Here is a 72089-nt window from a genome sequence, read left to right on the forward strand (position 1 = left end):
TTTGGTGCGTTTAGACCGGGCCTTCTGTAACGCCGACTGGGACTTGGCTTTCGAAAATCATGTGCTTCATGCCTTGTCATCGTCCCTCTCGGATCATTGCCCACTCCTACTCTCCAATCAAAGTGGACCACGAAGGCCACCTTCCTTCCGTTTCGAATCTTTCTGGACCAAAATGCCGGGCTTCAAAGAGACCGTCCAACTCGCGTGGTCGACGCCTTCCTCTCACACACAGCCGGTTCACAACATTAATCACAAGCTCAAAGCTACTGCGTCTCGGCTGAAATCTTGGAGCAAAGGTCTCTTCTCCGATTGCAAACTCCAACTTCTCATGGCCTTGGATGTCATCTTGCAGCTGGATGTCGCCCAGGAGACCCGAACCCTCTCCCCGGAAGAGAGAGGTCTCCGCGCTGACCTCAAAAGAAGGGTTAAAGGTCTAGCAGCTCTAGAACGTTCTCGCAAACGGCAAGCTTCCAGGATACGGTACCTGCGCGAGGGAGATGCTAATACTAAGTTTTTTCACCTTCGCGTCAATGCTACGAAGCGCAAGAACCACATCCTTAGGCTCAAATTTAATGATGGATGGGCTACAACTCATGATGAAAAAGACAAGTTGATCTTCAATCATTTCTCCAGTACCTTGGGCCGACCCCCTCCACGACAGTTGGATTTTAACTGGGGTGCCTTGAACCCCACGGTCCATTCCCTTGAAGACTTGGGCCTTCCTTTCTCGGAAACAGAGATAAAAGAGGCCATCGACGACATGCCAATTGATAAGGCTCCGGGACCTGATGGTTTCTCTATGGCCTTCTTCCGCTCATGTTGGGATATTATTAAGGATGACCTTATGGGTATCATAAACGCCTTCTCTGAACTTTCGGCGCAGAACTTTCACGTTATCAACACCGCTAATATGGTGCTTCTACCGAAGAAGGAAGGCGCTGATTCCATATCTGACTTTCGGCCAATTAGCCTTATTCATGTGATCCCAAAGATTATCGCCAAAGCTATGGCTCGTCGCCTCAGCCCGAAGATGAATGAGATCATATCCCACAGCCAAAGTGCTTTCATCAAGAATCGAACTATTCATGATAACTTCATGTACGTCAGAAACACGGCCCGCAGGCTTCACCGCACCAAAACGCCATCAGTTCTCATCAAACTGGACATCGCCAAGGCTTTTGATTCTGTTCGGTGGGATTATATGCTTGACCTCCTACAACGCCTTGGTTTCCCCCAGAGATGGCGTGCTCTGATGTCGATTTTGTTCTCCACGGCCTCCTCCAGGGTGCTCCTCAATGGGATTCCGGGAAAAAACATCTCTCATGGACGCAGCCTCAGACAAGGAGACCCCCTCTCACCTCTCCTGTTTGATATCGCCATTGACCCGCTTCAGAAAATCTTGGAAGAGGCTACGAACTCCGGGATTCTTCATCCTATGCCAGGCGGTTTAGTAGGTCCCCGGGTCTCTCTTTACGCGGATGACGCGGCCATCTTCTTGACTCCTACTGAACATGACATATCAGGGCTTGCCAATATCCTTCGCCAGTTTGGAGAGGTCACAGGAATGGTGACTAATGTGATGAAGAGTTCCATTGCCCCTATCCAGTGTGCAAATATTGATCTACCGGCTATCCTGACGAACTTCCCAGCGGCGATGGCTTCTTTCCCCATAAAATATTTGGGTTTGCCTCTTTCCCTTGGACGGCTCAAGAAGGCTGATCTTCAGCCATACATTGACAAAGCAGTGGCGCGTCTGAACCCTTGGAAAGGCAGGTTTCTCAACCGTGCTGGCTGCACCGCTCTGGTTAAATCTGTGCTTTCCTCTATGCCTATCTTCCTGTTGACGGCCCTAAAGGCAGACAAGGGCATTTTAAAGGCTTTCGCGAAAATTAGCCGTGGCATGCTATGGGCCTGCAAGGAGGCGGTTAGCGGGGGGAAATGCAAGGTCAATTGGCATAAAGTTTGTCGCCCCAAGGAGCTAGGTGGTCTTGGAATCCTAGACCTGGAAAAATTCGCTCGTGCCCTCAGGCTTCGATGGCTTTGGTATGAATGGACGGCACCGGAGAAACCATGGGTCGGCACGGAAACGCCTAATGACGCCTCTGATCTGGATCTCTTCAACGCCGCAACCAGGGTCACCATAGGAAATGGAGAAAAAGCCTCTTTTTGGTCTTCTTCGTGGCTGAACGGCGCCCCACCTAAGGACCTTGCTCCTCTGATTTTTTCGGCATCCAAAAGGAAGAATCGGACTGTGCGTGATGCCCTCGATAACCAGAATTGGGTGGCTGACATTGCGGTTGAGGCCTTCACCATACATCATATGGAGCAATATATCCGCCTCTGGGAGCTTGTCTCGAACATCAACCTAACCCCAGACTCTGATGACTCCATCGTCTGGACGTTGACTCCCAATGGTCGATACTCGACAAAATCCGCCTACAAGGCTCAGTTCATGGCGGCTCTACCTTGCTCGTTTGGCAACATCGTCTGGAAGACTTGGGCTCCCCCGAAATGTCGCTTCTTCGCATGGCTTGCTGTCCAAAATCGCCTCTGGACCGCTGACCGTCTTGCCAAAAGAGGATGGCCGCACCCTCCTACTTGCCAGCTCTGTAGATGCTCCCCGGAGACGGCCCGGCACCTTCTCTTCGAATGTCGCTTCTCCAAGAGAATATGGAATGCAGCGGCTTCATGGCTTTCTTGCCCAGACCTTATCCGCTGTCTAGGAACTGGGAGACCCAAGGTTCTGGATTACTGGCAAGCCATCGCCAGGACCCCCACCTCCTCTACCAAAGGTCTGAGAACTGCAATCGTGCTGATCGCTTGGGAGATTTGGAAGGAGCGAAACGAGCGTGTTTTCAACAATAAATCCTCCTTACCCTCGGAGATCATGCTCAAAATTAGAGACGAGGGCAAGGACTGGATCTTGGCCGGCGCAAAAGGTCTAGCAGAACTCGTAGGCTGACCGTGATGTAATGTTTTTTCTCCTTTGGGAGTGAGGGGTGTCCCCCCCCCCCCACTCCCATCTCTTTTTATTTTTATGGCTCCTGCCATCCCCTTGTTTGCTTCTCCTATATTAATATAAGGCAAAAGCTTTTTTGCCCGTTTCAAAAAAAAAAGATAGGTGAACTGACGCAACATAAAAGTAAAAGATTAGTCCTTCAAAGAGGAAAGCATCGATTGCTATATTTGTGCTAGAGTTTTGATTTTGAAAACAAGAAACAATTTTGTCAACGGTAGTAATAAAGCATATGTGTTATGTAAATTATATCTTACAAGTTGCAAGCCTCATGCATAGTATACTAATAGTGCCCGCACCTTGTCCTAATTAGCTTGGATTACCTGGATTATCATCGCAATGCACATGTTTTAACCAAGTGTCACAAAGGGGTACCTCTATGCCGCCTGTACAAAGGTCTAAGGAGAAAGCTCGCATCGGATTTCTCGCTATTGATTATTCTCAACTTAGACATCCATACCGGGACAACATAGACAACAGATAATGGACTCCTCTTTTATGCATAAGCATGTAGCAACAATTAATTTTCTCATATGAGATTGAGGATATTTGTCCAAAACTGAAACTTCCATCATGGATCATGGCTTTAGTTAGTGGCCCAATGTTCTTCTCTAACAATATGCAATGCTCTAACCATTTTAGTGGTAAATCTCCCTTACTTCAGACAAGACGAACATGCATAGCAACTCACATGATATTCAACAAAGAGTAGTTGATGGCGTCCCCAGGAACATGGTTATCGCACAACAAGCAACTTAATAAGAGATAAAGTGCATAAGTACATATTCAATACCACAATAGTTTTTAGGCTATTTGTCCCATGAGCTATATATTGCAAAGGTAGAGGATAGAAATTTAAAGGTAGCACTCAAGCAATTTACTTTGGAATGGCGGAGAAATACCATGTAGTAGGTAGGTATGGTGGACACAAATGGCATAGTGGTTGGCTCAAATATTTGGATGCATGAGAAGTATTCCCTCTCGATACAAGGTTTAGGCTAGCAAGGCTATTTGAAACAAACACAAGGATGAAGCGGTGCAGCAAGACTCACATAAAAGACATATTGAAAACATTATAAGACTCTACACCGTCTTCCTTGTTGTTCAAACTTAATACTAGAAATTATCTAGACTTTAGAGAGACCAATTATGCAAACCAAATTTTAGCATGCTCTATGTATTTCTTCATTAATGGGTGCAAAGTATATGATGCAAGAGCTTAAACATGAGCATAACAATTGCCAAGTATCACATTATCCAAGACATTTTAGCAAATTACTACATGTATCATTTTCCAATTCCAACCATATAACAATTTAACGAAGAAGAAACTTCGCCATGAATATTATGAGTAAAGCCTAAGGACATACTTGTCCATATGCAACAGCGGAGCGTGTCTCTCTCCCACACAATGAATGCTAGGATCCATTTTATTCAAACAAAACAAAAACAAAAACAAACAGACACTCCAAGCAAAGCACATAAGATGTGATGGAATAAAAATATAGTTTCAGGGGAGGAACCTGATAATGTTGTCGATGAAGAAGGGGATGCCTTGGGCATCCCCAAGCTTAGACGCTTGAGTCTTCTTGATATATGCAGGGGTGAACCACCGGGGCATCCCCAAGCTTAGAGCTTTCACTCTCCTTGATCATGTTGTATCATCTCCCTCTATTGATCCTTGAAAACTTCCTCCACACCAAACTCAAAACAACTCATTAGAGAGTTAGTGCACAATCAAAATATACATGTTCAGAGGTGACATAATCATTCTTAACACTTCTGGACATTGCACAAAGCTACTGAAAGTCAATGGAATAGAAAAATCCATCGAACGTATCAAAACAGGCAATGCGAAATAAAAGGCAGAATCTGTCAAAACAGAACAGTTCGTAATGACGAATTTTATTGAGGCACCAGACTTGCTCAAATGAAAATGCTCAAATTGAATGAAAGTTGCGTACATATCTGAGGATCACTCACGTAAATTGGCATAATTTTCTGAATTACCTACAGAGAATTTTGCCCAGATTCGTGACAGCAAAGAAATCTGTTTCTGCGCAGTAATCCAAATCTAGTATGAACCTTACTATCAACGACTTTACTTGGCACAACAAAACACTAAACTAAGATAAGGAGAGGTTGCTACAGTAGTAAACAACTTCCAAGACTCAAAATAAAAACAAAGTACTGTAGTAAAAAACATGGGTTGTCTCCCATAAGCGCTTTTCTTTAACGCCTTTCAGCTAGGCGCAGAAAGTGTATATCAAGTATTATCAAGAGATGAAGTGTCAACATCATAATTTGTTCTAATAATAGAATCAAAAGGTAACTTCATTCTCTTTCTAGGGAAGTGTTCCATACCTTTCTTGAGAGGAAATTGATATTTAATATTACCTTCCTTCATATCAATGATAGCACCAACAGTTCGAAGAAAAGGTCTTCCCAATATAATGGGACAAGATGCATTGCATTCAATATCCAAGACAACAAAATCAATGGGGACAAGGTTATTGTTAACGGTAATGCGAACATTATCAACTTTCCCCAAAGGTTTCTTTGTAGAATGATCAGCAAGATTAACATCCAAATAACAATTTTTCAGCGGTGGCAAGTCAAGCATATTATAAATTTTCTTAGGCATAACAGAAATACTTGCACCAAGATCACATAAAGAATTACAATCAAAATCGTTGACCTTCATTTTAATGATAGGCTCCCAACCATCCTCGAGCTTCCTAGGAATAGAAGCTTCGCGTTCTAGTTTCTCTTCTCTAGCTTTTATGAGAGCATTTGTAATATGTTTCATGAAAGCCAAATTTATAGCACTAGCATTAGGACTCTTAGCAAGTTTTTGTAAGAACTTTATAACTTCAGAGATTTGGCAATCATCAAAATCTAGACCATTATAATCTAAAGCAATGGGATCATCATCCCCAATGTTGGAAAAAAATTCAGCAGTTTTATCACAGGCAGTTTCAGCAGTTTTAGCAGTTTCAGGCAGTTTTTCGCGCTTTGCATTAGAAGTGGAAACATTGCCAACACCAATTATTTTACCATTAATAGTAGGAGGTGAAGCAACATGTGTAGCATTAGCATTGCTAGTGGTGGTAATAGTCCAAACTTTAGCTATCTTATCTTCTTTTTCATTTTCTTCTCTTTCCCACCTAGCACACAATTCGGCCATCAATCTTATATTCTCATTAATTCTAACTTGGATGGCATTTGTTGTAGTAACAATTTTATGATTATGATTTTCATGAGGCATAACTTTCGATTTTAAAAGATCAACATCAGCAGCAAGACTATCGACTTTAGAAGCAAGTATATCAATTTTCCCAAGCTTTTCTTCAACAGATTTGTTAAAAGCAGTTTGTGTACTAATAAATTCTTTAAGCATAGCTTCAAGTCCAGGGGGTGTGTTCCTATTATTGTTGTAAGAATTCTCATAAGAATTACCATAGCCGTTTCCATTAGTATAAGGATATGGCCTATAGTTGTTACTAGAATTGTTCCGGTAAGCATTGTTGTTGAAATTATTATTTTTAATGTAGTTGACATCAACATGTTCTTCTTGGGCAACCAATGAAGCTAACGGAACATTATTAGGATCAACATTAGTCCTATCATTCACAAGCATAGACATAATAGCATCAATCTTATCACTCAAGGAAGAGGTTTCTTCGACAGAATTTACCTTCTTACCTTGTGGAGCTCTTTCCGTGTGCCATTCAGAGTAATTAATCATCATATTATCAAGAAGCTTTGTTGCTTCACCAAGAGTGATGGACATAAAGGTACCTCCAGCAGCTGAATCCAATAGGTTCCGCAAAGAAAAATTCAGTCCTGCATAAAAGGTTTGGATGATCATCCAAGTAGTCAGTCCATGGGTTGGGCAATTTTTAACCAAAGATTTCATTCTTTCCCATGCTTGTGCAACATGCTCAGTATCCAATTGTTTAAAATTCATTATGCTACTCCTCAAAGATATAATTTTAGCAGGGGGATAATATCTACCAATAAAAGCATCCTTGCATTTAGTCCATGAATCAATACTATTCTTAGGCAGAGATAGCAACCAATCTTTAGCTCTTCCTCTTAATGAGAAAGGGAACAATTTTAATTTTATAATGTCACCATCTACATCTTTATACTTTTGCATTTCACATAGTTCAAAAAAATTATTAAGATGGGCAGCAGCATCATCAGAACTAACACCAGAAAATTGCTCTCGCATAACAAGATTCAGTAAAGCAGGTTTAATTTCAAAGAATACTGCTGTAGTAGCAGGTGGAGCAATAGGTGTGCATAAGAAATCTTTATTATTTGTGGTTGTGAAGTCACACAACTTAGTATTTTCAGGAGTACCCATTTTAGCAATAGTAAATAAAGCAAACTAGATAAAGTAAATGCAAGTAACTAATTTTTTTGTGTTTTCGATATAGCAAACAAGATAGCAATTAAAGTAAAACTAGCAACTAATTTTTTTATATTTTGATTTAGTGCAGCAAACAAAGTAGTAAATAAAACTAAGCAAGACAAAAACAAAGTAAAGAGATTGCGATGTGGAGACTCCCCTTGCAGCGTGTCTTGATCTCCCCGGCAACGGCGCCAGAAAAAGAGCTTGATACGCGTACAGCACGCGTCCGTTGGGAACCCCAAGAGGAAGGTGTGATGCGTACAGCGGCAAGTTTTCCCTCAGTATGAAACCAAGGTTTATCGAACCAGTAGGAGCCAAGAAGCACGTTGAAGGTTGATGGCGGCGAGATGTAGTGCGGCGCAACACCAGGGATTTCGGCGCCAACGTGGAACCTGCACAACACAAACCAAGTACTTTGCCCCAACGAAACAGTGAGGTTGTCAATCTCACCGGCTTGCTGTAACAAAGGATTAGATGTATAGTGTGGATGATGATTGTTTGCAGAAAACAGTAGAACAGTATTGCAGTAGATTGTATTTCAATATAGAGAATTGGACCGGGGTCCACAGTTCACTAGAGGTGTCTCTCCCATAAGATAAACAACATGTTGGGTGAACAAATTACAGTTGGGCAATTGACAAATAGAGAGGGCATGACCATGCACATACATATTATGATGAGTATTGTGAGATTTAATTGGGCATTACGACAAAGTACATAGACTGCTATCCAGCATGCATCTATGCCTAAAAAGTCCACCTTCAGGTTATCATCCGAACCCCTTCCAGTATTAAGTTGCTAACAATAGACAATTGCATTAAGTATTGCGCGTAATGTAATCAATAACTACATCCTCGGACATAGCATCAATGTTTTATCCCTAGTGGCAACAGCACATCCATAACCTTAGAGGTTTCTCTCACTCCCCCAGATTCACGGAGACATGAACCCACTATCGAGCATAAATACTCCCTCTTGGAGTTACAAGCATCAACTTGGCCAGAGCATCTACTAATAACGGAGAGCATGCAAGATCATAAACAACACATAGATATAAATTTATAATCAACATAACATGGTATTCTCTATTCATCGGATCCCAACAAACACAACATATAGAATTACAGATAGATGATCTTGATCATGTTCGGCAGCTCACAAGACCCGACAATTAAGCACAATGAGGAGAAGACAACCATCTAGCTACTGCTATGGACCCTGATACGTCCCCGACGTATCCATAATTTCTGTCGTTCCATGCTTGTTTTATGACAATACTTACATGTTTTGCTTGCACTTTATGATGATTTCATGCATTTTCCGGAACTAACCTATTAACGAGATGCCACAGTGCCGGTTCTGTTTCTGCTGTTTTTGGTTCCAGAAAGGCTGTTCGGGCAATATTCTCGGAATTGGACGAAATCAACGCCAAACCTCCTATTTTTCCCGGAAGGCTCCAGAACACCGAAGAAGAGTCGGAGAGGGGCCGAGGGGCCACCACACCACAAGGCGGCGCGGGCCAGACCCTGGCCGCGCCGGCCTAGGGTGAGGCGCCCCCAGGTGCCCCCCTGCGCCGCCTCTTCGCCTATAAAATCCCTTTCGACCTAAAAACACCGTACCAATTGACGAAACTCCAGAAAGACTCCAGGGGCGCCACCGCCATCGCGAAACTCCAATTCGGGGGACAGAAGTCTCTGTCCCGGCACCCTGCCGGGACGGGGAAGTGCCCCCGGAAGCCATCTCCATCAACGCCATCGCCTCCATCATGCTCCGTGAGTAGTTCCCCCATGGACTACGGGTTCTAGCAGTAGCTATGTCGGTATACTCTCCCCCATGTACTTCAATACAATGGTCTCATGAGCTGCCTTACATGATTGAGATTCATCTGATGTAATCGGTGTTGTGTTTGTTGGGATCCGATGGATGATACATTATGATTAGTCTATCTATAACGTTTGTGAAGTTATTGTTGCTGCAATCTTGTTATGCTTAATGCTTGTCACTAGGGCCCGAGTGGCATGATCTTAGATTTGAGCTCTATACTTATTGCTTAGATTGTATCTACAAGTTGTATGCACATGTCACTGTCCGGAACCAAAGGCCCCGAAGTGACAGAAATCGGGACAACCGGAGGGGATGGCGGTGATGTGAGGGACACATGTTTTCACGGAGTGTTAATGCTTTGCTCCGGTACTCTATTAAAAGGAGTACCTTAATATCCAGTAGTTTCCCTTGAGGCCCGGCTGCCACCGGCTGGTAGGACAAAAGATGTTGTGCAAGTTTCTCATTGCGAGCACGTACGACTATAATTGGAAAACATGCCTACATGATTAATGATCTTGATATTCTTTCTTAATGCTTTGATTCCTGTCAATTGCCCAACTGTAATTTGTTCACCCAACACTTGTCACTTATTGGAGAGTTACCACTAGTGTAGATTGCTGGGAACCCCGGTCCATCTCTCATCATTATATACTCGTTCTACATGTCATTGGAAGTAGTATCAACTATTTTCCGGTGCCATTGCTCTCATATTGCTATTACTGCTGCTGTGTTACTGTTACTATTGCTCTCATATTACTGCTACTTTCACATCACCCCTGTTGCTAGTGCTTTTCCAGGTGCAGCTAAATTGACAACTCAGTTGTTAAGGCTTATAAGTATTCTTTACCTCCCCTTGTGTCGAATCAATAAATTTGGGTTTTACTTCCCTCGAAGACTGCCGCGATCCCCTATACTTGTGGGTTATCAAGACTGTTTTCTGGCGCCGTTGCCGGGGAGGCATAGCTCTACTCATAAGTTCACCTGGGGAGTACACTCTACCTCTCTCTGTGTTTTATTTTATTTTGTTTTGCTTAGTTTACTTTTGTCTAGTTTATTTGTGCTTAGTTTATTTCTGTCTAGTATTATTTTCCTTAGTTTACTTTTGCTTAGTTTATTTTTGTCTTGTTTTATTTGTCTCATATACCCAAAAATCCATAAAAATTTGAAAAACCTAAAAATTAAAAACTGCTGTTATGGGAGAACCTACAACCTACTTGGAGCTCATAGAATGTTATAATAATTATAGAGAATCAAGAACTGGTAAAATAATGAGTGCTATGATAGAAAAATTGAATACAATGGCTAGAATCTTGCTTAGACGCCATGATATAAACTGTTGCTCTCAACAGGATACTAAACATCTTAAATTTCAATGTGGCTTTAGTGAGGAATTTTTTATTAAGAACTATAATCGGAATTGCTATATTCATTATGGGTTCGAAGAGGTAGAACAATTTGTCTTATTTATGGGAGCCTCCGAGATAGAATCCTTCATGGTTGAGAATTATGAAACTTGTGCTATTTGTAAGGACCTTAAAGATTATGTCTCTACTATCCTTAATTCTTGCATAGAATGCTACAGTAGGAATCCTTATATCCTTGATTATAAAGAGAGACACATTAATGCACAAGAATGCACTCACAATTTGCAGGAACCTGTGGAAGAAGAAACTGATGAACCTGAAAGCTCATTGGATAAAAAAGAGGAGGAAATTGATGAACCTGAAAGCTCATTGGATGAAAAAGAAGAGGAGAGCGACGAACAAAAGGAGGAAGAATGGATTAGCTACCCATGCCAACCTTCTAATGAGAGTAACTCTTTATCTCTTACACTATTTGATTGTCCTCCATGCTTACCGAAAGAGGTTGAATGTTATGTTCCTGTGGATTCTCTTGAAATACTACCTATGAGTAAAACTTGTGAGAATAATTATGCTACTGTTATTTATGATAATCCATGCTACTTTGATAAATCTTATGATAATGCTTTGTTTGTGCCTGATGTCGAAATGCATGGTACTAAAGAATTTTGCTTAGCAAATGTTTATGATAAAGCTCTAGATGATGGTCCTATGTTACTTGATACTATTAATTGTACTACTAATGAAAATGGGATTGGAGAGTTCTTGACTTATTCTATGAGTCCCATATCTCTTGAGATTGATCAACTACCTTGTTATATTATTAATAAAAGAAAGTTTGAAAGTTTTAATTCCACTATTCTTGAACTTGATAAAAATTATGTGTTTGGAAATCATGAGAAGCATGCTGCATGTGATAGTTATATTGTTGAGTTTGTTCATGAAGCTACTGAAAATTATTATGAGAGAGGAAAATATGGTAGTAGAAATTTTCATGGTACTAATACACCTCTCTATATGCTGAAATTGTTGAAGTCACACTTGTTCTATCTTCTTATGCTTGTCACTTTGTTCTTCATGAATTTATTTGTGTATAAGATTCCTTTGCATAGGAAGCATGTTAGACTCAAATGTGTTTTGGATTTGCCTCTTGATGCTCTCTTTTGCTTCAAATACTATTTCTTGCGAGTGCATCATTAAAACTGCTGAGCCCATCTTAATGGCTATAAAGAAAGCAACTTCTTGGGAGATAACCCATGTGTTATTTTGCTACAGTACTTTATTTTATATTTGTGTCTTGGAAGTTGTTTACTACTGTAGCAACCTCTCCTTATCTTAGTTTTGTGTTTTGTTGTGCCAAGTGAAGCCTCTAATCGAAGGTTGATACTAGATTTGGATTTCTGCGCAGAAACAGATTTCTATCTGTCACGAATCTGGGCTGTTTTCTCTGTAGAAAAATCAGAAAAATATGCCAATTTACGTGCGTGTTCCTCAGATATGTACGCAACTTTCGTTAGTTTTGAGTTTTCTGATTTTAGCAAGTATGGTGCCTCAATAAAATTCGTCTTTACGGACTGTTCTGTTTTGACAGATTCTGCCTTTTATTTCGCATTGCCTCTTTTGCTATGTGGGATGGATTTCTTTGTTCCATTAAACTCCAGTAGCTTTGGGCAATGTCCAGAAGTGTTAAGAATGATTGTGTCACCTCTGAACATGTGAGTTTTTGATTATGCACTAACCCTCTAATGAAGTTTATGAGAAGTTTGTTGTGAAGGAAGTTTTCAAGGGTCAAGAGAGGAGGATGATATATGATCAAGAAGAGTGAAAAGTCTAAGCTTGGGGATGCCCCCGTGGTTCATCCCTGCATATTTCAAGAAGATTCAAGCGTCTAAGCTTGGGGATGCCCAAGGCATCCCCTTCTTCATCAACTTATCAGGTTCCTCCCCTGAAACTATATTTTTATTCGGTCACATCATATGTGCTTTACTTGGAGCGTCTGTGTGTTTATTTTCGTTTTGTTTGTGTTTGAATAAATTCGGATCCTAGCAATCCTTGTTTGGGAGAGAGACACGCTCCGCTTTTTCATATGAACACTTGTGTTCTTAGTTTTACTTTTAATGTTCAATGATAAAAGTTGGAAGCTACAATACTTATGGTTATTTGGTCGGGAAAAGAAAATGCCTCATATGTCTTGGATAATTTGACACTTGGCAATTGTTTTGAGCTCTCAAGTAGATCATGATTAAGTTTTTGCATGTAGTTTAAACCTATTAGTGGAGAACTACTGTAGAGCTTGTTAAAATTGGTTTGCATAATTGATCTCTCCTAAGGTCTAGATATTTTCTGGTAAAAGTGTTTGAGCAACAAGGAAGACAATGTAGAGTATTATAATGCTTGCAATATGTTCTTATGTAAGTTTTGTTGTACCGGTTCATACTTGTGTTTGCTTCAAACAACCTTGCTAGCCTAAGCCTTGTACTGAGAGGGAATACTTCTCGTGCATCCAAAATCCTTGAGCCAAAAACTATGCCATGTGTGTCCACCATACCTACCTACTATGTGGTATTTCCTGCCATTCCAAAGTAAATTGCTTGAGTGCTACCTTTAAACAATTCAAAATGCTTCTCAATTTGTGTTAATGTTTTATAGCTCATGAGGAAGTATGTGGTGTTTATCTTTCATTCTTGTTGGGCAACTTTCACCAATGGACTAGTGGCTTCATCCGCTTATCCAATAATTTTGCAAAAAGAGCTGGCAATGGGATTCCCAGTCCCAAATTAATTAACCTAAATAGACACTCCTCCATGGTATGTGATTGTTGGACGGCACCCGAAGGATTCGGTTAGCCATGGCTTGTGTAAGCAAAGGTTGGGGGGAGTGTCATCATCATAATAAAACTAAAATAAAAAGACACTCCTTCATGGTACGAGATTGTTGGCAGGCACCCGAGGATTCGGTTAGCCATGGTTTGTGAAAGAAAGGTTGGAAGGAGTGCCACACAAAATAAAAATAAAATGGGAGCCGCTCTTTGAAGGTTTGTCTGGCAAGGGGGTTAGAGTGCCCACTACCATTCGTTGACAACAACAAACACCTCTCAAAACTTTACTTTTATGCTCTCTTTATGTTTTCAAAACCAAAGCTCTAGCACAAATATAGCAATTGATGCTTCCCTCTGTGAAGGGCCATTCTTTTACCTTTATGTTGAGTCAGTCTACCTACTTCCTTCCATCTTAGAAGCAAACACTTGTGTTAACTGTGCATTGATTCTTACATACTTGCATATTTGCATTCATCATATTACTTTATGTTGACAATTATCCATGAGATATGCATGTTGAAAGTTGAAAGCAACCGCTGAAACTTAAATCTTCCTTTGTGTTGCTTCGATGCCTTTACTTTGAATTTATTGCTTTATGAGTTAACTCTTGTGCAATCTTTTGATGCTTGTCTTGAAAGTACTATTCATTAAAAGTTTTGCTATATGTTATCTACTTGTTAGAAACTATAGATCATTGCCTTGAGTCACTTCATTCATTTCATATGCTTTGTAATAGTATGATCAAGGTTATGTAAGTAGCATGTCACTACAGAAATTATTCTTTTTATCGTTTACCTGCTCGGGACGAGCAGGAACTAAGCTTGGGGATGCTGATACGTCCCCGACGTATCCATAATTTCTGTCGTTCCATGCTTGTTTTATGACAATACTTACATGTTTTGCTTGCACTTTATGATGATTTCATGCATTTTCCGGAACTAACCTATTAACGAGATGCCACAGTGCCAGTTCCTGTTTTCTGCTGTTTTTGGTTCCAGAAAGGTTGTTCGGGCAATATTCTCGGAATTGGACGAAATCAACGCCAAACCTCCTATTTTTCCCGGAAGGCTCCAGAACACCGAAGAAGAGTCGGAGAGGGGCCGAGGGGCCACCACACCACAAGGCGGCGCGGGCTGCACCGGCCGCGCCGGCCTAGGGTGAGGCGCCCCAGTGCCCCTGCGCCGCCTCTTCGCCTATAAAATCCCTTTCGACCTAAAAACACCGTACCAATTGATGAAACTCCAGAAAGACTCCAGGGGCGCCGCCGCCATCGCGAAACTCCAATTCGGGGGACAGAAGTCTCTGTCCCGGTGATGCGTGTGGTTGGCACGTCCGTTGGGAACCCCAAGAGGAAGGTGTGATGCGCACAGCGGCAAGTTTCCCTCAGTAAGAAACCAAGGTTTAATCGGACCAGTAGGAGTCAAGAAGCACGTTGAAGGTTGATGGCGGCGGGATGTAGTGCGGCGCAACACCAGGGATTCCGGCGCCAACGTGGAACCTGCACAACACAACCAAAGTACTTTGCCCCAACGAAACAGTGAGGTTGTCAATCTCACCGGCTTGCTGTAACAAAGAGTTAACCGTATTGTGTGGAAGATGATTGTTTGCAGAAAACAGTAGAACAAGTATATTGCAGTAGATTGTATTTCAGTAAAGAGAATTGGACCGGGGTCCACAGTTCACTAGAGGTGTCTCTCCCATAAGACAAACAGCATGTTGGGTGAACAAATTACAGTTGGGCAATTGACAAATAAAGAGAGCATGACAATGCACATACATATCATGATGAGTATAGTGAGATTTAATTGGGCATTACGACAAAGTACATAGACCGCCATCCAACTGCATCTATGCCTAAAAAGTCCACCTTCAGGTTATCATCCGAACCCCCTCCAGTATTAAGTTGCAAAGCAACAGACAATTGCATTAAGTATGGTGCGTAATGTAATCAACAACTACATCCTTAGACATAGCATCAATGTTTTATCCCTAGTGGCAACAGCACAACACAACCTTAGAACTTTCTGTCCTTTGTCCCGGTGTCAATGCAGGCATGAACCCACTATCGAGCATAAGTACTCCCTCTTGGAGTTACAAGCATCTACTTGGCCAGAGCATCTACTAGTAACGGAGAGCATGCAAGATCATAAACAACACGTAGATATAACTTTGATAATCAACATAACAAGTATTCTCTATTCATCGGATCCCAACAAACGCAACATATAGAATTACAGATAGATGATCTTGATCATGTTAGGCAGCTCACAAGATCCGACAATGATAGCACAATGGGGAGAAGACAACCATCTAGCTACTGCTATGGACCCATAGTCCAGGGGTAGACTACTCACACATCACACCGGAGGCGACCATGGCGGCGTAGAGTCCTCCGGGAGATGATTGCCCTCTCCGGCAGGGTGCCGGAGGCGATCTCCTGGATCCCCCGAGATGGGATCGGCGTTGGCGGCGTCTCTGGAAGGTTTTCCGTATCGTGGCTGTCGATGCGGGGGTTTCGTCACGGAGGCTTTAAGTAGGCGGAAGGGCAAGTCAAGAGGCGGCACGGGGGGCCCACACCATAGGCCGGTGCGGCCAGGGGTGGGGCCGCGCCGCCCTAGGGTTTGGCCACCCCGTGGCCCCTCTTCGTCTCGTCTTCGGACTTCTGGAAGCTTCTTGGAAAAATAGGCCCCTGGGCTTTGATTTCGTCCAATTCCGAGAATATTTCCTTACTAGGATTTCTGAAACCAAAAACAGCAGAAAACAAAGAATCGGCACTTCGGCATCTTGTTAATAGGTTAGTTCCAGAAAATGCACGAATATGACATAAAGTGTGCATAAAACATGTAGATAACATCAATAATGTGGCATGGAACATAAGAAATTATCGATACGTCGGAGACGTATCAGCATCCCCAAGCTTAGTTCTGCTCGTCCAGGCGGTAAAACGATAACGAGATAATTTACGGAGTGACATGCCATCATAATCTTGATCATACTATTTGTAAAGCATATGTAGTGAATGCAGCGATCAAAACAATGTATATGACATGAGTAAACAAGTGAATCATAAAGCAAAGACTTTTCATGAATAGCACTTCAAGACAAGCATCAATAAGTCTTGCATAAGAGTTAACTCATAAAGCAATAATTCATAGTAAAAGCATTGAAGCAACACAAAAGAAGATTAAGTTTCAGCGGTTGCTTTCAACTTGTAACATGTATATCTCATGGATATTGTCAACATAGAGTAATATAATAAGTGCAATAAGCAAGTATGTAGGAATCAATGCACAGTTCACACAAGTGTTTGCTTCATGAGGTGGGGAGAAATAGGTGAACTGACTCAACATTGAAAGTAAAAGAATGGTCCTCCAAAGAGGAAAAGCATCGATTGCTATATTTGTGCTAGAGCTTTGATTTTGAAAACATGAAACAATTTTGTCAACGATAGTAATAAAGCATATGCATTATGTAAATTATATCTTATAAGTTGCAAGCCTCATGCATAGTGTACCAATAGTGCCCGCACCTTGTCCTAATTAGCTTGGACTACCGGATCATCACAATGCACTGTTTTTACCAAGTGTCACAAAGGGGTACCTCTATGCCGCCTGTACAAAGGTCTAAGGAGAAAGCTCGCATTGGATTTCTCGCTATTGATTATTCTTCAACTTAGACATCCATACCGGGACAACATAGACAACAGATAATGGACTCCTCTTTTATGCATAAGCATGTAACAACAATTAATAATTTTCTCATTTGAGATTGAGGATATATGTCCAAAACTGAAACTTCCACCATGGATCATGGCTTTAGTTAGCGGCCCAATGTTCTTCTCTAACATATGCATGCTTAACCATAAGGTGGTAGATCTCTCTTACTTCAGACAAGACGGACATGCATAGCAACTCACATGAAATTCAACAATGAATAGTTGATGGCGTCCCCAGTAAACATAGTTATCGCACAACAAGCAACTTAATAAGAGATAAAGTGCATAATTACATATTCAATACCACAATAGTTTTTAAGCTATTTGTCCCATGAGCTATATATTGCAAAGGTGAATGATGGAATTTTAAAGGTAGCACTCAAGCAATTTACTTTGGAATGGCGGAAAATACCATGTAGTAGGTAGGTATGGTGGACACAAATGGCATAGTGGTTGGCTCAACTATTTTGGATGCATGAGAAGTATTCCCTCTCGATACAAGGTTTAGGCTAGCAAGGCTTATTTGAAACAAACACAAGGATGAACCGGTGCAGCAAAACTCACATAAAAGACATATTGAAAACATTATAAGACTCTACACCGTCTTCCTTGTTGTTCAAACTCAATACTAGAAATTATCTAGACCTTAGAGAAACCAAATATGCAAACCAAATTTTAGCATGCTCTATGTATTTCTTCATTAATGGGTGCAGAGCATATGATGCAAGAGCTTAATCATGAGCACAAAAATTGCCAAGTATCACATTACCCAAGACATTTATAGCAATTACTACATGTATCATTTTCCAATTCCAACCATATAACAATTTAACGAAGGAGAAACTTCGCCATGAATACTATGAGTAGAAACCAAGGACATACTTGTCCATATGCTACAGCGGAGCGTGTCTCTCTCCCATAAAGTGAATGCTAAGATCCATTTTATTCAAACAAAACAAAAACAAAAACAAACCGACGCTCCAAGAAAAAGCACATAAGATGTGATGGAATAAAAATGTAGTTTCAGGGGAGGAACCTGATAATGTTGTCGATGAAGAAGGGGATGCCTTGGGCATCCCCAAGCTTAGACGCTTGAGTCTTCTTAATATATGCAGGGGTGAACCACCGGGGCATCCCCAAGCTTAGAGCTTTCACTCTCCTTGATCATGTTGCATCATACTCCTCTCTTGATCCTTGAAAACTTCCTCCACACCAAACTCGAAACAACTCATTAGAGGGTTAGTGCACAATATAAATTAACATATTCAGAGGTGACACAATCATTCTTAACACTTCTGGACATTGCATAATGCTACTGGACATTAGTGGATCAAAGAAATTCATCCATCATAGCAAAAGAGGCAATGCGAAATAAAAGGCAGAATCTGTTAAAACAGAACAGTTCGTATTGACGAATTTTAAAATGGCACCAGACTTGCTCAAATGAAAATTCTCAAATTGAATGAAAGTTGCGTACATATCTGAGGATCATGCACGTAAATTGGCTTAATTTTATGAGCTACCTACAGGGAGGTGGACCCAGATTCGTGACAGCAAAGAAATCTGGAACTGTGCAGTAATCCAAATCTAGTACTTACTTTTCTATCAACGGCTTAACTTGGCACAACAAAACACAAAACTAAGATAAGGAGAGGTTGCTACAGTAGTAAACAACTTCCAAGACACAAAATAAAAACAAAGTACTGTAGGTAAAACATGGGTTGTCTCCCATAAGCGCTTTTCTTTAACGCCTTTCAGCTAGGCGCAGAAAGTGTGCATCAAGTATTATCAAGAGACGAAGTGTCAACATCATAATTTGTTCTCGTAATAGAATCAAAAGGTAACTTCATTCTCTTTCTAGGGAAGTGTTCCATACCTTTCTTGAGAGGAAATTGATATTTTATATTACCTTCCTTCATATCAATGATAGCACCAACAGTTCGAAGAAAAGGTCTTCCCAATATAATGGGACAAGATGCATTGCATTCAATATCCAAGACAACAAAATCAACGGGGACAAGGTTATTGTTAACGGTAATGCGAACATTATCAACTTTCCCCAAAGGTTTCTTTGTAGAATGATCAGCAAGATTAACATCCAAATAACAATTTTTCAGTGGTGGCAAGTCAAGCATATTATAAATTTTCTTAGGCATAACAGAAATACTTGCACCAAGATCACATAAAGCATTACAATCAAAATCTTTAACCTTCATCTTAATGATGGGCTCCCAACCATCCTCTAGCTTTTTAGGAATAGAGGCTTCGCGCTCTAGTTTCTCTTCTCTAGCTTTAATGAGAGCATTTGTAATATGATGTGTAAAGGCCAAATTTATAGCACTAGCATTAGGACTTTTAGCAAGTTTTTGCAAGAACTTTATAACTTCAGAGATGTGGCAATCATCAAAATTCAAACCATTATAATCTAAAGCAATGGGATCATCATCCCCAATGTTGGAAAAAATTTCAGCAGGTTTATCACAGGCAGTTTAATGATTTTAGCGATTTAGGCAGTTTCTCGCTTTGCATTAGAAGTGGAAACATTGCTAACACCAATTCTTTTATTAGTATTAGTAGGAGGTGCAGTAACATGTGTAACATTAGCATTACTAGTGGTGGTAATAGTCCAAACTTTAGCTACATTCTTCTCTTTAGCTAGTTTTTCATTTTCTTCTCTATCCCACCTAGCACGCAGTTCAGCCATTAATCTTATATTCTCATTAATTCTAACTTGAATGGCATTTGCTGTAGTAACAATTTTATTATGATGATTTTCATTAGGCATAACTTTCGATTTCAAAAGATCAACATCGTGACAAGACTATCGACTTTAGAAGCAAGTATATCAATTTTCCCAAGCTTTTCTTCAACAGATTTGTTAAAAGCAGTTTGTGTACTAATAAATTCTTTAAGCATGGCTTCAAGTCCAGGGGGTGAATTCCTATTATTGTTGTAAGAATTCCCATAAGAATTACCATAGCCGTTGCCATTATTATAAGGATATGGCCTATAGTTGTTACTAGAATTGTTCCGGTAAGCATTGTTGTTGAAATTATTATTTTTAATGAAGTTTACATCAACATGTTCTTCTTGTGCAACCAATGAAGCTAATGGAACATTATTAGGATCAATATTAGTCCTATCATTCACAAGCATAGACATAATAGCATCAATCTTATCACTCAAGGAAGAGGTTTCTTCGACAGAATTTACCTTCTTACCTTGTGGAGCTCTTTCCGTGTGCCATTCAGAGTAGTTGATCATCATATTGTCAAGAAGCTTTGTTGCTTCACCAAGAGTGATGGACATAAAGGTACCTCCAGCAGCTGAATCCAATAAATTCCGTGAAGAAAAATTTAGTCCTGCATAGAAGGTTTGGATGATCATCCAAGTAGTCAGTCCATGGGTTGGGCAATTTCTAACCAGAGATTTCATTCTTTCCCAAGCTTGAGCAACATGTTCAGTATCTAATTGTTTAAAATTCATTATGCTACTCCTCAAAGATATAATTTTAGCAGGGGGATAATATCTACCAATAAAAGCATCCTTGCATTTTGTCCATGAATCAATACTATTCTTAGGCAGAGATAGCAACCAATCTTTAGCTCTTCCTCTTAATGAGAAAGGGAACAATTTTAGTTTAATAATATCACCATCTACATCTTTATATTTTTGCATTTCACTTGGTTCAACAAAATTATTAAGATGGGCAGCAGCATCATCGAACTAACACCAGAAAATTGCTCTCGCATAACAAGATTCAGTAAAGCAGGTTTAATTTCAAAGAATTCTGCTGTAGTAGCAGGTGGAGCAATAGGTGTGCATAAGAAATCATTATTATTTGTGGTTGTGAAGTCACACAACTTAGTATTTTCAGCGTTGGCCATTTTAGCAACAGTAAATAAAGCAAACTAGATAAAGTAAATGCAAGTACACTAATTTTTTGTGTTTTTGATATAGCAAACAAGATAGCAAATAAAGTAAAACTAGCAACTAATTTTTTTGTATTTTGATTTAGTGCAGCAAACAAAGTAGTAAATAAAACTAAGCAAGACAAAAACAAAGTAAAGAGATTGAGAAGTGGAGACTCCCCTTGCAGCGTGTCTTGATCTCCCCGGCAACGGCGCCAGAAATTTGCTTGATGCGTGTGGTTGGCACGTCCGTTGGGAACCCCAAGAGGAAGGTGTGATGCGCACAGCGGCAAGTTTCCCTCAGTAAGAAACCAAGGTTTAATCGGACCAGTAGGAGTCAAGAAGCACGTTGAAGGTTGATGGCGGCGGGATGTAGTGCGGCGCAACACCAGGGATTCCGGCGCCAACGTGGAACCTGCACAACACAACCAAAGTACTTTGCCCCAACGAAACAGTGAGGTTGTCAATCTCACCGGCTTGCTGTAACAAAGAGTTAACCGTATTGTGTGAAAGATGATTGTTTGCAGAAAACAGTAGAACAAGTATATTGCAGTAGATTGTATTTCAGTAAAGAGAATTGGACCGGGGTCCACAGTTCACTAGAGGTGTCTCTCCCATAAGACAAACAGCATGTTGGGTGAACAAATTACAGTTGGGCAATTGACAAATAAAGAGAGCATGACAATGCACATACATATCATGATGAGTATAGTGAGATTTAATTGGGCATTACGACAAAGTACATAGACCGCCATCCAAGCTGCATCTATGCCTAAAAAGTCCACCTTCGGGTTATCATCCGAACCCTCCGGTATTAAGTTGCAAAGCAACAGAACAATTGCATTAAGTATGGTGCGTAATGTAATCAACAACTACATCCTTAGACATAGCATCAATGTTTTATCCCTAGTGGCAACAGCACAACACAACCTTAGAACTTTACGCCACTTGCTGTCCCGGTGTCAATGCAGGCATGAACCCACTATCGAGCATAAGTACTCCCTCTTGGAGTTACAAGCATCTACTTGGCCAGAGCATCTACTAGTAACGGAGAGCATGCAAGATCATAAACAACACGTAGATATAACTTTGATAATCAACATAACAAGTATTCTCTATTCATCGGATCCCAACAAACGCAACATATAGAATTACAGATAGATGATCTTGATCATGTTAGGCAGCTCACAAGATCCGACAATGATAGCACAATGGGGAGAAGACAACCATCTAGCTACTGCTATGGACCCATAGTCCAGGGGTAGACTACTCACACATCACACCGGAGGCGACCATGGCGGCGTAGAGTCCTCCGGGAGATGATTCCCCTCTCCCGGCAGTGCCGGAGGCGATCTCTGGATCCCCGAGATGGGATCGGCGTTGGCGGCGTCTACGGAAGGTTTTCCGTATCGTGGCTCTCGATGCTGGGGGTTTCGTCACGGAGGCTTTAAGTAGGCGGAAGGGCAAGTCAAGAGGCGGCACGGGGCCCACTCCATAGGGCCGCGCGGCCAGGGCTGGGGCCGCGCCGCGCGAGGGTGTGGCCACCCCGTGGCCCGACTTCGTCTCTCCTTCGGACTTCTGGAAGCTTCTTGGAAAAAGAGGCCCCTGGGCTTTGATTTCGTCCAATTCCGAGAATATTTCCTTACTAGGATTTCTGAAACCAAAAGCAGAAAACGACAAGCGGCACTTCGGCATCTTGTTAATAGGTTAGTTCCAGAAAATGCACGAATATGACATAAAGTGTGCATAAAACATGTAGATAACATCAATAATGTGGCATGGAACATAAGAAATTATCGATACGTCGGAGACGTATCACCCGGCACCCTGCCGGGACGGGGAAGTGCCCCCGGAAGCCATCTCCATCAACGCCATCGCCTCCATCATGCTCCGTGAGTAGTTCCCCCATGGACTACGGGTTCTAGCAGTAGCTATGTCGGTATACTCTCCCCCATGTACTTCAATACAATGGTCTCATGAGCTGCCTTACATGATTGAGATTCATCTGATGTAATCGGTGTTGTGTTTGTTGGGATCCGATGGATGATACATTATGATTAGTCTATCTATAAAGTTTGTGAAGTTATTGTTGCTGCAATCTTGTTATGCTTAATGCTTGTCACTAGGGCCCGAGTGGCATGATCTTAGATTTGAGCTCTATACTTATTGCTTAGATTGTATCTACAAGTTGTATGCACATGTCACTGTCCGGAACCAAAGGCCCCGAAGTGACAGAAATCGGGACAACCGGAGGGGATGGCGGTGATGTGAGGGACACATGTTTTCACGGAGTGTTAATGCTTTGCTCCGGTACTCTATTAAAAGGAGTACCTTAATATCCAGTAGTTTTCCTTGAGGCCCGGCTGCCACCGGCTGGTAGGACAAAAGATGTTGTGCAAGTTTCTCATTGCGAGCACGTACGACTATAATTGGAAAACATGCCTACATGATTAATGATCTTGATATTCTTTCTTAATGCTTTGATTCCTGTCAATTGCCCAACTGTAATTTGTTCACCCAACACTTGTCACTTATTGGAGAGTTACCACTAGTGTAGATCGCTGGGAACCCCGGTCCATCTCTCATCATTATATACTCGTTCTACATGTCATTGGAAGTAGTATCAACTATTTTCCGGTGCCATTGCTCTCATATTGCTATTCTTTCTTTGTATTCTTGTTACTATTGCTCTCATATTATCGCTACTTTCACATCACCCCTGTTGCTAGTGTTTTTCCAGGTGTAAATTTGAATTGACAACTCAGTTGTTAAGGCTTATAAGTATTCTTTACCTCCCCTTGTGTCGAATCAATAAATTTGGGTTTTACTTCCCTCGAAGACTGCCGCGATCCCCTATACTTGTGGGTTATCAGACCCATAGTCCAGGGGTAGACTACTCACTCATCACTCCGGAGGCGACCATGGCGGCGTAGAGTCCTCCGGGAGATGATTCCCCTCTCCGGCAGGGTGCCGGAGGCGATCTCCTGAATCCCCCGAGATGGGATTGGCGGCGGCGTCTCCGTAAGGTTTTCCGTATCGTGGATCTCGATGCGGGGGTTTCGCGACGAAGGCTATTTGTAGGCGGAAGGGTAGGTCAGGGGGCGTCGCGAGGGGCCCAGGAGACAGGTCGGCGCGGCCAAGGGTGGGGCCGCGCCGCCCTACCCCCTGGCCACCTCGTGGCCCCACTTCGTTGACTCTTTGGTCTTCTGGAAGCTTCGTGGCAAAATAGGCCCCTGGGCGTTGATTTCGTCCAATTCCGAGAATATTTCCTTACTAGGATTTCTGAACCAAAAAGCAAACGACAAGCGGCTCTTCGGCATCTTGTTAATAGGTTAGTTCCAGAAAATGCATAAATATGACATAAAGTATGCATAAAACATGTAGATATCATCAATAATGTGGCATGGAACATAAGAAATTATCGATACGTCGGAGACGTATCAGTCACTGTCGCCAATGCAACAGCTCTCAACCCTGCAAGATATTCGCAACTCCACACACTTGCGCACATAGCCGCCGACCACGAAGCGGTAAGTTGCAACCTTCTAATTCCCAATGGAACATCAGATCACACAAGACTTTCAGGATTACACCAAATCAAAACAATATGGTGTAGGGATTCAATAGAGTTGCAAAGCAATCAACTATGAACTAGGGTTTATCTTAAACATGGTCTCAAGCTATTGTGGGGGCGTCCTGGGCACTTATATAGGGGTTCAGGACAACCTCACGTCGAAAAACTACAAGAATAACCGACCTAGATCGGGATCTGGTCGAGACAGACTCAGAGTCGGCCGGTCTGGGGGCCGGTCGACCGGGCCTGGGACCGGGCCATCCGGTTTCAACCGGATCTGGCACCGGGTGGCAACCGGGCGAGTTGTCCAGGCTTACTGGATAGTTGCCCGGTTGCCACAAGCATATCGTCCGGTTTGGACCGGACGGATCCGGCGTGGAAGCCGGTTGGACCAGGGCTGGGACCGGGTGGCCCGGCGGCACGGCCGGTCTGACCGGGCCTGGCGCCGGCCTGAACTGCATCTCCTCCTCTCGTGCATGCCTCCCGCTCCTCCCTCGCACGTCCATGGGATGTCTTCATGTCCAGCTCCATGTCCAGCTTCACGTCCAGCTTCTTGTCCAGCTGCTCCTCTCCTCCTCGTGCGATGCTTGTTTCCTCTTCATACCTGATCATACATAAGTAATACGACTTAGGCAGTATAAAGTTCTCATCGATCAAAGTATCACATAGGAACAAGTTCACCTGCTGCTTAAATAGCTTCGCACGAGCTCGTGTCATTGATCCAATCCTGACTTCATTGGACTTGAGCTTCACAGCAGCATCGTCTTCATCTTGTAATGACGGAGGTAGTTGTGTGGTAGGGATGTCCTCATAAGTCCCCGTGGTAGAGTCAGATGCAACCTGGACAACCTCCACAACCTCGACCGGCGATGAAGGATTTCCCTACAATGGATTCGTTCAGACCCCCCTTGTGTACACAAAAGATCTAGATCTGAGGCTAGGTTTGCAGAAGCTTACCACAACCGAAGTCATCGATGCAGAGGAAGAAGACGACCATCCGCGGCTAGTGGCCGTCGTCGCTAACCGTCCAGGTGAGTAAGAGCCGACCATGTCGCTAGATCGGGAAGGGTGGATGAAGCTCAAAATAGGGTAAAATGGGGGATTTAGATTTGCCGGTGCGAGAGCCGCCCCTATATACGGTGGTGAAAATTCAAGTGCGGTGACCGAATTCATCCCGCCGAGATTTCATCGTCTCGCGCGAGCTCCCGCCATCTCCCGCGGTAGCTCTATGGGGACACGTCGTCCTCCAGTTCTGCGGAAACGAGGTGGCTCGGTAGAAACGGCCGAACTAGACGTTCCTCCATGGTCTAGCTCGAAGGTGCTTTGAGAATCAGTTTGTGCAAGAACGCGGGCGAGACCAGGGTCAAAAATGGCTAGCCCAATGCGAGCCAAAGGCCATGCACACTACCAAACGCGTCCCAAGCTGACCACCTGCCTTCGGATATTCACAATCTTATTTGGTGCATTCACGATGTTTGAAGAGTCATCAGGGTGTCGCAGCAGGCAGGCAAACAAACATGCAGAATAAACACAGGACGTGTATAAACAAAAGATACCACTCATTTCTGGTCGTACGAAGCAGAAAACTTATACACACCAATATCAACGTTCACGGCATCTCTTGTAGTCAATCTCTAAGTGAAAACACGAAAAATCACAAATTATAAGTGTACACGCTGATGTAGTTGCCTAGTACAGTACCCGCACATTCTTCTTTTAGGGCACAAGAAATGTATACAGCAACCTGCGCCGCTCAAACTAACAACCCAGATGTTCAGCACCTTAATTACTTCAACAATTATCTTATTACCACACAGCAGGGACAATAGTCCTAAGAAAATCAACAAGCCTCTAGAGTCCACATAATAAAACCTATGGTAGAACAACAAGGATCGACCCAACGTAGGACCACTAGCTTTAGAGCTTTCCAGCATCACAATTATGACCTCCCTTCCTTAAGCGCACTTTGCGGAGACAAGCTTGTCGATGAGCGTGGCAGCATCTTCAACTGTCGCGATCGCCTGTGCGCTCGACTCCTCCACGCTGATTTCAAACTCCTCCTCAAGGCCCATCACGATCTCAACCTGCGATGGATTTACAATGGGTCTTACTTTACAGCATGACAGAAACATGCAATTATTTGATCCAACAAAAGAAAATCAATTACAGAATGTCCAACTATTTATATGCATACAACTAAAGGCCTTCAACCGGACTTACTTTACAGCATGACAGAAACACACAATTATTTGATCCAACAAAAGAAAATGAATTACAGAATGTCCAACTATCTATACAACTACATACCAGTTTGTTATTCCATATTAAGATCCAAATGTTTTTCTAATAAATGTAGCCACTTGGAAACGTAATATATAATACATATTTTACAATTAAGGTCATAGAGGATAAGAATCTACAGATCTCTAGAAACCTAGTCATACATGGCAAAGAACCTGTTAATATTCTGTCGTGTCATGAAAAAACATGCTTGCAAAGTAACTTCACATCTCTCGGATATAGATATAACCAAACAAAACAAGTATACTATAAGATTGTTACCACAACTCATTAGGATCCTTGAGCTATTTGGTCAGGTTAGGTGCAGCATGTCTTGAAACAAAAATTTCATGCACGACATCAGTCAAGATATTATTGATAGTTACCGTGTCGAGTGAATCTGCTCCAAGGTCAGAGAACTTGGTGGCACCGACAACTTCAGTGCCTTCTGGAACAGCAAGCTGCTTCTTGACGATGTCACAAACCTTGTCCACTGTTTCCTTTTTTGCCTGTTGAAGCAGCACATATTCAGAGAAAAGAACTTACTGACTACATATTCAAAACTGCTAGTTTCTGCACCTTTATCTCGATAAGTAGCAGCTAAGTTTGTAAGTGGTGCTAGAACTCACCGAGCAGCAAACTGCAAATCTCATGGGCACCGGCTGAAGGCGGAGAAATGCATTACCCCTTGTTGCACTGGAGAAAGACAGCGAGTTGGTGCTGACTGCCTGGAATTCAAGGAACAGGCATGTTGAGACAACATAAGTTGTGGATACCAAGGGATTGTGCGCTGCACTATATCCGCTATTCAGTAATGAAGAAAAATATTGGTGTGCTGGAGCAAACAGTGTTCTTATGATCCTTCTAGAATTCATTGAATAGGTACATCTCACATATTCGAGAGACTAATATTACAGCTATAACTGGCTACAGTATGGTGATTGTATGATGAATATAGGCATAGAAAATATTAACTGGAACCAATTTCACGGTAGCACACCAAAAAGGTCATTTATAACCATAAAAGTGAAAATAAATAGTAACTGTGTAGTACAAAACATTAGTAATATATCGTAACTAGAATTTACGGCCAGTGTAGTGGCTAAGTTACAGTTCCACTAACCAATTAGAGAATCATCAGAAGTGTTTGTTCCCATCATAGTACTAGTAAAGACAAGATACGAAAAGGCATTTTAGGTGGCACTATAGAAAAGGACCAACCCTTTGCGACCTGTAGAGCATGCAAATCAACAACCTAGTATAGTACTAGCATCCAACATCCCCACACGAGCCCCAATAATACATACACACACTTAGACACACCATAATGCCACCAATTCAACAATTCAGCGCTGGGATGCAGTCCAGTTCTACCATAGCAACCATTGTAACACAAGCTTTAACTGCACAAGCGGTGATCTAAGCCTAGTGTTAAAATCAAGTTGGTTTTGCTGGCTAGCGTCCGACCATCTAGCAGTAAAGCAGAATCAGTATTGGCTACATCTAATCGTATCAGCCTAGGAGGAAAGCAGATCTGCCCGTGTCCACTTCGCAAAATGGCTCGGCAGGACACATCAGCGCACACAGCCGTAGAGATAAAACAGGAGGCGCTAAACCAAAATTACAGCTAAATTAACTGTCACACCGTAAGGTGCCTGAACAGAGAGGAGCCCGTGTCCGCCGAACAAATTACTAGTACGGTTGGAAGGCTGAGCGCAGATCACTCCTGGATCGGGCGCCTACATCGACCGAGACGAACGCTAAAACCCCAGCAAGGCGGATCGTGCGTACGGACGGCGCAAGGTGGCGGATCTGGCGGCGGGGCGAGCATACCTTGACGGGCCTGGCGAAGGAGAGGGCGGATCCGGCGATGGAAGCCATGGCGAGGGGAGGCGGCGGGCACGAAGAGCGTGAGAGCGACCGGGGGGTTGGCTGGGGAGGGAAGGGAAGGTGGGTGGGCTGGAGCTTGAGAAGTGACCTGCCAACATTTATGCGCGGCGCAGTGATGGCGCATCGGGAGTATCGACGGCGGGGTCCACGAGGCACCTCCGTCCGTCCACCGCTGGCCCCACCCTGCAGTTGTTGGGCGGTTCACTGTTTCTTTTTTTTTTGTGCAAGTTGTTCCGCTGAGCAGTAATGATCTATACTGTTCTGTTTCGTGCTAGGCTGACACGGCTGGGTGGTGGGGGTCCGGCCCAAGAGCTCGTTTCTTTCTTTACCGTGCTAGCGTCGGTAAACTAGGCCGAAAATTTCTTAAGTTATGGATTTACAGGCCCATCAAGCTTTACATGTCCGCTCGAAGATCTTTCCCGTCCGTTCTATTCAGCGAGAAGAAGAGTAAAGCTTTTCATGCGCGTCCTTGTACGCGGCATGAACACAAGAGTATTGGTGACGGCTGTGTTGTCGGGGCACACGAATCTTGTGAGCCGCCCGCGTGACCTTTCTGTGGGTGACACGACTGTATTTCTGATACAGAACACGACGACTGTATTTCTGTGGGTGGAGGAGTACTGAGCAGGTCCTGGTTAGTGAGATCGGAGTAAGCATATTAGTAACAGTACAATGTATCTACCTAGGAGCTGCCACAGCCATTTGGAGTTCTGGACCATCGGATCTAGTGCCTTTTCCCGTCCGGTTGAAACGTCAATAGAGCCTATTTGCGTCGTCAGTTCGCGTCAAATGGGCCTCTCTCGTTCATCGGGCCGAGGATTACTTCAAATGGGCCGATACCACCAGCCTTGCTCCTCTCTCCTAGCACGACCGCGGGTGCGCCTGCACGAAGACCAACCTTTGCAAAGGGAACAGCCCATCCCGCGCGAGCGCTCTCGCAACGACACGTGTCGCGCGACTCCCCGGGAAAAGTCGCGAATCGTTTTCCGGGTTTTGTTTTTCCCTTTGCGGTTGGCTAGACCCGTTAACAATATGCGGACCAGTTACCCCTCTTTTTCCCTTTCCGCAAGCTGTAGGTTTTGAAAAAATCGGGCGGGACCACAAAGGATTTTCCCTTTTTTGGTTTTTCCCTTTGTATTTCCGGGCTGTGAGTTTTCTGGGGAATTAATGGGAGGGAGGTAGCACTTTCAAATTACATTTTTTTTTTAAATTCCAACAGACTACTACAAGCAGACATATGTCGAAGCGAGTGCTACGGCTCGGCTTCGCCTCGTATCAAGGCGCCTTCGGCGCATCAAACATTAATAAACATAATGAATGGCAGACATATGTCGTTGTCCCCGTTTGTCGTTACCCTGATATGTCGAAGCGAGTGCTACGGCTCGAATTCGCCTCGTATCAAGGCGCCTTCGGCGCATCAAACATAATAAATGGCAGATATATGGCGTTGTCCCCGTTTGTCGTTACCCCGATATGTCGAAGCGAGTGATGCGGCTCGGCTTCGCCTCGTATCAAGACGCCTTCGGCGCATCAAACATTAATAAACATAATGAATGGCAGACATATGTCGTTGTCCCCGTTTGTCGTTACCCTGATATGTCGAAGCGAGTGCTACGGTTCGGCTTCGCCTCGTATCAAGGCGCTTTCGACGCATCAAACATAATGAATGGCAGATATATCGCGTTGTCCCCGTTTGTCGTTACCCCGATATGTCGAAGCGAGTGCTGCGGCTCGGCTTCGCCTCGTATCAAGGCGCCTTCGGCGCATCAAACATTAATAAACATAATGAATGGCAGACATATGTCGTTGTCCCCGTTTGTCGTTACCCCCATATGTCAAAGCGAGTGCTACGACTCGGATTCACCTCGTATCAAGGCGCTTTCGGCGCATCAAACATTAATAAACATAATGAATGGCAGACATATATCGTTGTCCCCGTTTGTTGTTACCCCATATGTCGAAGCCAATGCTACGGCTCGGCTTCGCCTCCTTCGGCGCATCAAACTGTTGTTCTCTGTTGTTTTTTCTCCTTCTTTCTCTCGAAAGATTTTCGTTTCCTCTAGTGCAGGTACAGATGAAAGGCTTGAGGAGTATAACTATGACGAATAGACGAGTACAGCGTACGCGCCAAGAGGAGTACGGGACCGTGTCTCTGTTTGTTTCTCTGGAAGATTTCCGTTTTCTCTAGCGCAGGTACAGGTGCAAGGCTTGTGGAGTACAGCTATGACGAATAGACGAGTATATCGTACGCACCAAAAGGAGTACGAGACTGTGTTTCTATTTGTTTCTCTGAAAATATTTCTGTTTTCGCTAGCGCATGTTCAGGTGCAAGGCTTGTGGAGTACAACTATGACGAATAGACGAGTACAGCGTACGCACCAATAGGAGTACGGGACTGTGTTTCTGTTTGTTTCTCTGGAAATATTTCCGTTTTCTCTAGTGCAGGTACAGGTGCAAGGCTTGTGCAGTACAACATTGACGGAGAGACGAGTACAGCGTCCGAACCAAGAGGAGTACGAGACCGTGTCTCTGTTTGTTTCTCTGGAAGATTTCCGTTTCCTTTAGCGCAGGTACAGGTGCAAAGCTTGTGGAGTATAGCTATGACGAATAAACGAGTACAGCGTACGCACCAAGAGGAGTACGGGACCGTGTTTATGTTTGTTTCTTTATAAATATTTCTGTTTCCTCTAGCGCAGGTACAGGTGCAAAGCTTCTGGAGTACAGCGTTGACGGAGAGACAAGTACAGTGTCCGAACCAAGAGGAGTACGGGACCGTGTTTCTGTTTGTTTCTTTGGAAATGTTTCCGTTTCCTCTAGCGCAGGTACAGATGCAAGGCTTGTAGAGTACAGCGTTGACGTAGAGACGAGTATAGTGTCCGAACCAAGAGGAGTACGGGACCGTGTTTCTGTTTGTTTCTTTGGAAATATTTCTGTTTCCTCTAGCGCAGGTACAGGTGCAAGGCTTCTGGAGTACAACGTTGACGGAGAGACAAGTACAGTGTCCGAACCAAGAGGAGTACGGGGCCGTGTTTCTGTTTGTTTCTTTGGAAATACTTCCGTTTCCTCTAGCGCAGATACAGGTGCAATGCTTGTAGAGTACAACGTTGACGGAGAGACGAGTATAGTGTCCGAGCGAAGAGGAGTACGGGACCGTGTTTCTGTTTTGATTTCTCTGGAAGATTTCCTTTTCCTCTAGCGCAGGTACAGGTGTAAGGCTTGTGGAGTACAGCCGTGACGTAGAGATGACTACAGCATCCGCACCAAGAGGAGGATGGTACCGTGTTTCTGTTTTGATTTCTCTGAAAGATTTCCGTTTTCTCTAGCGCAGGTACAGGTGCAAGGCTTGTGCAGTACAGCGTTGACGGAGAGACGAGTACAGCATCCGCACCAAGAGGAGTACGGGACCATGTTTCTGTTTTGATTTCTCTGAAAGATTTCCGTTTTCTCTAGCGCAGGATTAGGTGCAAGGCTTGTGGAGTACAGCTATGACGAATAGAAGAGTACAGCGTACGCACCAATAGGAGTACGGGACCGTGTTTCTGTTTGTTTCTCTGGAAATATTTCCGTTTTCTCTAGTGCAGGTATAGGTGCAAAGTTTGTGCAGTACAACGTTGACGGAGAGACGAGTACAGCGTCCGAACCAAGAGGAGTACGGGACCGTGTCTCTGTTTTTTTCTCTGGAAGATTTTCGTTTCCTCTAGCGCAGGTACAGGTGCAAGGCTTGTGGGGTACAGCTATGACAAATAGACGAGTACAGCGTACGCACCAAGAGGAGTACGGGACCGTGTTTCTGTTTGTTTCTTTGGAAATATTTTCGTTTCCTCTAGCGCAGGTACATGTGCAACGCTTGTGGAGTACAGCATTGACGGTCAGACAAGTACAATGTCCGAACCAAGAGGAGTGCGGGACTGTGTTTCTGTTTGTTTATTTGGAAATATTTCTGTTTCCTCTAGCGCAGGTACAGGTGCAAGTTTGTGGAGTACAGCATTGACGGAGAGACGAGTATAGTGTCTGAACCAAGAGGAGTACGGGACCGTGTTTCTTTTTTTATTTCTCTAGAACATTTCCTTTTCCTCTAGCGCAGGTACAGGTGTAAGGCTTGTGGAGTACAGCCGTGACGTAGTGACGACTACAGCATCCGCACTAAGAGGAGGACGGTACCGTGTTTCTGTTTTGATTTCTCTGAAAGATTTCCATTTTCTCTAGCGCAGGTACAGGTGCAAGGGGTGTGCAGTACAGTGTTGGCGGAGAGACGAGTACAGCATCCGCACCAAGAGGAGTACGAGACCGTGTTTCTGTTTTGATTTCTCTGAAAGATTTCCGTTTTCTCTAGCGCAGGTTCAGGTGCAAGGCTTGTGGAGTACAACTATGACGAATAGACGTAGGTACTCTGTGTAGGTACAGGTGCCAAGATCATCGAGTATGTTGTTGCTAGTGAGGCTAGTATAGGTACAGGTGCAATTCGTGCGGTGTACATCGGTGACGGTGTGATGAGTACAGGTTTCGCACCAAGATGAGTCCGGGACTGTGTTTCTCTTTTGATTTCTCTGAAAGAATTCCGTTTTCTCTAGCGCAAGTACATGTTCAAAGGGGTGTCGAGTACGGCGATGATGGCTAGTCGAGTACAGGTTTCGCACCAAGAGGAGTACAGGATTATGTTTCTTTCCGCTTTTTCTATCGCAGGTACAGGTGCAAACCGTGTCAAGTACAGCGGTGATGGCGAGTCGAGTACATGTTTCGCACTAAGAGGAGTACATGATTGTGTCTCTTTCCGTTTTCTCTAGCGCAGGTACAAGTGTAAAAGCATGTCGAGTACAGCGGTGACGACGAGTCGAGTACAGCCTAGGTAGCAAGAGGAGTACAAGACTGTGTCTCTTTCCTTTTTCTCTAGCGTAGTTACAGGTGCAAAGGCTTGTCGAGTACATCGTTGATGGCGAGTCGAGTACAGTTCACAGCAATAGAATTTCAGATATATGACACTAGCATTAACATTACAATGTGCATAAATTCAATGAGTTTCTCAAATATTACATATAAAATATTGAAAAGTACACATGACACTAGCATTAACTAATAACCAAATAGAAATCCTTGTACGTAATTCGTTGTGTGGTTCACATTGTTTCAGTACGACACATTGTACTTATTTTAACTTACGCCTCAAGCTTTGTTATGACAAGCTTGAGCCAGGCATTGCCATGTAAGAATGGAGATCCCCTTTCATCTTTGAAGCTAAATGAGCAAATGTCTCCTTCTTTCAGGTAAAATTCTTGAACTATAACTGGGAAACCTTTCTTTATCATAGATATCCCATTCTTATCCATCTTCATGGTAGCATACATTGTAATGTGTCCCGATGCGCAGTTGAGAGCAACTTTAACAGGTTCTTGTATGAATCCCCAAATGTGTTCATTAGTGAATTCTTCTGAAAATTCCTAAAAGATATTAAAGAACCATTATTAGTTTTGTGGTACATTATGTCAGAAGTTTTCTTGTCATGTAGACAGTAAGTATTTAATATAATTGACGAGATAAACTTACCATATAACATATGCCTCTTGTAACAAATGATTTAGTCATGGTGCAAATATAATGTTTAATAGCTGGTGTCTTGTTCGTGATGACTTCATTTATCAAGTGGAGTACTTGATTGTAATTCATCTCCACATGGTTTCCAAAGACGGATGCTTCTTCGAAATTTTCGTCTCCATACAGTCCAGGTCCTACAATCAAGAGGTATTATTTTTCATGAAAAACTATATATTGACTGTAATGTTTGCTTTTTTAGTTGCTAGTATTTGTACCTCTAACAGTTATTTTGCCCATCTTTGAGAGAAACTGTGCATAACTTTCATCAATATCTCTATCAACACCTTTGTCTGTGTTGTTGTCACTTTCATCGTCGCTTTGGCTCTTTCCAATGGCAGTGTTGGTTGTACCCTGATTACCTGTTGCCTGAATTTCCTAAATATGATGATTCATTGATTGTAGATCATATAGTTTAGATGCATTAAGATTTAAATAAAATTAAATCAATTTTCATTGCACTGGTTGAATAATATGGTTTGTACGCAACTAAGCATTAAATTATGATTATTTGAAACCTGGTTTTGAGGGTCGACGTCGTATGTTGGATAGTTGTTGCACAAGTATCCGTACTCCTCTGCCCTTGATTGCAAGCAGTGTTTTCTTGAATTCTTGCAAGCAGTGTTTTCTAAAGATGACATTTCAATTATTAATGCATTCATTGTAAATCACATTTAAATAGAATTTAGGTCAACTTTCATTGTACTTGATGAGTAATATATTTTGTGTGGAACAAATCATTAAATTTGATTATTTGAAACCTGGTAGTGAGGGTCGGAGTTGCATATTGGACAACTGTTGCACAAGTATCCGTACTTCTTTGCCCTGTTGTGTGCAGCCTCTTGCAGTCTTGCAAGCATTTTCTATGTAGAACAAAAAGGTAACCATCAAATTGCATATGCTTGCAATACATTTTGGAGACCAAAGAACTACAGATTATTCACGAATACAAACAAATACATTTTGGAGATAAATAGTTTTTTTTAATTTAGTTCGAACTGATAATGAAATTCATGTGATTTATAGTTATATCTTTTCTTATTTGTCATTTAAACATCAAAGTGTGAAGTATTAGTATAGTTTAGCAACGAATATACAGTTGTTGACCTATATTAATTATTTAACCTTGTTTTCTTGGTTGACCTGGAATTAAATTTGATAGACTTATAGATCCCTCTATGTCCGCCGACATTTAATGTTTTGAATGTACTACGATGTATGTGTGTAATGTTTGTTGCTACCAGATCCATCAGCGGAACTTCAAGTTGGTGCTTGATTCATGAGGTGTAAAAAAAGCGTAGTGAGACTGTTTTCCACTAGACCCCAGATCTGTTTTCTGCATTATTGTGGTATGCGACTGATCTATTTAGAACACGGAGTTTCCACCGAATCTACAAGTTTTGGAGTTATACACACCAATGATCCGAAACCTGGGATAGTTTTCCGACTTGCAGCTGGTGTGTTGTGATGGAGATGCCGGCGATGCTCACTTGTTGTTGTTGCTTTCTTTTTCTATTTTGGATACGGAGGAGGATTCTTGCAAAGCGGTTGGTGTGGAACTGTTGATTTTAGAAGCCAAGTAGAGTAGTTTTGGTGTGGCTTCTACCCTATGACATTTCTGACCTACTTCGGGGCGTTATCGTCCATTCACTTTTATGGGGCGTTGTCGTCCACTCTCTTTTATGTTTATTCTATTCTGCCACTATTACATCCGGGAGCTACTGTGGGGCGTTGTCGTCCACTCTCTTTTACATTTATCCTATTTTGCCTCTATGACATACGGGACCTACTGCGGGGCTTTGTCGTCCACTCCTATTTACATCTATTATATTCTGCCAGTATGGTGTGGATGTTTTGGTTCATTATTTGCATATGTGTGTTTGGGATTGTTCTCGAAAAGACAAGAATATGAGAGTTATCGATTGCTTAAGTTCATGCTTTTTGTTGAGTACCAAAGCTCTAAGTTTGTAGATGGATTTTTTATCATTGCTTCTCTGGAAAAAAAATTGTTTTCTCTAACGCAGGTACAGATGCAAGACTTGTGAGTACAGAGGTGACGGAAACACGAGTACATCGTCGTCACCAATAGGAGCATGGGACCGTGTTTCTCTTTGTTTCTCTGGACAAATTTCCGTTATCTCTAGTGCAGGTACATGTGCAAGGCTTGTCGAGTACAGCAGTGACGGAAAGACGAGTACAACGTCGTCATCAAGAAGAGCACGGGACCGTGTTTCTCTTTCTTTCTCTGGAAAAATTTCCGTTTTTTCTAGCGCAGGTACAGATGCAAGAGTTGTGGAGTACAGAGGTGACGCAGAGACGAGTACAGAGTTCGCACAAAGAGGAGCACGGTATCGTGTTTCTCTTTGTTTCTCTGGAAAGATTTCCGTTTTCTCTAGCGCAGGTACAGGTGCAAGGATTGTGGAGTACAGCGGTGACGAGAGACGAGTACAGCGTACACACCAATAGGAGTACGGGACCGTGTTTCTGTTTGTTTCTCTGGAAATATTTCTGTTTCCTCTAGCGCAGGTACATGTGTAAGGATTGTGGAGTACAGCGGTGACGAGAGACGAGTACAACGTCCACACCAAGAGGAGCACGGGACCATTTTTCTGTTTATTTCTCTGGAAAGATTTCCGTTTTCTCTAGCAGAGGTACATGTTTTTTTTTTGTTATTTTAATTTTTCTGCGAGGTACAATGAAACCAACATGGTTCGAAATAGTACACTTGTTACTCATTAGTAATCACTGGTTCGAACCAGAAAGTTATGCAATCATATGTTTGCAGAGTTTCAACAATACAGACGTTTACAAAAGCACAAACACTAAAAAAGTTGTTGGTAGTTCAAAGCGATGTCACAGTAGAGAGGTTTGAAAAAGAAAATTATTGCATTCGCATCTTTTAGCACACTTCAGTTGTAGAAGTAAAAGTGTTCTGATGCTTTCATTGGGCCATCATCTTCCACCTGTAAATTAAAAATATAACATAAAAAAGTTTATTAGGAAAAAACTATTTATTTTGTAAATTCATTACATCAAACATAATAGTATAACTTTATTTTGTATTCAATGATCAAGTTAATATTATCTTTATTTTTTAATTGTACCCGCATCCTTTCTTTTGGAGAAGCAGGTTACTTCGCAATCTGTTATGATATGTTAACAAGTTAGAACAACAATTTAAACGATTGTTGTATTGGACATGTAGTTGAGGTTAACTCATATTTTTTCCACTTCTTGTTTTTTCTGCAGTGCTTTCTTGAGTGGGAGATGCAGCTTCTTTGTCAACCTGCTTTCTTGTATTTAAAATTTATTAGTCGTATATTCTTATACTTGGAACTGTAAATTATGATTTATATGTAGTTCAATTAGTTAAACTAGCAGGAATGGGCGCGGCGGCACGCCGCGCCGACCGCATAATTTGATGGTGTTAATTTTTAAAACCACACTTGAATTGATAAAAATGATGAATACTTTGTTGTTTAAACAATGTGTTTCAAGGTGGGTGATAACGAAATTTGATACACGATAAACTGAAATTATGTGCATAAAAAGCTGATCATGAGAACCAAGTAAATAAGCAGCATCAAAAAGAGGAAGAAATTAAGTATGCTAACAATAACTGGTACTGCATATTGATCATCGTACTGTATTGTACGTAAGCATAGAGCACCAGTGAGGATGTATTGGTGGTTGGAAGGAGTTTTTTGTAGCATAAAATTAGTGGTGACACTTAGTAGGGAAAATCGAGTTATAAAATAGAAGTTAGACTTCGTAATTGTCTTGCATAAAAATACATGGACCGTAAATTCTTTTTAGCATATAGGACATCACTTTTCCAGCGAGAAAAGCTAATCTGATATGCTAAAGTAGCACGGTACAATGGGTCATGTCGGTGTTCTTTGAGTTGTGAGTGTTGGGCGTGTTCATGGTTGGAGGAGAGGATGGTGAGCTCTTCACTTGGTGCACAGTACTTCTTTAGTAATGTGATAAGCATTTCTTAGATACATCAGTGTATCATATTGAGAGACGATAAACACACCCAATGATGCAAAAAAAGAAATCCTGCTTGGCTCTCCTAGTGCATCTATGATATTTTCATCAGTAGTAGAGAAACGAATGGTCATATCCTTACAATATATTGAATTACTGATTTCGGGGAAAGGACATCAAAGTAGTAAAGAAAATATTGATCTGGCATAGTTCAAACATTTTAAAGTACAAAGGTGGCGCACCCGTGGATGATATCAATGTCGGCATTGTTAAACCCCTTTTACATAAAACAGTAATAGTGATTGGCCAATTGTTTTTAACCTTAGAGAACCCAAATCCTTTCTGGCGCATATTCCTACCACTTTTGAGAGAGGTATTCCAGCCCAAATGGCATTGCATAGCACTTCTGTAATTAGTGACATGCTTCCAACAGCCCAAATGGCTCATATTTTACACAGGCAGAACAATACCTAGATGAAAATAATAGGACACACAGGCACATGATCAGTTTTTTCTATTAGTTACCTTTTTTCGATAAAGGATGCTTTCATTACTTTTATAAGCAATTACATCCAGCCTCTGCATAACCAGGATGCACACAGCCGTTTATGTTGTCTCAGGTTCGAAAGTGATAAAAACAAAAAACTAGGCGAGATACACATCAAGATGAAACATATAACGCCTAAGAAGTAGGTGGAGCATCTATCCGTAGACTATGCTGCCACCCATGTTGGGAAAAAGTATCCCTCGCCGCAGCCTCCAACCGTGTACAGACCTCCGTAAACAGGTCTCGGTTCTCCACTCGCTGAAGAGGTAACCACGAACGGAGAATACCTGTACATCTGTAGATGACCTGCAACAAAGAGCAATTTTTATCATTAAAAATCTTGTCGTTTCTACATAGCCAAAGCGCCCAGATAACTGCTAGCGCCCCCACCCTAAGAAGCAACTTAAACCTTGAATCAACACCATGGAGCCAATTACCAAATACATTGGCAACACTAGTCGGAGGATACAGGGTAGACGCTACTTGGATGACTGACCATATAGATCTCGCGAACTGGCACTGGAAGAACAAATGCTTGATTGTTTCGTCCTGTTGACAGAAAACACATCGAGTACTTCCATGCCAATTACGCTTAACAAGATTATCTTTGGTGAGGATTACCCCTCGACGAAGATACCATCCAAAAATTTTAATTTTTAATGGTATCTTCATCTTCCAAATCTTTTTATTATTATCAACTGGTAGATCAGAAAGAAGGATCGCGTTGTAGAAAGATTTCACAGAGAAAGCACCGTTGGCATGAAGGTTCCATCTAAATTCGTCCGGTTCGTCCGATAATTGAATATCCCCGAGCCGTTGAATTAAGGTATTCCATGCCGCAAGTCTTTGTCCAAGTAAAACCCGTCTGAACGTCACATTCGGGGGTGAGGTAGCCATTACAGTAGCAATGGTATCACCTTGACGACGAACAATCCTATAAAGAGCTGGATACTGTTCACTTAGGGGTACGTTGTCAAGCCAAGCATCTTCCCAGAAACGTATTTGTGCTCCATTTCTGATTGAGAAAGTGCCATGGCGAAAAAATTCATTTTTAGTCGCCATTAGCCCGGCCCAGAAGTGAGAATCCCCTGGTTTCCAAACCATTTGGGATAATGTCTTCGAACCGATATACTTTCGCCGAAGGATAGTCTGCCAAGTCCCATCCTCAGTGAGGAGCTTAAACAGCCATTTTCCCAATAGGGCCGAATTCTTGACTTCCAAATCATGAACTCCAAGCCCACCTTGGTCTTTGGGACTACAAACTATACTCCACTTAACCAGTCGATATTTCTTTTTCTCACTGTCCCCTTGCCAAAAGAATCTGGATCGATAATAATCGAGTTTATGCAGAATTCCTTTTGGTAAGATGAAAAATGATAACATATACAGTACCATGTTTGTGAGTACCGAATTAATGAGTATCAATCTTCCACCTAGGGACAACAACTTGCCTTTCCAGCTACTAAGGCGTTTTTGTAGTCTTTCTTCCACTAATTTCCATTCCGCGATTGTAAGTCTCCGATAATGAATCGGAATACCCAAATAACGAATCGGAAATTGGCCTTGCCCACAACCAAACAACTCTGCGTACAGAGTCGCATCATTTTGGGCATCACCGAAGCAGAACAATTCACTCTTATGGAAATTGATTTTCAATCCTGACAATTGCTCAAAGGCCGCCAAGATTAATTTCAAGTTTTGAGCTTTTTCAAGATCATGATCCATAAATAGAATTGTATCATCGGCGTATTGAAGTATAGATAAGCCACCATCAACTAGATGTGGAATCACACCTTCAATCTGGCCATCAGCCTTAGCCCGCTCTATGAGTATAGCCAGAATATCCGCTACAATGTTAAACAACATCGGTGATAACGGATCCCCTTGGCGTAACCCTTTTCGTGTTTGGAAATAGTGACCGGTGTCATCATTGACCCGGATTGCGACACTACCACCATACACAAAATCATTTATCAGAGCGCGCCACTCTGGAGAAAAACCTTTCATCCTGAGTGTTTGCTGTAAAAACGACCACTTAACTTTATCATACGCCTTTTCAAAATCTAGTTTCAAAATAACCCCATTTAATTTCTTAGAATGCATTTCATGTACCGTCTCATGCAAGACCGCCACTCCATCAAGGATGTTTCTTCCTTGCATGAAGGCCGTCTGTGATGGTTGGACAACATGATCCGCGACCGTATTAAGTCTAATGGTGGCCACTTTCGTGAAAATCTTGAAACTTACATTTAATAGGCAGATAGGTCTATATTGTTGAATCCTTTCTGCCTCATTAACTTTCGGTAACAAGATTACTTCACCAAAATTTAGACGAAATAATTCTAGTTGTCCAGAGTGTAGGTCACTGAACAAATCTAGAAGGTCCGATTTAATCGTGTCCCAGAAAGTTTGATAAAACTCAGCTGGGAAACCATCAGGACCCGGTGCTTTATTGCATTCCATTTGGAAAACTGCCTTCTGAACCTCTTCCTCAGTATAAGGTGCGGTTAGTAGACCATTTTCCTCAACGGAAACTTGGGGTATATCGGCCGTTAAATCCTCATTAAGAGAGAAAGTACTTTCCTCCGGAGGACCAAACAAGCCTTTATAATAATTAGTAATGTACGATTTGAGCTGCTCATGGCCTTCAATCACCCCTTCATCTTGAGTAAGAGAATGGATACGTTTTTTCCGATGTCTTCCATTGGCTAAAGCATGGAAATATCGCGTATTTGAATCTCCCTCTAAAATGAACTGGGCTTTGGATCGCTGGTACCATTTGAGTTCCTCCTCACGAAGAAGACTCGCCATCTGCGCATTTGATTGATTTTTGAGTTCAATCTCCTGCGTCGACAACGGTCTAACCTCCGCAAAAGTCTCAATCTCATCAATGACCTTTGATAAGCGAGCCTTCTCTTTTTTAAGAATACCAGCCGTATGGGCAGCCCAACCACCGAGATGTTTGCGCAATGATCGCATCTTATTGTTCCATCTCAGAATTGGAGAGCTGCCACCGACCGGTCTCTCCCAAACCTTCTTAACCATATCATGAAAACCATCCCGATGTAAACATACATGATTAATGTCACTTACACCGAATGGAAAAAAATCAATAATCTGTGTGTTGATTCAGATATAGTAGATGCCTTTACAACCTGAATTTCATCTTTAAAAAATACGACAGGAACTATAATCAACCACCTGCTTTCAAAGGATCCAGCTATCAACAAAAGCACTTCTCAGTTTAGCCATGCCAGTCTAGCAACAGAACTAAAAGCAATTCTCAGTTTAGCCGTACCAGTCTCGCAACAACAGTGGCATTAAAAGGGTTGGTCCTTTACTTGTTAATCGTTCGGGAGCCAAACTTGCTCTCTTGTAGCCAATCGCAACTTCGGAAGACAGAATTGACGAATTTGTATTCAAGTGGTCCACTGAATCTCAAATATTATTATAACATATAGGTTGGTGATATTGCCATAAATATGTTCTCGAAAATATTGATGAGTCGTTAAAAAGTCAGAAATGTATTGTTCAAAATTTTGAAATGAGTCTTGCTTAAGGCTCCATTTTTATCTTGCTGAGAGTAAAAAAAAATGAACTTTAAAGTGAAATAAATAATAACACAGAGTTACATAACTGTGAGTTTTAACTCACTTGTTTGAATCTTCACTGTTAAGCTAGGCCAATCTGGCAAAAACTCTCGGAAAAAATTCAGGGAGAAACCCAGTGTATTTAAATGAATGGTGGAGTTACCTCAAAAGACCCACAGATAATGACACCACAATTATACAACCTGCAAAACCATTGCTATATAATCAAGAACACTTACTTCAGCACAGTGTCTTTATGCTCCTAAATGTTAGAGAGATAATTATTAAGCCAAGGTTTCATCTATTACTTGTCACACCAGAACATTAAACTCCTCTGCTACTATGGAGAGCAAATACGCAATACATATATGTATAATCAGCAAGGGTCTAAATATAGTGCCATTAAATGACTTTTTACATCTCCCTTTGTGAGATCATCAAAATGGCCTAGAAAAGTGAGAGTGAGATATGTTCCTACAGAGGTGCATGATCTAAGTACTTGTATAAATAAGCATAGAGGAGCATAACAAATACGCAATACATATATGTATAATCAGCAAGGGTCTAAATATAGTGACATTAAATGGCTTTTTACATCTCCCTTTGTGAGATCATCAAAATGGCCTAGAAAAGTGAGAGTGAGATATGTTCCTACAGAGGTGCATAATCTAAGTACTTGTATAAATAAGCGTAGAGGAGCATAACCAGATAGCAGACTATATGATCATATACCATATAGAATGAAATACTAATGTCACTATTTGCAAATTGCAAAATAGACAATTCCGAGCGTAAAAGCCATGCTCACAAAGGAATTCAATGGAAGAATAATAGAAAGAAGAATAAGGACTTTATGACATAACAGAAGGGTGATGCCAAGAAAATGCATGCCTGGTTTTTTTATGAAACTTAAGACTTGTATCTCAAAGTTTTTAGCCTCTGTTTGCTAGGAGGCCTTATGAAACAAAATATAACTGTTCGCTAGGAGACCCAAACAATGCTAGAAGGCCTTCCCGGCGATGCTATAATAATATGGAAAGTCATGAGAACTAAGCAACGTTCTAAGTCACGTGTCTTGAAAGATGGGTTTGCACGTAAAGGGAGGCTGGGAGAATTATGCGAGGGACCCTGGGTAATTCTGTATGTACTGTTAATATTAATCTATTGATTAACAAACTTCTTATTTTCATAGCTATAATTTCATACCATTGTACAGTAGGCCGGCAGTTAGTGCAAACATGTATGGAACCGAACGGCCTAACTATTTTAAAATTGCAGTCAGTGTAACGTAGAAATGGTTATATATTAAGATGGAGAGAACATTTGTGAAAGTATGAACGAAAAGATCTGTACCATATATGCCCCCAATAAAGTACAAACAAATAACCAGGTTTGGAGGGACCTCGCTCAGACACGGCATGAATGGCAGGCAAGTGCGGCGACAGCAAGGCCACGGTCCCCCAGCTCGAAGGCGGCAGACGCAGCGGCGACATAAGTAATTGGAGGCATCACAATCCAAAAGTGTAAAGAAATCCTCGGCGACATAAGTAATTGGAGGCATCACAATCCAAAATTGTAAAGAAATCATGTATTGAACATATTATGGAAAATTCTCTTAATTCTGGCATGTGGAACATATAAAATAAAGTAAGAATTAGTGGAGCTAATAACAACGGAAAGAAATCTCTCACTGATGTGTTCTTGCATATTCCCTATCATTTTTTTTCTGTGAAGCCAATAACCGAGGCTGCAGTGCACAATATTCACGTGGATTATCTATTCCTAGAGGTGAGTTAACCACCCTCGAGCCGACGGTACCCTCTCGCGGTCGCCCCCGCGAGCGACCCGGGAGGAACCCTTGCTGCCGCCGCCTCCCAGCACCTCCCCTCCCCCTCACCGCCGCAGGAGGGCGTCGTCGGGCGAAGCCCGGGCGGCGCTGGCGGCAGCGGGGCTTTCTCTTCCCCTCGGGCGGTGGTGGCAGCGCGGGCCGCAGCAGCCGGCAAGGCGTGGCGCTGGCGTCGGGCGCGACAGCGTGGCCGCAGGGCGGCGGCGTGGCGGCTTCGAGGTCTTCAGCGTGCACGGTGCGGCGGCGGCGCCCCTCGGGCGCGGGAGCGGCAGCGGGCGATGCGGGCTTGGCGGCCCTGCTCACTGAGAGTGGACAAGAGCTCCTCCTGTTTTGGTTCTCTTCTGCGCATCCATGGCGGCAAGCTTGGCCGGTGGGGTGCCCGCCAGTGTGGGAGATGGAATCTGTGTGGGGCGATGGTCGACGCGGCCAGGGTTGGCCGTCCCGAGATCTCGGGCCAGGGGGCCCGGGCCCTCGTGAGCCCATCATCTTCCACTCCAGATCTGGTAGCCATGAGGGCTCCAGGTCGCCGATCTGTGGGAGGATCCCTCCCCTTCAGGTCCAATGCCCCAGGGCGATGTAGGTAGTTCCAGTGACGGCGGAGCCCCCCTTTTCCTCTCAGTTCTTCAGGGCTCAGAGCTGGGATGCCGGGGCAGCGGCCATGGACAGTGGGTGAGGCATCGACCGGAAGGCAGGTGGCACTTGCTGGTGCTGGCTGGGCTTCTTGGTCGTGAGGATGGCGAGGAGTCAGCCGAAGTCTTGTCACGGCGTAGCTGGTTACGTCGGCTTTCGTGGCGTCCCCATTGTTCTGCTTCTCTGCGCCTGATGTGGCTTGGATGGTTCTCGAACTTCCCGAGATGCGTCCGCGCGAGGCGGCTGGGTGGTTTCCGGGGGAAACCCTTGGCTGGTTGTTTACCAGCCACACCGGCAACGACGACGATGTTCGTCGCCGTTCTCCTTGTTGAAGGGCTGGTGAGGGAACTCTCCCACTCTCTTCCCCTGCATCCCGGGTGAAAACCTAGGCTTTGGCCGAGCGACGACGGCGCTCCTGCGTCGTGCTCCTCCTTAGAGGCGCCGCTTTGGGATTAGGGGACAGAGCGGCCGACGGGGTGGTGTCTACGACGGCGGTGCGGTTCGGGCAGGGCGAAGACAGAGTCTGGAGGCGTGCTTCAAAGGTCAAGTTTTTTTGGGTGCCCAACCTCTTCTTTGTGTTGCGTTTGCCGGTGGGACGACTCCCTCGAGCCTGGGTGGGGAGGGAAGGGTCCCTCCTCCGGCAGCAACACGGCGTGGTGGTCATTGGGGCAGTGCTTCACCCCTCTGACCCTGTGATTCCTCCACTCCATTGGCTGCCTGCGTCTCCTTCTGTATGTGACTTTTCTTCGTGGCTTGGCAAGATGGTTCTTTCGTGGCGTTGCCGGATGGAGTTTGGCTCCGTGTGCCTATCTGCAGCTTCCTTCACAGCGGTCTTGCAGGCGTGGGGCGCAGGTTAATTCCTGCCCATCGACCAAATCTGCACTGGGGTTTGCAGGGGCAACCCAGACCTGCTGCTGTTGTTCGGCCCTGCGTGCGGCTCCCGGAGTTTGTAGTTCCACTAGGGCTTTGTCTTTCTTTTATCCTTGCTCAAGTTTGAGTTGTATGCACCACTGTATCTTAGCCGGTTGAGGGCTTTATTAATTTAAAGTCGGGCTCTCGAAGCCTTTTATCTAAAAAAAAGTTAACCACCCTCATGGGACATTCTTCTTCTTGCAATAATTGGTTTCGATGAATTTATGTTTCTTCTTAGGTGATCATCTCACTAAAATAATGGCTAAATATCTGAGTTCTCCTCTTAATTTCACTGTTTTTATTTCTAGTTATCTCAACATCATGTTATTTCGATATTCATGTTTGCCAGTTATCGCCAAGTCCATTTTCTCATGTTAGTGGGGTAATCAAGGTTATTTCATTTGTTCATGATCACGAACCTGTATATATTCTGGGGCTCTTTCTCGCCTTTGTACTATCCTATGTTGTATGGTTGCAGCATGACATAACTGCTTATATCCGCCATGGCACTGTAAGAATCTCCACACCTCTTTTACATATTTTAGATCCCGGGGTTTCTTTGGTTGCCCCAAATCTAAGTTGTTTGTACCAAACAATTTCTTATATTTTTTCATTGTACCTCTAACTTGTTTGTACCAAGCAATTTCTTGCATTTTAACGTTATACAGCTAGAATCCGTTGCATTGTTTCTGGTGCATTTTCGTTTCAACGCAACATTGGCACGCCTAATTTCCAGTTGCCATGCTGTCATTTGGAAGTGTCATGTTAAGTGGACCATACATAAACCAAACATTGTTTCGATAAAAAAGGAAATATAGCAAGTACCACTATACGACTTCACACCAAAACGCTTAAGCTCGAAAAGTAGCACAAAAGTAAGAAGATAGTGCATTACCTGAACAAAGTTAGGTAAACGGAATTCCAAACTTCGAGAAACATTCTTTCTGCCTGAACTTGTCCTGCAATAGAGTATCAACAAATGCATCAACACTCTGTATGAAGAACCATAGCAGGAAGGTAGTGAAGCTACAGAATGCACACACAAATGGTTCAACAAAATATCAATGAAATGGCCAGCATTAGAAAAAGCTAATGTATCGAAGCACAAGCTCGAGCATAGTATGATATAATTATGAAACATTAGCTGTCATTACGTTGTCAAATTCTCGGACATAACTATAAATCACTGTTCTTGAGAACAACATTAAATTGTACATATACCTATCACACAAAAATCAAAGCCCTCGCATATCCATCACAAAATTCTAATCCACAACAAGTAAATGATGCTTAACACATGACTTAAAAGAAATAAAAGAAAAGAGAGAGAGATAGAGACATCACATAGGTACAACATGGGTACGCTGCTGCCGCTCGCATAAACACACTATTTCCCCGGTGATATTAATTCCACTCTTTTTGCAGCAAGCATACCATTAATCTTGCTAGCTGCAGCTACACTCGTGTGACAATTCAGCCTAAGATAAGTAGTTTAACTACAACAAGAATAGAGGAAAAGAGCAACCAAAAAAAATGGGAGTTAGCACCTGTGAGGCATTCTATCAAACATGTTCATTGCAGCTACACCAGCGAGGGAGTAGTACCTTTGGTTGTGCATCTGTGGCGTTCCCATTTCTGTTGGTGCTTTAGACAAAGCTGGCGCACGAGAGGATCAATTGGGAGAAAAAGATTAGGAGAGGTCGAGCGAGCCACTGCCGTTAAACACATATAAGAGTCTCCCTGTGCTAATTTGGGGATGTAGGAACCGGAATCCACCGCCAGCGGCCAGAGTAGAGATCTCACCATGGAAGAATCCCAATTCTTTTTTGCTCCGCACCAGCAAAGCACGGGAGCCTACTCCGCTCCTCCTCATGAGCTCGTCTGCGGAAGGTGTGGTGCGGCAGGTGTGGAGGAGTCGATGGCCTCCTGTCGGAGTCCTCCCAGCGACCCGCCTCCTCCTCACGGCTCATGGTCGTTGGCGGCAAGGTGGCATATTCGACGGCGGCCTGGCGCCATCCTCCCCGTGACGCGCCTCATCGTGCTCAACGTAGACGTCCCGGCGGAGCCTCCGCCGACGGGCCTCGCCGTGCTCGTCGGCGGCGGCGGCCTAGCGGAGCCTCCTGCAACGCGAGACGCCTCTTCGCGCTCGTCGGACGCATCCTGGCGGAACCTCCCATGACACGCTCGTCGGCGCCGGCCTGGCAGAGCTTCCGGCGATGCGCCTACTCCACGTCGATCTCCCGTGTCCCTGATGATTTAGAGAGAGATTAGAAGGGATAAGGATAGAGAGAGCACGCGTTCGGTGGTGGGACTTGACCAGACACTCCCAGCAGCACAAGACCCACCACGAATCTTAATCGGTGACCTCCTGAAAAGTTGCCACCTAGCCAATCCGCCTGACAAATCTTTTTTTTTTTTTTTTTTTTGAACAGAGACGGGGTCAACGACCCCAGCGGAGCAATTTTCATTTAAGCACATATGGCAGGTACAAATTACAGCAAGGTCCCTTGTCATCTCTTGCCCTAAATAACCAACTATTTGAAGAAGAGACCCCACAATTTACACAAAGCACCCTGGCAAGAAATGTAGAAAAGCAATCAAGTGCCTTCGTGCCTCTGCCACCGCACGCCGGCGAGCTCGAGGCGTCACCGCCGAGCTCAGAGAGCTGTATGCTCGAAAGCCCTACTCCGGCGAGAGGATCCAGCTTCTGGCAACCTCCAGGAGCCCGGGGACGAACCACTTGGGTTCCTAAAGGCGTCGAGCACCAGCAGATAGATCGGAGGGCCTCCAAAGCGGAGGTTGAAGATGGGTCACCTTGTTGACCGAGGATCACGGCGACAAACCTGGTCGCCGTGTGTTGCGCTCGTAGGAGAGATCCTGCTCCAGGATGCTCGCATGTTGATCTGTCAACCACGACGCCGGCGAGGATCTCCTCCTCTTTTCCACCACCATGGTGGCCAGGAGAAGGAAGAGCCAGCCAAGCTCCGCCCAGATCAAGAGGAGAGCAGTTGAGCTTTATTTGAGGGGTCGTGGTAGCGCCGTCGCCGTCCGCCTCCGGCTCCCACCATCGGAGCGCCACGCACAGCCACCACACCACCACAGGCCACCGGGAGCAGCCCAAGCTCCACCATGGCCAAGCCCCCAAGGGCATGACGCCAAACTCCACATGGGTAACATCTAAAACTAGACTAGATCTACAGCTATACCTAATCCTACCTACTCCGGCGCCCATCTTTGACCTACTCCGGCCGGCTATTCCGGCGGAGAGGGCCTCAGATCGGCCCGGCCGACGGAGGTCGACCCTCAAAGTCCTGTAGCGGAGAGAGAGAGGGGAAGGGGGGGAATGAGCGACCCCCATCCGCCTGACAAATCGTGCAGACCTTGACGTCTTGGACCCGCCGCTGTCCCCGTCATGTCGCTGCTATGTGCACATCAGCAATGCACCACAACAGCTCATAACCAATGCACCAACTCTCAGGTACCAATAAAAATACTACAGAGCACCCAGCTGTACACAGAAAAGAATCCATGTAGATCAAACTAACAAGTAAACACCCATTTTGATCCAAAAGAAAACTCAAAACTCTAAGAAAAAACGAAGCTGTTCACGTTTAATATAGTAATATGTGAACACACGAAAAAAAATTGCCAGTGTGATTATGTCTTTTGAACGTACCTCATTATTTGCTATCCTTTCATCTTGCTGAATTTGCTTGCAACGTTCATCTTGTGCTTTCTTGACCAATGCGAAAGTTTGTCTGAGATGAAAGGTGGTCTTCTGTAAACTTTCTGTAACTTCAACTTCGTTGTCAGAAATTTCTTTTACAGTAGTTGCTTGGTTTTTAGCAGCTGTTCCATTTTTGAGGCGATCAAATGTAGTTGGTACTTTGTGTGACAGGTCGTATGCGTTAGTCAGCAAGTTGTCAATCTGTTCCAATGTTTCTTCTGATACACTAGTGTTTTCTTCTTCAATGGAACCACCATCTTGAATGCTTGTTCCTCTGAAAGTACGTTTGCTAACATCATTTGGTCTTCATTTGGTGCTTTCCACTGTTAGAATGAGAAAATGAAAATAATGTATTAGTTTATGCAGTACCAGAAATAATGAACAAAAATAGAGAAGGTGTCGAGGGTACTCCTCGGCAATGCCCTCCGATTGGGGCTTAGGGTTGATGGAATCCTGTAGGCTGACACGAGACATCGGTAAACAGACAAGCGGGGAGAGCGATTTACCCAGGTTCGGGGCCCTCGATGAGGTAAAACCCTTACGTCCTGCCTGTCTGATCTTGATTATGAGAATATTGGGTTACAATGGGGTGCCGAAGGTTTCGGCGGTGATCTCGTCGAGAAGCTAAGTGTTGCGGCGACCTAGCTCTAGACTTCTGGTGGCTAAAGTTGCCTAGATTGATTGTGTCCCTCGGCAGCCCCTCTCCTGGCCTTTATATAGGAGGCCAGGTCTCAAGAGGTCTGTCCGGATACGACTAGGTTTACAAAAGACCTAGCTCTAAACTTTCCTTGTTCGGCTCTTCTCTGCCTTGTTCTTCAAGAAATCTTCTCCAGCGCCGTCCTAGTAGCCCGCCTTGCCATCGGGTATCTTCATGGGCCTCCAGTTGGGCCGAACGGGATAAGGCAATATCGGTTACTCGAAGGGTAATGCCCACGTCAGTAGTCCCCGAGTGTCTAGCCGAAGATATTTCGGGTAGAGACTAAAGCATGCCTTCACCTAATGATCTTCTCCTTGATTGTTCTTATCCATCTTGTAACAGCATCATCTTCTTCTATCGGGTGCGCATCTAGCGCTCCCGATGGGAGTAGCCCCCGGGTCTAGGTGCGGATGCTTGCAATCCGTACGTAGACTCAAGTTGTACCACTCGATGTCTTCTTCTGCCGAAGTTTTATGCGAGTCTTCATGGGTCATTCGATACATTTGCGTCGGGGCTCGTATTCTTCAGTAAGTTTTCAACACGCAAGGGATAATGAGTAACGTGCCCAGCTTTGCTGGTTAACTGCCGATGGCAAAACAACATTACCCTACACAGAATTAAGTCCCCGGGCATGATCCTGGAGTCCAAAAAAGTTTTATCGGGTGCGCGCTCAGCGCTCCCGATGGAAGTAGCCCCCGAGTCTGGACACGGGTACTTGCGGCCGGGTGCAGACTCGAGCTGAGAATTCCATCCTTTTCTTCAAATATTTCTTTATAGGGGTATCTTCGAGTTCATGTTTTATCGGATGCGCGTCCAGCGCTCCCAATGGGAGTAGCCCCCGAGTCTAGGCGCAGATGCTTGCATTTCGTGCATAGACTCGAATCGACTATCCGATACCTTTTGTATTTCTTCGAATGCTTCCAGCGATCTTCACGACGTCACTGATGACATTACCAATACTTTGATTTTTACTGACAAGACACGACCCGTTGGGCCCATCCTACTTCTGCATGGCTCTGTTTTTAAGTAATATCCGCCTTTCTCGTACGGTTACCAAGGCGCCTCCTCGATTTCCACGATCAACGATGAAGAGAGGGTCCTTTTAATGAACTGGAAGCAATGACACGTTCCCACGCAATCCTCAAGTTCCCTCATACTTAAAATCTCCCAGAGCAAAATCCTTAGTATTCTCTCACATCATCATAGCATCCTCCTTTCCTTCTTCCACCTTCTTCTCTCATAACCGTTGCGCCGCCACCGCTGTTTTTAGATCTTCTCCAGATCCAACGATGGTGAAGAAGAAGAACCTTGCCGCCGCCAGTTCCGTGAGCGGCGGCGCCGCCGCCAAGGCCTCTTCAAATCTTCCGAAGAGAAGCGCTCCAGACGCTCCTCCCCCAGCTCCGGCGCCGCCAAGCTCTATAGCTGGGACCAATTCTGGAGATTGGCTGACGTCCTTCATCACGAAGCATGATGAAAAGAGGGCCTAAAGCCTTGGTCTAGTCTCCTCCGACGAGGGGAATATAATTCTCCCAGGTGCGATCTCTCGGCCTAATCCTCCTGCTGGTTTTACCGTGATGTTCTTGTCGTTCTTGTATCGAGGTCTTTCGCTTCCTGCCCACAAGTTCCTTCATCACCTTCTGCGGACTTAAGAAATCCAACTGTGGCAACTTACCCCCAACTCAATCCTTCACCTTGCTGTGTTCATCACCCTTTGCGAAGCGTTTTTGGGCATCGAGCCTCACTTTGGTTTGTGGAAGAAAATCTTCTTCGTAAAGAGATACATCAGTAGTAATGGACCCTTTGTCATTGGGGGAGTGGGGTTCGTTGTCCATTCAGAAGTCAATTATTTCAACTTTCCAATGAGAGAATCTGTGCAAGGATGGAGACTGAAATGGTTCCATATTAAGGATTCCTCAACAACCGAGTCCCAGCTTCCTCGCTTTGCCGACGTTCTCGAAGCCAAACCTAAGCATTCTTGGAAGAACATCCTTTCTCCCGACGAAAGGACAGCAACCGACGAGTTATTTGTAAAATTTCTTCGGATCAAAGAAGCCGATGGCCAGACCATGATCGGCACAGAGGTAGCTGTCGTGTTCTTAAAATGTCGGGTTCAGCCAGTCATGGCCAGGGTTCATCCGATGTGGTTATATTCGGGTCCGAAGGATAAGACCAGGATAAACGTTGCTGAACTTTCGGAAAAGGAGCTGCTTGACGAAGTTCGACGCCTCACTCTCCTCAGCCAGGAAGACTCAATCCCGATGATATCTTCTTATCCACCTCTTGATGTCGATCATCCGCCGATGGAGGTAAATTTTCCTTCTCATACTCTTATCACTATATTCCGCTTGATCGACACAACTACCATTGTTCTTACTTGTTTTTTTCCTTCGGCAGACCCCCATAGCTTCTGGGAACTTGCATGACCTGCCGGATGATACTTCCGAGGGGGGAGGTTCCTCAACCCTTGACAAATTTCATATTGTTGAAAACACAATCTCAAAGGACGAGCACGACGATCCGATGGATTCTGAAGCTGCCTTTACCAATCCTCCTCCCCCAGCCAACGATACTTGCGACACAGCGGGATCAGTGCATGATGAAGAAGCTGATCATGATACCTTTGTTAATGCAGCTGTGGAGGTGGCCAGAGCTTCGCCGGTGAAGAGATCGACCGGCGGCTTTGCCGATGAAGACGATCTCTTCGAGCTATAAGTGCTTACTTCTTGGCCCAGGATTCGTGTTTCGCTTTTGCCATTCGCATTTCTATCTTAATCCTTATCAAATTTCTTCCTTGTAGTGACGAAGGATTCATCGAGCCTCCGTCTAAGAAGGCCAAATCTGGTGCCGCTCCGCCGACTGTTGCAGCTTCCGAAGCTTCGGCTCCTACTGCAGCCCCCGGGGCCCAAATATCGACTGCTTCCTCCCTTTCCAGGGGAAAAGATATTCCTTCGACTGCTGCTGCCACAACTCTTCTTTCGGGGAAACCTGTAAGTCTTCCTTGGTCGCCAATTTTCCTGGATGTGCTTTTGACTAACAATCCTTCGATAAATATTTATTTTTCCCTTTTCTCAAGGATCTCCGAGCTCTCATATCTTCTTTGGAGTCCTTTGCCTCTCAATTCACCTCCCTGGAAGCGGACAAGGCTCGGTTACAAAGGGAGGTTAAATCTTCTTCTTCAAAGTTGGAGGGTGCAATAAAAATAGCTGCCGAAGCCCGCCAAGAAGTCGACTCCCTGAAGGAGGAACTCGAGGGGCTGAAGGAGAAGCTGAAGGTCGAAGAAGCATCCAGGCTGGCTGTTGAAGCTTGGGCGGCTGAAAAGGATGATCTTCTTCACCAATCTTCCATGGATTTGCTCTGTAATTCCCTTTCTACTTCCCTGTTGATTATTACTTTGCGAATCCAGTCCTTTGATTAGTAATCTCTTTCTCATTTCGTTCTTCGCAGAGGCCGCCGATATCCCTGCTGATGCTTTGGATAAGCTTCCAAACAATTCTCCAACAAACGGGGTGTCGATGACTCTTGCTTCACATTAGCTTACACGGGACCTCCTCGAGAAGGGCAAAGGAGCCATGACACGGATGCATTCGATGATCTTCCCCAAGATTAGCCAAGACAAGACTTTGGGGCAGCTAATCGATGCTTTCGCCGTCAACACCAAGGAGGTTATCAAGGTATTCAAACGTACTTCACGTACCTATGGTGCCCTTTTAGCCTTCCAACTCATGATGGGTCATGGCTTCAAGGCCGATATTGAGGAGATGTCTAAGGAGCTGCCGAAAGAACGAGATGGGCAGTTTGTCGACCTGGGCGTTTTTAAAACTTCAGCTCTTAAGTGTGCACGCCAACTCCTTGAGCTGGTTTCAGCAAAGTAATCATCAGTTGGCCCAAGTTTGTCGAACCAGACGCAAGCCCCTTGATTCTTGTAACAGACTCCTTTTTTAGATTGATTTGAAACATTGTCCTGTCGTAAGACTTGTGGTTGTAATAAATTCCATGCTGCCAATGTACTCTTATTATGAAATTTTTACTTGCACTCTCCCGATGGGAGTAGCTAGCTCCCAATGCTGAAGCGACACGGTCCATCATGTCCTTTGACGCTATTTGCAGGTTTTCCCCGTGCCTTCATTTGTCGACGATTCTTCGGGTGCTGTTTCTGAAAGCGATCGACTCCAGCGTATGAAGGATTGGATCGCGCAGATGGAGAAGGATTTGCGCAACACCTATGCCTTGGCCGCCATTATCAAAAAGAAGAGCGAGATTGCGGCTGACGTAGAGTGCTATGCTCTTACTGAACTGCATAAGGCCACCGAAAGTTTAAACTGTAAGCTTCCTGATCCTTTTGCCCATTATCTTTCGTCGAAATGCATCATCTGAACTCCGCTTGATTCCTTTGCTAGTCATAGCTCTGAACCGTGCTGAAGAGAACAAACTGATCCATGAGCGTGTGAACGCATTGACCCAGCTATCGTCAGCGGATGAGGTTTTATGGAGAGAGCTCTCGAAAGCTTCGGCTGTTGCGAAGTTCCAAGATTGTGTCCAGCAAGTCCACCGCTTCTTCGACAAGTGCTACAAAGGGCTAAGAGTAATATGGAGGACGATGTTCCCTTTGAACGCGGTCCCTCCCACGTTGTTGACTTTAATGTCGGAGTTTAGCAACACCAAGAAGATTCGAGACTTGGTGTGAGCTCAAGTTTTTGCAGGAGCCAGATTTACACTTGCCCTCGTCCTTGCTCGTTATCGTTCGGCAAGCCTGCTGAGCATTGCTAATGCGGTTGGTAGTTTAGAGCTGCTATACCCGAAGGTAGTATTGCCTGCCAATATAATTGTCGACAGGCTTAAGAAGGATTCGAAGACACTTGAAGAAAAAGAAACTATGCAAGAGTAATTCAGGATCATGCTCGTATTGTAAATAGATAATTTAGCTATTACATCCATGGTATTGGATTGCGAAATTTAAACTATTTTTTTTTGGTAGGTGCATGTATATGCACCTTTTACCATGTTAATGCCGTCAGCAAATTTTGGGAGGAGCAAATCTTAATTACTCGTCTAAGCGTATGTGTGTTCGTTGGTCAGCAAATTATTTGAGTGATCAGCTCGTGTTGCGGCTCTTGCTAAACCCGTTGTATGTGCAACTTTGCTTTCAACCGATGCATGTCCTGACAGCAGCTCCCGAACATATCGGTAGCACTAGCTCTGCCGATGACTCCGTCGTTCTTTGATGCTTCCATAGGTGAAGTATCGAACGTGGGTCGTTTTATGTACGTATTTCCAGACTCTTGCTATTTACGGCACTCTTAGAGGCATCTATAGCAGAGGGAAAGGTCAGCGTCCTTGTTTGTTTTGCATCCTTTAGCACTCGTAGTTTCAGAGGCTTTTTCGGAGCACAATCCTTTACCGCGTACTTCGTCGCAACATCGTTCGCCGAGGGGCGCAAGCAAGGTTTATGATGATGCGGTTCGGGTGCTCCGAATTACTGCAATGCTTTTCAAGAAATCAAAACTTAAGTTCTCATTAATAAAGTAAGCACGGAACTAAGGGGCGAAAAAAGGGGGGCTGTTGAAAAGAAAGGAAAAAACTAAACACTATCCATCCGCTTATGCAAGGAAAGGTTTCTTCTTATCTTCCGGCTTGTCCACCGCGTCAGCGATTTTGGGGGCGTCGTTGATTTCACTAGGGGTCTCGGCGGTGATTGCCAGTGTCTTGCTTTCTCTTATGACTGCTGTGCCATCAACTGCCGAAGCTTTTACTGTCGAAACTTCTAGGGCAAGATCGGCTTGCTTCTTCTCCGTCTTCCTGCTACGTTCGTCTTCCTTATTATCGTGTGCCGATGACTTGGAAGGGACATCGATGATTTCCTATTTTACTCCAAACTTCACAGTGATCCTCTGAAAGTCGCGATCACAATTGTCTAAGCGTGAGAAACTTCCATAGACTGTGATGTTTGTCCCGTTGTTCCCAGGCATTTTCAGCTTGAGGTATGCGTAGTGCGGCACAGCCATGAATTTGGCATATGCTGATCTTCCGAGTATAGCGTGGTACTGCGATTCCCAGTTCACAACCTCAAACTCGATCTTTTCCTTTCTGAAGTTGTCGGGTTTGCCAAAGATGACATTCAGGTAAACTTTGTCAAGGGAGTACGCTGGTGAAGTGGCGAGAATCCCATGAAAGCAGGTGTCGGTCTCTTCTAGCATCCTCATGGTGATCCCCATACTTCTGATTGTGTCGACGAATATCAAGTTTAGTCCACTTCCGCCATCCATGAAGACTTTGCTCATCTTGAACCCCCCAATTTGCGCCTCAACTACTAAGGCTGCGTGTCCTGGTTTCGGTAATGTCATCGGGTGATCCGTTCTGCTGAACGTAATGCTCTGGGATGACCACTCGACATACTCGGGGATGTTGGCCATGATGCTTTCTGCCAGATTAATTTCTCGGGTGAGCTTCTTCATTTCCCTTCTCGAAACACTTGTCCTGTGGATCATGCTCATCTGCCCACGTGGTGGTGGAAACGACTCGTTGGGGTTGTGAGGCTGAGCCTGCTGGACCTGGTGCTGAGGTGGAGGTGGTGGTGGTGTTGGCTGTTGTTGCTGCTGGATGAGCTTCTGCATTTCGATGAACTGTCGACAATCTCTGAGCAGATGACTTGACTTCGTCTTGTTGTCTTTGGAGTCGGCGTACGAATGCAGGTAGCAGGGAGCATTTATCTGTTCGGCAAAGGGTAGCTCGGGAGTCCTCTGTGGCCGTGTTTTGTAACTGCCGCGATTTCCAGAGTTGCTCCTATTGTCGTCCTGTCGATCATCTCGTCTGTCGTCGTACCGATCGTCCCGCCGATCGGAGTAACCCGCAGCTACCAGGTTACTGTCGTCGTAACTGCGGTCTTTTCTTTTCTTACGGCGATCCCTGCGTCCACCTGAGTGGTGCTTCAGCTGATCGTCGTCTTCGTCATCACTGCGCTGTCGAGGCTTTCGTACGTTGTCTTCGCCATCAGCCCAGCTGTTGGCGATTTCCATTAGCTTGGTTATAGTTTTTGGCTTCTTGCGCCCAAGCTCTTCTATGTAGGTTTCACGTCGGATGCCATCGCTGAAAGCATCGATTGCTCTGTCGACAGAGACATCTTCGGCGGTGTTTAGGAGCTTGGTAAATCTCCCGATGTAGGCGCGCATCGACTCTTTCTGCTTCTGTTGGCAATGTCGTAATTCCTCGATCCCGACGGGTCTTTTGTATGTTGCTTGGAAATTGGCAACGAAAGCGTCCACTAGATCGTCCCATGGTTTGATGGAACCTTTCGGCAGTCCTCTCAGCCAAGCTCGTGCCGAATCCTTCAGGTAAAGCTGCAGGCACTGCATTGCCGCTATCTGATTTCCCTTGTGTAGGATTACAATCTGTAAGTAATCGTCTATCCAAGACCTCGGCTCCTGCTGTCCATCATACTTGGCAGCGTCAGTGGGGGTGGGCTTGAACTTTCTGGGCGGCATCGCCTCACGGATTTTGTAGCTTAAACAGTTGGCCCCCCTTAGCTCGCCGTCGTTCTCTTGGCTTTCATCTGAGGTATCACTGTCGTATTCCTCCCTAGCAGCGCGTCGTCGTCTTGCTTTATCGATTCTGCTCTGGGTGATTTCATCTCGAGCGTCCCTCGAGCGGTGCTTTGGGCCGCTGGCCTGCAACGTGGTCTTTTCCTTCCGTGGGACCAGATTATCTCCTAATATTGCGATACTTTCTAGGGCGCCCCGGTGAGCTTGAGCCATAGAACCTTCAGGTCGCTGATTGATGAGGTACGCAGCGAGGTTGGCAGTTGCTCCCTCGACGGTTTTTGGCCGTAGCATGCCTGCGGTGTCCGTGGTTATGAAGGACTTGGTCAAATTCGACGTGATTTCTCTAGCATCATCTTCCGAAAGCCTGGATAGCCTTGATCGGTGCTTACCTACGCCTTGACTGCTTTGGGAAGCGCTTCCTCGCGAGCCTCTCCGTCGCTCACTAGATTGTTCGGTAGCGGATAGGCGTCTCTCGAGGGTGGCTTGCTCTTTGGATAATCGCTCCCGGTTTTTCTCCAACATAGAGCGATAAGCGTTGAGAGTTCCAACCGAGGTTCCTTCAGGGAGTGATGTGTTTTTAAGCACGGCCGCCCTAGCTGCTGCCCATTCTTCCTCTGCGATGGTGTAATTGCTATTGTTGTTACTGGCGCTGTTTTCGAAGCCTGTCCGTCTGCTGGATCGGGGAGTATGATCTCCATCTCCCCTGTTTCTTGTGTTATTGGCGGCATAAACTTGATGGCGCGCTGCTTTCCAAGTGTCCATCTTGGCAACGCTGCCGACGCTGTCCTCTCCCGACGAATATTGGGCGCTGCAGATGAATGGTATATCACTCGATCCCAACCCGTCCCTAGTATCACAGTTTAGATAGTAACATGAGGTCATCTCTGAAGACATGAGGTTGTCGGATCCGACCGATATTGAAGACGTCGACCGAGGGGTTGATGGCGAGGATGAGTTCGTCGAGGGTGTCAGGCCAGCCGAGAGGTCGAGTGATGATGACAGGCTTGGCCTTGCGGCCGGTGGTGGTGATTCCCTCGCCGACCTGGGGGTGTGAGGACCTAGCATTCGAAGGACTCCTTCCGCGTTGATGTTGTAGTGGACGCTGCCGAACGTCATCTCCATGTTTCCTTGTAGATCTGAGAAGGTAGAGCGCGAGGAGTCGCTGTGCGGGGTGAATTCGTAGGAGCCGAATCGAATCGGGCTTCCTAGTCTTGGCGATGATGGTGATGATGGGGACGATGGTGTCGAACAAGCTGTCGACGACATGACTGGAGCTACCGATGTCGGGTCTTGTGCCGACAGATTTCCCACAGACGGCGCCAATTGTCGAGGGTACTCCTCGGCAATGCCCTCCGATTGGGGCTTAGGGTTGATGAAATCATGTAGGCTGACACGAGACATCGGTGAACAGACAAGCGGGGAGAGCGATTTACCCAGGTTCGGGGCCCTCAATGAGGTAAAAACCTTACGTCATGCATGTCTGATCTTGATTATGAGAATATTGGGTTACAATGGGGTGCCGAAGGTTTCGGCTGTGATCTCGTCGAGAAGCTAAGTGCTGCCGCGACCTAGCTCTAGACTTCTGGTGGCTAAAGTTGCCTAGATTGATTGTGTCCCTCGGCAGCCCCTCTCCTGGCCTTTATATAGGAGGCCAGCTCTCAAGAGGTCTGTCCGGGTACGACTAGGTTTACAAAAGACCTAGCTCTAAACTTTCCTTGTTCGGCTCTTCTCTGCATTGTTCTTCAAGAAATCTTCTCCAGCGCCGTCCTAGTGGCCCGCCTTGCCATCGGGTATCTTCATGGGCCTCCAGTTGGGCCGAACGGGATAAGGCAATATCGGTTACTCGAAGGGTAATGCCTACGTCAGAAGGTCATTGAAATTTTCTTACAGGTAAGTTTCCAAATATCCAGGTATTAGGGTCTTCCCCGCCTTTTTTAGCACAATCTGCTGCAGCAATACTCCTTAGATTTTCATAATCCATGAAGTGTGTACGAGGTGTTCTTTTATCAAGGTCTGAAAGGCCTTATTTCATACAACAGTCAAGATATAACAGAACTGGTGCTATGATGCAGCCAGGTAGAGCAGTCCATTTGGATTTAGATTTTCTGTACTGGATGACAGCTCTCTTGAGCTCATCTACTAGCAACTGACACAAATCCATGTCTTTCAACTTTGATATGTCCAGATTTTTTACCATTGCTGCCTCCCTTGATACACGGACAGTTGTTCCTGGGCATATGAATTTCATGTACATTATCAACACAAATACTTTCAGAGCCAAATCATCGTTCGCTTCGTCTTTAACCAACAGTTTTAGTAGCTTACGAAGGTCATCAGTATGCATATCCTCATTTTTCCTAAAACCAAGCTCAATCTTCAACTAATGCAATGTTTTGTCGTTGCCACTTTCTGATGGTCTAGGAGCTGTGTTTGAACCGTCTGGTAGCCCAAACAGTAGATGGATAGCCTAAGAAGTAATCTCAATTACTTTGTTTGCTACTCCTAGATTCAGAGTCATGGTTTCTGGATCTATTCTATTCATAAGGAAGCAGGCAAGTCGGATATTAATGTTTTGCCTGATCTTGCTGTCTAGCAAAAGACCCAAACCTGCATCCCGAAGCCTTTTTATATGTTGTTCCTCCAATATTCCAACACAGGTGAATAGTTGTTTAAGTGAGCATCTTATTGTCTTGTTGATCGTTCTGGCCATAAAATTTATTTTTGCCTTTTTTTGCCATCCTTCTTGCCTTTTCCTGTTTCTTGCCTTTATTTTTTTATCTTCTGAATTTCCAGATATGTTCTCCATGATTAAAATCAATTGTCTCAGACAAAAAATATAACAAAAAAGAAATGCATTTATTTTGCATCCAAAGTACTAAGAAAATACTCATATTTACCTCGTTGTATTCATCATTCTCTTCATTGTTGTCGTTGTTCTCTTCGTTGTCATCATGTTCAGTGGGATGTTTGGTATTGCGAGACGATTTTCTTATTGCGGCGGCCTTTTCTGTTTTCTTTCCTTCTTTGGCAGTCTTTGTAGGCTGTGTTTCTTCTTCATTGATATTTGAAGCACTTTGGCTAGAGCTGGTGACTACCGTCTCTTTTGTATATAACAAACTTTTGCTTCTCCTTGGACATTTAGAACCAACATCGGTAGTTTTCTTTAACATGTTTTCAGTCTCTTTATCCATTCTTGCTACCTCTTTCTCTGATGATATATTCTTGTGCTTTCTTGTTGCAAGGCTATTCAAAATGTTTCTGGGAGGAGGCAGTCTGACTGCTGCTGCAATATTTTCAAAGGAATCTGCGCTTGTTCTTGCTTCACAATTTTTCCTTGTAGACCCTAGATTTGCATGATCTGCATTTATGTTGTCTTGTTCTTCTGGGAGCACAACCGCAAGTGGCTTCAAGTTTAGTGGGGCAATTGGAGCTTCATCAGGATGTATTGTGGCTGCAAAAATATTTCAAAGGAATCATAACAACAACACATTTTGACATTGAGGGATGAGTTTATACATTACCTTCATTCAAAGATGGTGATTCCTGCCGACTTGTCATACCGGAGATTTGCTATTCTTTCTGAAATTGAAATGCAATATTTGCAGGGGAGGAAAGCAACTGTTTAAATTTATCATGGAAACTATTCTTAAATTAATTTTGTTAACATGAGTGCCATAGCGCACTTTTACACATAAGGTTGTAGTTCTGTCTTAAATTAATAAGGTAATATGTGCAGGGGATGAAAGCAATTGTTTAAATTTTGGTTGGTTTCTACTCATGGTTTTACAGATAAGGATGTAGTTGTGCCTTAGATTAATAAGGTATGTACCTGCAGATATAGAGCTAATACTGTTTACAACAGTCAGACGAATAAGCAAATAAATTTGTAAGAACGAAAGGTCGGCTTTAGACGCAGGTGCCATTTTCTTCCTTAATTTCTATACCATTGGAGAAGGAACCAAAGGAGGAACCTTCGATGGAATAAATCCATACTGTCCTCGAGCTCACAGATCTCTAACGGCACCCGTCGCCACAGATTGAAGGGTGGCCGGCGGAGTCGGCGGAGTGAGTAGCCCCTGTATTCCCCGCACTATTAGCTTCCTACCATGTGGTCGTGCATGGGGGCAGCAGCCGCAGCAACAACTCAGATCTTCACAACTTCCTTCGCCGGTGGGCGATGAGGAGTAGGGGAGTGTAGAGAGGATAGGTGTTTGGCGGCTGGCTAGGGTTTGCTCTCACTTTTTGCTGGACGGGTGACGGGATAAGAAATGGGAGCTGCTGCACAGTCTATGTGATCTAATTTGTAGAAAAGGAATACAGGTGGGTGATACGCGTACAGCACGCGACCGTTGGGAACCCCAAGAGGAAGGTGTGATGCGTACAACGGCAAGTTTTCCCTCAGTAAGAAACCAAGGTTTATCGAACCAGTAGGAGCCAAGAAGCACGTTGAAGGTTGATGGCGGCGGAGTGTAGTGCGGCGCAACACCAGGGATTCCGGCGCCAACGTGGAACCTACACAATACAACCAAAGTACTTTGTCCCAACGCAACAGTGAGATTGTCAATCTCACCGGCTTGCTGTAACAAAGGATTAGATGTATAGTGTGGATGATGATTGTTTGCAGAGAACAGTAGAACGAGTATTGCAGTAGATTGTATTCGATGTAAAAGAATAGACCGGGGTCCACAGTTCACTAGAGGTGTCTCTCCCATAAGAATAAGCATGTTGGGTGAACAAATTACAGTTGGGCAATTGACAAATAAAGAGGGCATGACCATGCACATACATGTTATGATGAGTATTGTGAGATTTAATTGGGCATTACGACAAAGTACATAGACCGCTATCCAGCATGCATCTATGCCTAAAAAGTCCACCTTCAGGTTATCATCCGAACCCCCTCCAGTATTAAGTTGCAAACAACAGACAATTGCATTAAGTATGGTGCGTAATGTAATCAATAAATATATCCTTAGACATAGCATTTATGTTTTATCCCTAGTGGCAATAGCACATCCACAACCTTAGAGGTTTCTGTCACTCCCCCAGATTTAATGGAGACATGAACCCACTATCGAGCATAAATACTCCCTCTTGGAGTTACAAGCAAAAACTTGGCCAGAGCCTCTACTAGTAACGGAGAGCATGCAAGATCATAAACAACACATAGATAATAGATTGATAATCAACATAGCATAGTATTCCATATTCATCAGATCCCAACAAACGCAACATGTAGCATTACAGATAGATGATCTTGATCATGTTAGGCAGCTCACAAGATCCAACAATGATAGCACAATTAGGAGAAGACGACCATCTAGCTACTGCTATGGACCCATAGTCCAGGGGTAGACTACACACTTATCACTCCGGAGGCGACCATGGCGGTGAAGAGTCCTCCGGGAGATGATTCCCCTCTCCGGCAGGGTGCCGGAGGCGATCTCCTGAATCCCCCGAGATGGGATTGGCGGCGGCGATGTCTCTGGAAGGTTTTCCGTATCGTGGCTCTCGGTACTGGAGTTATTCTCGACGAAGGCTTAAGTAGGCGGAAGGGTAGGTCAGGGGCGCCACGAGGGGCCCACACCACAGGCCGGCGCGGCCAGGGCCTGGGCCGCGCCGCCCTGGTGTGGCGTCGCCTCGTCGCCCCACTTCGTATCTCCCCCGGTGTTCTGGAAGCTTCGTGGAAAAATAAGATCCTGGGCGTTGATTTCGTCCAATTCCGAGAACATTTCCTTACTAGGATTTCTGAAACCAAAAACAGCAGAAAACAAAGAATCGGCTCTTCGGCATCTCGTTAATAGGTTAGTGCCGGAAAATGCATAAATATGACATAAAGTATGTATAAAACATGTAGGTATCATCAATAAAGTAGCATGGAACATAAGAAATTATCGATACGTTGGAGACGTATCAGCATCCCCAAGCTTAGTTCCTGCTCGTCCCGAGTAGGTGAACGATAACAAAGATAATTTCTGAAGTGACATGCCATCATAATCTTGATCATACTATTGTAAGTACATGTAATGAATGCAGCGATTCGAAGCAATGTTAAAGCAATGAGTAAACCATTGAATCATATAGCAAAGACTTTTCATGAATAGTACTTTCAAGACAAGCATCAATAAGTCTTGCATAAGAGTTAACTCATAAGCAATAAATTCATAGTAGAGGTATTGAAGCAACACAAAGGAAGATTAAGTTTCAGCGGTTGCTTTCAACTTGTAACATGTATATCTCATGGATATTGTCAACATAAAGTAATATAACAAGTGTAATATGCAAGTATGTAGGAATCAATGCACAGTTCGCACAAGTGTTTGCTTCTTGAGATGGAGAGAAATAGGTGAACTGACTCAACATAAAAGTAGAAGAAAGGCCCTTCGACGAGGGAAGCATCGATTGCTATATTTGTGCTAGAGCTTTGATTTTGAAAACAAGAAACAATTTTGTCAACGGTAGTAATAAAGCATATGCATCATGTAAATTATATCCTACAAGTTGCAAGCCTCATGCATAGTATACTAATAGTGCCCGCACCTTTTCCTAATTAGCTCGGATTACCTGGATTATCACCGCAATACATATGTTTTAACCAAGTGTCACAAAGGGGTACCTCTATGCCGCCTGTACAAAGGTCTAAGGACAAAGCTCGCATTGGATTTCTCGCTTTTGATTATTCTCAACTTAGACATCCATACCGGGATAACATAGACAACAGATAATGGACTCCTCTTTAATGCATAAGCATTCAACAACAATTAATTTTCTCATATGAGATTGAGGATAGTTATCCAAAACTGAAACTTCCACCATGGATCATGGCTTTAGTTAGCGGCCCAATGTTCTTCTCTAACAATATGCATGCTCAAACCATTCAACTCATGGTAAATCGCCCTTACTTCAGACAAGACGAACATGCATAGCAACTCACATGATATTCAACAAAGGGTAGTTGATGGCGTCCCTAAGAACATGGTTATCGCACAACAAGCAACTTATAAGAGATAAAATGCATAAGTACATATTCAATACCACAATAGTTTTTAGGCTATTTGTCCCATGAGCTATATATTGCAAAGATAAAGGATAGAAATTTAAAGGTAGCACTCAAGCAATTTACTTTGAAATGGCGGAGAAATACCATGTAGTAGGTAGGTATGGTGGACACAAATGGCATAGTGTTTGGCTCAAGGATTTGGGATGCATGAGAAGTATTCCCTCTCGATACAAGGCTTAGGCTAGCAAGGTTATTTGAAACAAACACAAGTATGAACCGGTACAGCAAAACTCACATAAAATACATATTGTATGTATTATAAGACTCTATACCGTCTTCCTTGTTGTTCGACCCTTACTAGAAAATATCTAGACCTTAGAGAGACCAATTATGCAAACCAAATTTTAGCAAGCTCTATGTATTTCTTCATTAATAAGTGCAAAGGATATGATGCAAGAGCTTAAACATGAGCACAAAAATTGCCAAGTATCACATTATTCAAGACATTCTACCAATTACCACATGTAGCATTTCCCGTTTCCAACCATATAACAATTTAACGAAGCAGTTTCAACCTTCGCCATGAACATTATGAGTAAAGCCTAAGGACATATTTGTCCATATGCAACAGCGGAGCGTGTCTCTCTCCCACACAATGAATGCTAGGATCCACTTTATTCAAACAAAACAAAAAAAAACAGACGCTCCAAGCAAAGTACATAAGATGTGATGGAATAAAAATATAGTTTCACTAGACGAACCTGATAATGTTGTCGATGAAGAAGGGGATGCCTTGGGCATCCCCAAGCTTAGACGCTTGAGTCTTCTTGAAATATGCAGGGGTGAACCACCGGGGCATCCCCAAGCTTAGAGCTTTCACTCTCCTTGATCATATTGTATCATCCTCCTCTCTTGATCCTTGAAAACTTCCTCCACACCAAACTCAAAACAACTCATTAGAGGGTTAGTGCACAATCAAAATTCACATGTTCAGAGGTGACATAATCATTCTTAACACTTCTGGACATTGCACAAAGCTACTGAAAGTTAATGGAATAGAAAAATCCATCAAGCATAGCAAAACAGGCAATGCGAAATAAAAGACAGAATCTGTCAAAACAGAACAGTCCGTAAAGACGAATTTATAAGAGGCAACAGACTTGCTCAAATGAAAATGCTCAAATTGAATGAAAGTTGCGTACATATCTGAGGATCACTCACGTAAATTGGCAGAATTTTCTGAGTTACCTACAGAGAATTAGGCCCAGATTCGTGACAGAAAGAAATCTGTTTCTGCGCAGTAATCCAAATCTAGTATGAACCTTACTATCAGACTTTACTTGGCACAACAATGCAACAAAACTAAGATAAGGAGAGGTTGCTACAGTAGTAACAACTTCCAAGACTCAAATATAAAATAAAAGTGCAGTAGTAAAATCATGGGTTGTCTCCCATAAGCGCTTTTCTTTAACGCCTTTCAGCTAGGCGCAGAAAGTGTGTATCAAGTATTATCAAGAGATGAAGCATCAACATCATAATTTGTTCTAATGATAGAATCAAAAGGTAACTTCATTCTCTTTCTAGGGAAGTGTTCCATACCTTTCTTGAGAGGAAATTGATATTTAATATTACCTTCCTTCATATCAATAATATGTGGTGACTCTGCATACCACTGCATGTTGTAGTATGCCAGTCGTTGATATAACATTCTCGAAGTATCATTCCGCAAATATTACATCCCTCAGAGTAGTACAACAGAACATAGCAGGTCCATAACTCATTCATTTATTATTACAAGCATAATGTACATATCATCTCGGAGCTCCTCTTGGGTCCTAAGAGGGATACTCCTGGGTTCGAGGCGAACCCAACTTAACTTACAATATAGAAGTCTCACTAGGTTATACATTTATTCCCTCGAGCAGTTAAGTACTAAGAGTTCGTACTTCTCGGATACTTGTACTACTAGGTAGGTCTACACGTGCTCTCCTCCGGAACCCTCCTAGGCTCCGTAGACTATGAGGTAGTCCACTCCTTCGACACCTCCAGAGAGGTCTGGTTCTTCATAGCCGATGATCTCGGCTCCTTCAGGGTTGTCGTTGTCCTCCTCCAGACGGTTCAGACAATCTAAGCAGGGGATTTAAGAGTGGTATGAGTACGAGCGTACTCAACAAGTTCATTATAGAAAAGAGGTGTTTGATGCACTAGCTATGGTATTAGACCAGAAAGTCTAATATCAATGCAGGTTTTGATAAACATTTCTTCAAGAGGTTGCTTTTATTTCAAAGAACTATGTCCGTCAGCCTTCACCGGTTTACTAGAACTTCATGGAGCTCCTTTCTGGCCGCGTTCGTAGTTCCATATCCCGGAACAGGGAGTGACAGGTCACGGTTCTTTACACTCTGCAGAGGTGTGTTGCTTTACCCATAAGAGATCTTAACCTTGGTTCCAACCGGGCAGCTTTCCCGTCCACACTTCCTATGGTGTGAGGCCCGGTATAAGGTCTAGCCAATCATGTTCCTCCGCTACCTCGAACACCCACCCGTTGCTGCAATCTCCGACCCTGGGTCCACGCCGGTCCCATTATTCCCATATATTTCAGGGTGGACCCCGACCACGACGACAATGCAGGTCTCTACCATACATTCCTACGCCGGCAGTTGCAACCCATCATAGACCTCATTACCGTTGGGACTTCTACGGGTTCCCACCCCTGCATCATGTCTCTCGAGATCATGTGCACCCAGTAATGATCATCCATTGATGAACGAGAGGTGGAAACACTTTTGACTACTCCGTCCCACTCCGGATCTTATGGTTAACACGGGTATTACGGCACAAGAATCACTAGACGACATTTGTTGTTTAATCCTAGATGGATATAAACTCTTGCAATGGAACCTCCACCATATCAACACAATCCATGGTTCCATTGCCCACCACATAGTCATATTCATAGTTAAGAAAATAGTGGTTTTGGTTTTTATGCAATAGTGATAAACATAGTACTTTGCAAGTAATTTGGTAAAAATACTCGAATGACGTGAGCAAGTGATGAACTTGCCTGAATACTGCAAAGTGTTGCAGTTCGATGGTGTGGACTGACCCTTGTCCTCTGTTTCTGAAAAATAGCATCATTGTCCGATAAGGGCAATGGTTAAAGAAGCAATTATGCATGATTCAGCTTTTAGGGTTTATTTCCCCCCTTCCGGTGTCTTATCATTTCATGTGAGAGGTGATTACTAAGAATGATTTAGGGATACTCTGTTTAGGGTAAAATACTACCTTGAAATTTGTCAAGGTGTTTTTAAAGTCCAAAAGAATTTATGGACTTATTTTCATTATTGAAAATATAAAGTGTGATTTAAATGATTATAATAATCATCGAATTAGGACTTAATCTTATTTGTCTTCAAAAGTTCCTTTTCATATTTTATTATGATAGAGAATTTTATACTGAGTAGTTTTCATATTTTTAATTAATTGTTTAGAGTTATTATCCATTTTCCACTTAATTTCAAAGTTTTGGGTTTAAATGAATTTATGAAAAGACTAAATTGCCCCTTGGGCCCACCTGTCAGTGGAGCCCATCGGGTTGAGTCTAACCCGAGCCGCACCGATCGGCTCGGTCGGACTCAGTCGCCCCCTTCCTCACTCTCACTAGCGAAACCCTAGCTCGTCGCGCTCCCGCGACACCCGCGTCGCCTGCGCCGTCGCCGAATTACTCCGGTCGCCTCCGGCCATCCCCGCCGGCGAGATCGTTCGTAAAAGAAAGGCCGCTCGACGGCGCACCTATCGGTCCGCGTCGATCTGCGTTTCATCACCGCCACCGCTCGCCCCCAAACTCATCTGTGACACGACCGTGGTGATCCGCGGCGATTCTTCGCTCGCCGGCGAACCACACGCGGTGGCGCGGCCGTGTGCTTCGCTGATGTGGTCCTGGGCGTTTGCGCCCGGCGACGCCTGGCCTGGCTACGGCCTGGCGCTGCCGTGGTCGGCCCGTGCCGCCGTGCCGCCATGGGCACGTTGCGGTACTTCTGCTCCAGGTGCGTTCGCCTCCTTCTCTCTCTGTCTTGTTCTTCCTCTTCGTCTAGCCCCCGCTACAGCTGTTCCATCTCTTGGGGATGTGACCGTGCCGTGCTGCTGCTACTGCTATGCTGCTTCTGTGCCTAAGCTGCTACTGTGTGTGCTGCTGCTGCGCTCTGCTTGCCATGGCCAAGCCTAAGCTGTGCTATCTTTGCTATGCCTGATTATGTGCAATTTTCCTAAGCCATGTGCTTGCTTATGCTTGCATTTCTTGCTTGAATCTATCCATGTGCCTCTGTTCTTGATACTACTCTTGCTAGACACTCAAGTGTATTCAATTATCTTGCCCTGGCTTGATTACTGTGTGTAATCCTTGCAATTTTGCAAGAGCCAGTGTTTCTGATGGGCTAACCCTTTGTGTTGTTGTTCATATTAATGCCCTATTGAGCATGATTGCTACAAGATATCACCATCCTTGGATGGTTTGCTCCTGTATATGACTGATTTGATTATCTGTAATATATTTGTTCATGTCCTGTGGCTGATTAATTCATATGGTTAAGGTGTTGGTGCTAGGATTGATTCTAGCATGCTTTAGCATGCTCTAGCAAGCCCTGGTGATCAAATGATCACCACCTGCTTGTTGATTGCATGCTTACTTATTGACTGTGCCTGTCTGGTGCTTATCCTGGTGTTTGTGTGACACCAAAGTCTGTACTGGTGCTTGCTCAAGCATCAGTTGCTGCTTGCAATGATCCAGTGGATCATCTGCAAGGCTCTGGTTAATCTATTGCTTGTATATTCATTTATGTGTGTTGTCTTGCTTGGCTAAGTGGATAAATGATGTGAACTGCTTGCAGTTATGATCATCTTATTGAGTTTGGTAGGGCTAGATGGATGCCAACACTTGGTTGTGTACCCTAGCCCTCCTTTTGAACCCTACAGGGTGATGATATCTGTGCATGGCTTCTCTGTTGGGATTGGTTAAGTGGTTGAGGTGGCCTTGACATCACTTCTTTGCTGTTAAGGTAGCTCCCACCCTTGTTGGTTAGCTGTGGCTGGATGAATACATCACTGGACAATCCCTTGTTGGATTATCAGTGATCTTTGCTGTTGACAAACAAGAATAGACACAATTTGTCTATCTGTCTGATGGTGTACTAGGTTTTAGGTGCTAGGTGACTTTGGTTGGCTAAGTAGGTTCATTTCCTTGCTGGATTGCCTTGGTTATGCTACTGACTTGGTCTAACCAGTGTTCCTAATACGTCTCCAACGTATCGATAATTTCTTATGTTCCATGCCACTTTATTGATGATACCTACATGTTTTATGCATACTTTATGTCATATTTATGCATTTTTCGGCACTAACCTATTAACGAGATGCCGAAGAGCCAGTTGCTGTTTTCTGCTGTTTTTGGTTTCAGAAATCCTAGTAAGGAAATATTCTCGGAATTGGACGAAATCAACGCCCAGGATCTTATTTTTCCACGAAGCTTCCGAAACACCGGGGGAGAAACGAAGTGGGGCGACGAGGCGGCGACACGCCAGGGCGGCGCGGCGCGGCCCACCCCCTGGCCGCGCGGCCCTGCTGTGTGGGCCCCTCGCGTCGCCCCTAAACCTACCTCTCCAACTATAAGAAGCCTTCGTCGATAATAGCTCCAGTACCGAGAGCCACGATACGAAAAACCTTCCAGAGACGCCGCCGCCGCCAATCCCATCTCGGGGGATTCAGGAGATCGCCTCCGGCACCCTGCCGGAGAGGGGAATCATCTCCCGGAGGACTCTTCACCGCCATGGTCGCCTCCGGAGTGATGAGTGAGTAGTTCACCCCTGGACTATGGGTCCATAGCAGTAGCTAGATGGTCGTCTTCTCCTAATTGTGCTTCATTGTTGGATCTTGTGAGCTGCCAAACATGATCAAGATCATCTATCTGTAATGCTACATGTTGTGTTTGTTGGGATCCGATGAATATAGAATACTATGCTATGTTGATTATCAATCTATTATCTATGTGTTGTTTATGATCTTGCATGCTCTCCGTTACTAGTAGAGGCTCTGGCCAAGTTTTTGCTTTTAACTCCAAGAGGGAGTATTTATGCTCGATAGTGGGTTCATGCCTCCATTAAATGCAGGACAAAGGATGACGAGAAAGTTCTAAGGTTGTGGATGTGATGTTGCCACTAGGGATAAAACATCGATGCTATGTCTAAGGATGTAGTTGTTGATTACATTACACACCATACTTAATGCAATTGTCTGTTGTTTGCAACTTAATACTGGAAGGGGTTCGGATGATAACCTGAAGGTGGACTTTTTAGGCATAGATGCATGCTGGATAGCGGTCTATGTACTTTGTCGTAATGCCCAATTAAATCTCACTATACTCATCATATCATGTATGTGCATGGTCATGCCCTCTTTATTTGTCAATTGCCCAACTGTAATTTGTTCACCCAACATGCTTATTCTTATCGAAGAGACGCCTCTAGTGAACTGTGAACCCCGGTCCATTCTTTTAATCGAATACAATCTACTGCAATACTTGTTCTACTGTTTTCTGCAAACAATCATCATCCACACTATACATCTAATCCTTTGTTACAGCAAGCCGGTGAGATTGACAACCTCACTGTCACGTTGGGGCAAAGTAATTTGGTTGTGTTGTGCAGGTTCCACGTTGGCGCCGGAATCCCTGGTGTTGCGCCGCACTACACTCCGTCGCCATCAACCTTCAACGTGCTTCTTGACTCCTACTGGTTCGATAAACCTTGGTTTCTTACTGAGGGAAACTTACTGTTGTACGCATCACACCTTCCACTTGGGGTTCCCAACGGTCGCGTGATGTACGCGTGTCAAGCTAAATTTCTGGCGCCGTTGCCGGGGACGTGAAGGAAAATTACACCACAGAGATTTCTAACTCCCACGTCAACTGCACGCCAGCAAATAAATTTCTGGCGCCGTTGCCGGGGAGATTAAGACACGCTGCAAGGGGAGTCTCCACCTCCAATCTCTTTACTTTGTTTTTGTCTTGCTTTATTTTATTTAGTACTTTGTTTACTGCACTAAATCAAAATACAAAAAAATTAGTTGCTAGTTTTACTTTATTTGATATCTTGTTTGCTATATTAAAAACACAAAAAAATTAGTTACTTGCATTTGCTTTACTTATTTCATCATGTTTCCTCCTAATT

The 72089-nt window shown here is 44.0% G+C and overlaps 1 protein-coding gene and 1 long non-coding RNA gene across 2 annotated transcripts; both read right to left on the bottom strand.

The window, feature by feature from the left end:
- Window positions 1-26274: 26274 nt before the first annotated feature.
- Window positions 26275-28908, bottom strand: LOC127316419 (acyl carrier protein 3, chloroplastic). Its single transcript, XM_051346808.2, has 4 exons — window positions 28753-28908; window positions 27549-27647; window positions 27306-27428; window positions 26275-26723 (listed from the first exon to the last, which is right to left on the bottom strand). Exons 1-4 carry the CDS (start codon window positions 28798-28800, stop codon window positions 26595-26597), a joined length of 399 nt encoding a protein of 132 aa, XP_051202768.1. The 5' UTR covers window positions 28801-28908; the 3' UTR covers window positions 26275-26594.
- Window positions 28909-42516: 13608 nt separating this feature from the next.
- Window positions 42517-48221, bottom strand: LOC127316418 (uncharacterized). Its single transcript, XR_007860322.2, has 2 exons — window positions 46806-48221; window positions 42517-42725 (listed from the first exon to the last, which is right to left on the bottom strand). It is a non-coding gene; the product is annotated as an uncharacterized lncRNA (long non-coding RNA).
- Between the last annotated feature and the right edge of the window lie 23868 nt (window positions 48222-72089).

Source organism: Lolium perenne, chromosome 7 (assembly GCF_019359855.2).
Source record: "Lolium perenne isolate Kyuss_39 chromosome 7, Kyuss_2.0, whole genome shotgun sequence".
NCBI classification, from domain to species: Eukaryota; Viridiplantae; Streptophyta; class Magnoliopsida; order Poales; family Poaceae; genus Lolium; species Lolium perenne.

Bases quoted from the DNA above. Each gene is read 5' to 3' on its own strand.
- LOC127316419 (XM_051346808.2), bottom strand. From the start codon at position 28,800: ATGGCTTCCATCGCCGGATCCGCCCTCTCCTTCGCCAGGCCCGTCAAG. The intron at 27,429-27,548 runs GTGAGTTCTAGC...CTGCTTCAACAG, and splicing joins GATTTGCAGTTTGCTGCTCG to GCAAAAAAGGAAACAGTGGA. The intron at 26,724-27,305 runs GTAACTATCAAT...AATCCATCGCAG, and splicing joins GAGCAGATTCACTCGACACG to GTTGAGATCGTGATGGGCCT.